At 39.5% G+C, this 72,089-nt stretch overlaps 1 protein-coding gene across 1 annotated transcript; it reads right to left on the bottom strand.

Moving 5' to 3' along the window:
- Positions 1 to 49,418: 49,418 nt before the first annotated feature.
- On the bottom strand, positions 49,419 to 59,395 carry LOC138887719 (uncharacterized). Its single transcript, XM_070169497.1, has 2 exons — positions 58,966 to 59,395; positions 49,419 to 49,531 (listed from the first exon to the last, which is right to left on the bottom strand). Exons 1-2 carry the CDS (start codon positions 59,393 to 59,395, stop codon positions 49,419 to 49,421), a joined length of 543 nt encoding a protein of 180 aa, XP_070025598.1.
- Between the last annotated feature and the right edge of the window lie 12,694 nt (positions 59,396 to 72,089).

Here is a 72,089-nt window from a genome sequence, read left to right as displayed (position 1 = left end):
GGTGTACGGAACAATGTGGTTCTCGAGGTGGATAGAAATTTTGTGGTGGGTTGTATGGGTAGTTTGACCTGTGAGGCCTGGGTTGGTTGTAGTGCGGCCTGCCAGCCCTGGACCAACTGCCTGCCTCGATCGTGGCAACCTCTTCTTTCTTTCTTCTTAGCGCACCTCCCGTGCCGCTTTGAATAGCCTGGGTTGTGGCCTTAAGTGCCGAATAGTTTAAGATCTTGTCCGACCTCAAACCTTCTTCTATCATGACCCCTATTTTGACCACCTCGTTGAAAGATTTTCCAACCGTTGTCACCAAGTGACCAAAGTAGGTTGGATCCAATGTCTGCAAAAAATAGTCTACCATCTCTCCCTCTCTCATGGGAGGATCGACCCTAGCTGCTTGTTCTCTCCAGCGGAACCCGAACTCGCGAAAACTTTCCCCGGGTTTCTTCCCAGTTCTCAATAACGTGAGACGGTCAGGGACTATCTCCAGATTGTATTGGAAATGACCTGCAAAAGCCTGCGCCAGGTCATCCCACGTGTACCACCTGCTGAAATCCTGCCTGGTATACCATTCCAGTGCAGATCCGCTCAGACTTTGGCCGAAATAAGCTATCAAAAGCTCATCCTTGCCTCCTGCCCCTCTCATTTTGCTACAGAATCCCCGCAAATGTGCCATGGGATCACCGTGTCCTTCATATAAATCAAACTTGGGCATCTTGAACCCAGCCGGGAGTTGGACATCTGGGAAAGGGCACAGATCTTTGTATGCCACGCTGACTTGATTGCCCAGCCCGTGCAAGTTCCTGAAGGATTGCTCCAGGCTTTTGAACTTTCTCAACACTTCATCCTGTTCAGGGGCCTTAACCGGCTTCTCAACCTCTGCCGGTACTTCCAAATGGGGATTGTAAGCCTGTGGTTCGGGTGCATGGAATGTAGGCTCAGGGGGATAGTATTGGGTATCGTGAGCCTGAAACAATGGCTCACTAGTCGTTCGCTGTAAAGGGGATGATGTAGGTCCCACAAAAATGGGAATATTAGGTGTTGGGAGAGGTTGATGGGGTGGTGGAGCTTGGGAATCATGAGGGCTTCTTTCCTGATGATAGAGGGGATTTGGGCGGCTTGTGGAAGGGCCAGAGTGAGGGTACTCCGGCATGTGTCCCAGTGTCTCAGGGCTCTTTTGTGTTTTGGCCAAGGCTAGCTGCATTGCATGCATCTCTAGTCCCATCCTTTCAATCTTTTCCATTGCCTCTTTTAGCAACTGGCTCATCGGCCTTTCTTCCTCATTACTATTCTCTGAAGTAGTCATGCTTGTTGCTACCGGTCCTTTGGATCTGGTTTGGTATGAATGTGTTGCCAGAATTCTTTAACAACTAACTGTCTGGTATCAGACAACAACAAACTTTGTTAGTGTTAGAGCTTAACAGATTTGATCATAACACATAGAGGATGCAATGCACCTAGGCAGTTAACCGTTTCTACATGCTTTGCTTCAAACCACATGCGTCATCCCGGTTTGTTCATTCGTCTCTTTTTAAAGTATTTTGCGAAACCCCGCGTTTTATTTTATTTACATTTTTCTTTTCTTTATTTATTAAAAGCGGTCGAATCTTATGGGGATTGCCTACGTATCACGTCCCCGCGTGAATCAGACCAGGCGTAGTTCTGCCTCAAAGCAAAGACACACAGTAATTCTTCTGGAGTCACTTAATTTCATTATCAAAATTTGCTATTACACAGTACTTAAAATAAAAATAGCAGAAGTACAGACTCCACGGTTTTAAACTTGGTTTAATGAAAAGAAAACAACATATGGAAAAACAACCAAAGCCAAATAAACAGGACTTGACCAAAACTAATTCTCCAATTTAAGGGCCCGCGAGGCATCATTCGGCCTTTTCGCGGCTCTAGGTGTAAGGTCTCTTTGCAGGCTCTTCAACTCGTTCATAATCCGGCGGACGCAGCCCATGATGGAAACAAGGAGGGTCTTCCGAGGTGTTCGCTCACATGCCAAGCATTTCATGTAGATGTAATGCCCTATTTCATCAATCCTTGCTCGAATGTTATCTCTTTCACTGAGCAACTGCCTGATTTGTTGGTTCTTTAACCCCAGTGCCTGAGTATCGTCGGCAAGTCGATCCTGAAACAACCCCATTTGTCTTTCCATGCAGGACATTGCATCGTAGCACTGTCTTCTGTCGGCCTGGGCGTCTCGTGCTTGTTTGACGATCCGGTCATGTAGAGTGGAGCTCGTCTCTCTTAATATTCTGACGCTCATTTCATAATCCCTTATGACCTGTTGCAAACGCTGCTTCCGGGCCATTGCGTACTTTGCCCATCTGACCTTCATCCTTGTTATGCAAGCTTTTGATTGTTCTAATTCTTCTTGGCTTTGGATGACCTGATTTCTCAAACTTGCTATCAATCTTTCATCAGAGCGACGCTTCTGTCGGTCAACGTTACTCTTACTGGCTTGGCGAAGGCGGGCCTTCAAGGTTTGGTTTTCTTGGGCTAACTTGTTTCTTTCAGCCTGCTCCGAGGCGACTTGCACATTGTTCTCAAATACAAGCCTTTCAACTTGTTGCTTTAGCTTCCCGATTTCGACCCGGTAACCTTTCTCCCTTTTCAACCATCCCCATTGCTCTTGTGAATCATTGGTAAAGTGTTGGACGTGGGCCCTTTTAGCAGGTCTTTGCCGAGTCTGAAACCTTCTTTCGAACCAAGCATCGTACTTTGGGTCTACCTCACCTTTAGCTAACTCTCGTACCATGGTTTTGGGCTCCAAGAATCTACATTCATGCCACAGTTTTCTAATCTTCCCCTCGGGGAATATGACCCCCGGGCTTAATTCCAGGGCATGCTTGCTCAGGTTTTCATCATTAGGGACTACTTGAAACCTGCCCAGTTGTCGTAATACCCGATGAGGGGCATATGGCTGGATGCTGCGAAGCCCCATTAAGAGAACATGACATTCTTCAGCCGACATGTAGATAACCTCAGTATCAGTCAACCAACTAAATGCCCATTCAATTTGGTCAGCTGTTGTTGACCTTAACCGTGTAAACCATTCCTCGACACCTTCAGGAAATCTGGCGCCTGTCATGCGCTTCTTGAATCCACTGATACAATTCCTCTCGGTTAACCCGTGGTTCATGTATCCTACTCGGTGATGGAGGTTTTCCTGTATCCATAGCTGAAGTAATAGGTTGCAACCTTGGAAGAACTTGCCTCCTTCTTGGCATATAGTCAGAGCCCGGTAGATTTCGGACAAAATCAAAGGAACCACAGTACTATTGGTTCTTTTGATTGCCACGTCGGCCATCCCTACCAGACCTATCTCTATCTTTTGTCCTTCCTTGGGCAGACCATGACTCCCAAGAATGCTGTGATAAAAGCCAAAGTACGTCTTGCTTCCCATTTGTTTCTGTTCCCGACGTGAGTTAGCCCAAGGTTTGGTTCCTCGAAACCCTGCGGGGTTCCGTACCGCTGATACAAGAAATGGAGATCACAACACCCTCTCGATAAATCGTCATGTTGTACCTTCCGACTAATGCTTAGTAGATCCAGAAACGCATGCGGGGACACTGGCCTTGGCGAAAGCAAATATTGCCCTCTTAACTTCTCATTCAGTCCCGCATATCCGGCAACTTCCTCAAGTGTCGGTGAAAGTTCAAAGTCAACAAAACGGAATACATTGCAGGTGGGGTCCCAAAATGGTATTAGAGCTTCAAGAATATCTGTCCTCGGCTCAACACCCAACAAATTTACAAAACCTCCCAATATTCTTCCTATTACCCCTTTGCTATCGGCTTCCAAGTCATTCCACCACATGTGGAGTTGTAGAGGGACCTCGCTGAGGGCTGAGAATGGTTCATTTTGCTCTGTGTTCATCCTGCACATTTATTAGGGTGACCTTTTCGGTGAAAACAAAAACCTTTATTTTGACTCTAACCAAAAAATCTTTGGACAAAAACAAAAAATTCATATACATGTGTATACATATATACATATATGCTTTATGGTATATCATTTTGGTAAAATGGAAAAAGAGTTGGACCCGATGAGGGTTGCCTACGTATCTCACATCCGGTGAGAATCAAACCGACGTAGTTCGGGTGATAAACTAACTGGTTTATTTATTTCTATATATATATATATATATATATATATATATATATATATATATATTTTTTTTTTTATGTAAAAATTTCTCAACATTCAAAACCGGTCATCATGCATGTTTGAAGCAAATAAATGCACAAGCAGTGAGTAGGATGCATCAGGATGGCCTTTTCTATTTCAGGTTGCTATTCCTAGACGGACCCAACCCCTGTGTTGAGTCCCCTAAGTCAAATGCACATGATGCAAATAAACGTTCCTACTAGGGATCCGGCATGTGGCTTTGTTATACTAGGTTCAGAACCTGGGTGTTTGTTCTAGACCTGGCTTACCCGAGCGGACAGCTCGAGCCGAGGGGGGCAGCGTACCGGGAATACAGAAGCTTCACCGGCTTAGCAACTTGTCCGAACCTCGTTCTAAATTGGGATTTGACACTATACAGAAAAGAAGTCGTACGAAGTACACCCTTCTTCATGATTCAGAAGACTCAGAAAGGATATGGGTTTCGGCACAGTTTATATACAGTCCAAATAATATCAAAGCGGTAAAAGCAGCATTTAACACATTAGGCTCAAACATGTAAAAATCAGATAAAACCAAATATAACAATTTATCTAAGCTCGAATTTCTAACCCTGAACCAGTGGTTCTGGGTCAAAAGAATCCCCAGCAGAGTCGCCAGAGCTGTCACACCTCCTTTTTCCGCGCCCGCGGGGCGCAGGGGAGTTTTTCCAATTAAAGGACAATCGAAATGGGATTGGTTTATTAATTTCAGAGTCGCCACTTGGGAGATTTAGGGTGTCCCAAGTCACCAATTTTAATCCCGAATCGAGGAAAAGAATGACTCCATATTACAGTCTGCGCACCAGAAATCCGGATAAGGAATTCTGTTAACCCGGGAGAAGGTGTTAGGCATTCCCGAGTTCCGTGGTTCTAGCACGGTCGCTCAACTGTCATATTCGGCTTATTTATCTGATTTTAAATACCATTATGAACCAATGTGCCAATTTTAACTTTTTACCGCTTTATTGTTATTATTTCAAAAGGATGTGAACATCGCTTAAAACATGTCCTTGGACTGCGTCACATGAAATGCACCCACAATCTGGAACATATTTTATTTGATGTTTTGGGATTTGGATCTGGGTCGCATGAAATGCACACCCCAAGTTTTAAGAAAGTAGATTATTAAACACGCACCTAAAGAGACTATCGTGTTATTATTTTGGGAAGGGCCGTGAAATTTGCTAAACGGCCCGTCCCGGAATCTAAGTATTTAATATATACATTTAGAGGGCCCCGCAGCTTCTACATTTTTGTTTGTCGAGGCTCGTCTCATTTTTATTTTAAAGGATAAACCTATAATGACTATATTTCCTATTAAGTTCGTCTCTAAAATAAAAGAAAATCTCTTAATTATTTACATGCTTGCAGATTATTTACAGCAGGATCCGAAATGCTTTTACAGAATAAGGAAACATGACCATGCATACGGACAGCTGATCGAACATTATGGGCCCAAATCCAGCTCATGCGGGATGGGCCAGACCTGGGCCACTGTTTATCCGAGGCGGGTCTGTTTGGTCTGTTTTGACCTGGGCTCGACCTTCATAAGGTTGAGGGGCGCGGACTTGTGCTAATTGTTATAAGGGTGTGGCTTGATAATTATAACGAGGCAGTTTATCAAAAGAGAATGAAAATTAACTAAGGCGGATAGTTTTATTCTTTGACATGCATTAAAAGAGAATGCTAATTACAAAACACAACTAATTTTCAAGACATAGCCTAGTATACTGCCAATCCCTTTGTCTGTTAACCTAACCAACATATGATATCAAACCATACTACATTTTTTTTGTATTCACTATATGAAAGGACCAACTCCAATACCCAAACAAGATTGTAAACCATTACACACTACATAATCATCTATATAGCAACTACATGTGGACATAGATGTCTTCAAATCTTCCCTTTTGTATTCATGCTCGACTTTCAAATTACATGGACAGTATTAGTTGTGTACCTGGTATAGAGGAACAAAAGAAGAAGGAAAAGGATCAGCTGAATAGTACACAGCAAACAACAGCACAGCAGATTCACAGCAACAACACAGCAACAACACAGCAACAACGACCAGCCAACAATGATGAAGCTCAGCAAGGAGTCGAGCAACAAATAAACAATCCCAGAAAAACAGAGTAGGAAATAACAGCCCAGAATGTTGAATGTAACAGCAACAGAAATCCAATGACCACAAGAAAGCTTGGCAAACGACAGAAAAAGCAAAGCCACAAAGACAACCTGATCAAACTGGACTCTTACACAGTTTCTTCTAGACAATACTCATTCACAATGTTCTGAAATTTATTCCTGTTTTTTCCTTTTTCAGTTTTCTTACTCACAGAATCTCTCAAGACTCAAAAATGAACTCTCTTCTAATGGAAGGTCTGCCTCTTTTTATATCCTAACCTTAACACTTTACCGTCTTTTTGACAACTCAAAATTCCCCTCCCTGTTGTTTTTCCACTCACCTCTTTTAAATAAACAAAACTCCCATGAAATCCCTGACAGCCCCTCTCTCTTTTTGGTTGTTAAAGTGTACTGATCACTTGTTTGTTTAAACAAAGTATGGGCAGTAGGAATATAATCTGACAGCACATGCTGTCCGATTATTTTAATTCCTTAAAGCAAACCATACACATGCTGCCCACAGTCCAAACCAAATGGCATTGTGTTTAAAAACCAAAATCTGAATCTGCCATTATAACCTTTCCCCTAGATGTTCTTTTAATTTAATTTGAACAAAATCAACAGGCAATACAATTCAGTTCCTAATGAGACTCAAATACGATCACAGCAGAAATAAGCAATACGAATCAAGTTGTTACCATTAACGATTGAAACTAATTGACGACATATATCGACTCGACTATATTAATCGTAACACATAACAATCAATCGTTCATATAAACAACACGTATAGAGTCCCGAATGACTTCAGACAAATTTGTTCAAACACTGGGAACTTATATGAATTAAACTCGCTTGACGATTAATCTAATTGATGAGCACGTATATCACAGGGTATATTCAGAACACAAACAGAAGACAATTGACCAAATAAAAGGCCTTTAACATAGATGGAAGAAATCCGAATGGAAAATAACAAAAGAAAATAACCAATCATACACAACGAAACATGCTGACAACTTAACTAGCAGTTGAATAAAACAAAAAGGAAAAGAAAACTTACCAAAAATTGTCCAAACAAAACTGAACCAAATCTGACTCAACATTGAACTTTTGAGGCCGAACAAACTTTAATCAGGGTGTTCTCACATGAGAACACCTTGATTAAGGTCTATTAGACCTCAAACCCATGTCCAAACCGGCCGGGTTCCCCAGGTGCATGTGTTCTAAAGTCTGGATTTCCAGATCTGATTTTTAGGGAGTTGTGGGTAGATTCGGACCAAACCAAGTTTGGTTTGGTCACGAGGAAGGTCAGGGGAGTGTCTGGTATGAAGATGGGGTGGTTTGGCATAGATCCGGGTTCGACTCAAATCTTCAAATGAAGATTCGAGACGAACGAAAGTGATTCGAGGCTCGTGGTTAGTGGATTCGTGTTCAGGACAGTGAGGTGGTCCTAGGGTGTTCAGGAGGCGGTCATCGGCGTTCATGCCGCCGACTTTAATGGCGAGGGATACTGGGGCGGCTGCTAGGGTTCGAGGATGAGAAGTGGTTGTGTTTGGGACGAGGGTGTACAGTGGGGAAGGTGGGGTTTGGATAGGGGGCGTGGGGTGAAGGGTTGAGTTTATATATGGGGAGTCTGATTGGTTCTGAGCCGTTAGATCAGATGATCTCAACGGCTTGGATCTGAGGATGAGACATGAGACGGGGTCGTTTGGTAGTGAAACGGGGTCGTTTGGTTTAAGTGAGGGGTTGGGTCAGGCTGGTTATTTGGGTCGGGTTTGAACATGGGTCGCTGAAGGAGGTCCTGAACCGTTAGATCGGCTGGGACGGACGGCTCAGATTGATTTGCCTGAAACGACGTCGTTTCAGGAGGTGCCTGGGCAGGCCTGGTCTGGACTGGGTTTGAGTGCTGGTTTGGGCCTGTTTTTGTTCCATTTATTTTGGGCCCAACCGATTTTCTTCCTTTTTTTATTTTTCTAGTTTCATTTTTCTTTTAAAACAAACAAAATAAAATAAAATAATAGACAATAAAATAATGAAATTAAAACTAAACAACAATGGAAGATTTTAACACAATTATCACCAAATATTCAAGTAAGTTAACTAAAAGCCTAGAACGAACGATGCACACATATGTATATATATATTTTTTTTGAATTTTCTTTTACTGACACATATTTTTGTATTTTTGTTTGGTAATGACTAGATGTAAAATGGACAGACCCATAAATGACTAACAACACATGTCACGGAAAACTCGAAAAATTGTACAGCGAAATCATTTGTCACTATTTTTATTTTCTTTTGGAGCGATTGCTCGTAAAGCAAAAATCACGTGCTTACAGCTATAGGTATTTTTACTTAAATTTGTGTATAATTCAGTTATGGTATGTATCCTTTTTTGAGAAAGAATCAACTAAAATTTTGTTTTGTATCTTACACATTAATTTTAAGTTGAAATAATAATTCTATATTTAGTACAAACTTTGTATCTGACCTTATTTGCAAACAATATACATTAATATAGCTATTATATATATTACTATAAGTATTTATAATTAAATTTTGTGTATAATTTATTATTTTTTAAACTAAAAATATTCTCTTTTTGAGAATATGTTGGACGTGCACAAAGAGGGATGCAATTTTCATTAAGCAAGCAAATATATTATAGCTATAGGTATCTTTACTTAAATTTGTGTATAATTCAGTTATAGTAGGTATCCTTTTTTGAGAAAGAATCAATTAAAATTTTGTTTTGTATCTTACACATTGATTTTAATCTATATTATATTAAAAGAAGAGTAGTTTGCAATGTGGTTAAGCCAAGTGACAAGCTAAAATGAAGCCACTTGGCAATTTTAAGACAAAAAAAAATTGGATTATAACTGGAAAATATTTAATGAAAGTAGTAGTCCAAGATTTTCTGTAAAATGAATTTCATTCTTTAATAAATCAAAGCCAATTATTTGAATATCTATATTATATTAAAAGGAGAGTAGTTTGCATCTATATTATATTAAAAGGAGAGTAGTTTGCAATGTGGTTAAGCTTAGTGGCAAGCTAAAATAAAGTCACTTGGCAATTTTAAGACAACAAAAACAATTTGGATTATAAATGAAAAAATATTTAATGAAAGTAGTAGTCCAAGATTTTCTGTAAAATGAATTTCATTCTTTAATAAATCAAAGCCAATTATTTGAATATTTAAACTAAAAATGTTCTATTTTTGAGAATCTGTTGGACGTACACAAAGAGGGATGCAATTTTCATTAAGCAAACAAATATATTATAGCTATAGGTATCTTTACTTAAATTTGTGTATAATTTAGTTATGGTAGGTATCCTTTTTTGAGAAAGAATCAACTAAAATTTCGTTTTATATCTTACACATTAATTTTAAGTTGAAATAATAATTCTATATTTAGTACAAACTTTGTATCTGACCTTATTTGCAAACAATATACATTAATATAGCTATTATATATATTACTATAAGTATTTATAATTAAATTTTGTGTATAATTTATTATTTTTTAAACTAAAAATGTTCTCTTTTTGAGAATATGTTGGACGTGCACAAAGAGGGATGCAATTTTCATTAAGCAAGCAAATATATTATAGCTATAGGTATCTTTACTTAAATTTGTGTATAATTCAGTTATAGTAGGTATCCTTTTTTGAGAAAGAATCAATTAAAATTTTGTTTTGTATCTTACACATTGATTTTAATCTATATTATATTAAAAGAAGAGTAGTTTGCAATGTGGTTAAGTCAAGTGACAAGCTAAAATGAAGCCACTTGGCAATTTTAAGACAAAAAAAAAATTGGATTATAACTGGAAAAATATTTAATGAAAGTAGTAGTCCAAGATTTTCTGTAAAATGAATTTCATTCTTTAATAAATCAAAGCCAATTATTTGAATATTTATATTATATTAAAAGGAGAGTAGTTTGCAATGTGGTTAAGCCAAGTGGCAAGCTAAAATGAAGTCACTTGGCAATTTTAAGACAAAAAAAAAAATTGGATTATAAATGAAAAAATATTTAATGAAAGTAGTAGTCCAAGATTTTTTGTAAAATGAATTTCATTCTTTAATAAATCAAAGTCAATTATTTGAATATTTAAACTAAAAATATTCTCTTTTTGAGAATCTCTTGGACGTACACAAAGAGGGATGCAACTTTCATTAAGCGAACAAATATATTATAGCTATAGGTATCTTTACTTAAATTTGTGTATACTTCAGTTATGGTATGTATCATTTTTTGAGAAAGAATCAACTAAAATTTCGTTTTGTATCTTACACATTAATTTTAAGTTGAAATAATAATTCTATATTTAGTACAAGCTTTGTATGTGACCTTATTTGCGAACAATATACATTAATATAGATATCATAAACATTACTATAAGTAATATTTTAATTAAATTTTGTGTATAATTTATTATTTTTTAAACTAAAAATGTTCTCTTTTTGAGAATATGTTGGACGTATACAAAGAGGGATGCAATTTTCATTAAGCAAGCAAATACATTATAGCTATAGGTGTAGACATATAAATTTCGACCCGCACAGTTTTTAAAGTTAGTTTTAGTATTTTTTATGTTTTAAAATATCTACTTGAGTTATTATATAATTTTAGCCTATTTTATTTTAATTTCAAATCATAAAAAAAAAAGTTTCAATTTATCTTATTAGATATGCTTGTTTTTTTGTTTTTATTTATTTAAGTTCATTAGTATTTTTATTGTAGTGTTATGCTAAGTTTTCCATGGTTTTTTATATTTTTATTTTTAATATAATCCTTGAAAAAAAAAATACATATATATAGTTTCATGTTTTACCTTATTTCTATTTAGTTTAGGCTATTAAGATTTTTATAGCCATATATTTTGTTTTTACTATGATTTTCACTCTTACTTTTAATTTATATAAAATATGATACATTAAAAAAAATATAGTTTCATATTATTACATAGTTTATTTAATTAATTGAAATTAGTTTAGTTTTAATTTAAAAAAGATTGGGTTGGTTATTTAATGGATTTTTAAAAATTGAAGAAGTACAAAATTTTGGCCCAATTTTACATAAGAAAGAATCAGCTCTTGATGCAATAGAATAGGATTTCTTGGTGTAAGCGTAACTGGACTAAATATCCGTCGTGGTTGAATCACAAGGAAGAAAGATGGTAGCGTAGGGTAGAGTAGATTCGACGCAGGCCCAAATCGGCAGCTCATCTCCCTAACCCAACTGACCCGCCAACCCATCTACCCGCCCCATTTTCCCAACTAAATCCTAGCCATTCATCCCTTTTAATCCAACAGCCCATATTCTTTCTCTATCCCATATAAAAACCAAATATTAACCAAACCCTAAACCTAAAATACACAACACCAAGCGGCGCCTCATCTCGCCGGAAAACTCAAAAAAAAAACAGAGAGTTCACTCAGCCGAGTGTCATGGTCCCCCCTCTCGTCTTCTCCTTCTTCCACGTCATCCCTTCCGTACCAAATCTCATCATTTTAATCTGATTCACGCGGATTTCTTCTTTTATTTCTTTTGTTTAAACAAAAAATCTGAATCCTTGAGATAAATGTCGGAAAATGGGAGCCGTTGGATTAAATTTTGATCCAAGACTTCCATTTTCTGATTTTTGTTAGAAAAAGGGATTTTCGGATCTGGTTGGGGGCCACACGCGTTTCTCGGAGAAGAAGGAGGAGGAAGCTTCTAGGGTGCCTATATATTCGGGGGTTCTTTTTTTGGAGAGAGAGGAGAGGGGGAAGAAAATCGGAAAAGAAAAGGTTTTAGGGTTCTTTGAGTTTTCAGACCTTTCCGTGTTTGGTTTTGCATTCCAGAAAAACGAAAAATACAAAAATAGTTTGAGTTTGATTTTTGTTCGAGTTTTGTTCCATTTCGAAAAATTAGAAAATACCCAAAAATATTTTAGTTTCCTCTTTTGATCATGGTGTTCAACAATGGACTTCGATTGAAGTTTGGTTCTGCGTTCATCGCCAATTTGAGCCGAGGTGCCGATTTGAAGCTGGTTCGGGTTCCTACTTATTTGCTGTTGTTTGTTTCAAATATTTGTTGCTGGAATTCACTTGATTGCAATCAAACGAAGTTAATCAAGAGTTTCTTTGCTCACTTCAGGTTCATTTTCTAATTCTTTCTCTTGTTTTATTCTGTTGTTAATTGAAGTATGGTAAGAGCCATGGGGAAATTTACCGAGATTGATAATTCTGTTCTTATCATTTGATAATTTGCTTGATATTTGAAATGTTTGAGCATGAGTAGTTGTAAAACTGAAGCGTTCGGATTGCAGTTTAGTTTCTGGGCTAAATCGATTCATCTCCGGCTTATTAAATGCCTTGATCTGTTTGTCTTTTCTAGTTTCTGTTTGACTCTTGCACCAATTTCTATCCTCTTGCACCCGTTCCTAATTTCCAAAGACATGGATTTGCTTGTTAATCATTCAGGAGAAACTAGCAGTGATGAGTTTAATTTTTGAAATGTGATAGGTTCGTTGTTAAGTGGAATAGAACACTGAATTGTTTTAAACAAAATTAAAGAATTGAAGTTCTACAGTGTGTCATTTTGGTAATCTTAATGGTTTTATGGGCATCTCGTATGGGCTAAGGAGTGTTCAAGAGTGTCAGTTCCCATGCTAAGTCTAAGTTATGTGCAGTAAACTTCAAAAATTGTGATTGAACGACATTTCTATTCTTGGTTAAGTGTGCGCAATTAGCCCTAACTCTATGTGTTAATTTAGTGACGTGCTTTAAGTTTGAAGCAGCATGAATCAGGTCCTTTAAGCCTATTCCATGTCTGATAATTCACTATAAACCACCTATTTCTCTTCTCCTTTAAGAGTTAATGGCTTCAAACTTTGTTCACATGCCAATTAAGCCACCATTGTCATTATATTATTTTGATGGACTATGCACTGTGGAGTTACAATATATGAGTAATTTGGGTAGAGTATGATCCAGGCTTGAGAAGTGCGTTTAAAGAATGCGAGATTATAAAATTGTGCCGATAGAAAATCTGCCAATGTTGTTTCCCAATAGCTTGATTCACATCCTTGCTCCTATGTATTCTAGTCCATTATTCTACAGTTAGTTAATTGCTCACCCATATCCTCTGAATGCTTTAAATGCTCGTCGGTGGAATGTCTATCTTTGGTTTTTCATTTGTGTACCTTGTTTGTGTGATTCTTTATGTTACTGTTTTAAGTGAATTATTGAGAACGACTTTGGGCCGCGTGGGTTGGTAAAGGCTTGGCCTATTAGTGATTTAAAGTTGCTCGCATGCTTTTGGAATTGGGTTTGGCCGAATACATGAAAATTGTTGAGAAGAAATGAGTATGAATTGAATTCTCTGTTATTTAGTTTTCTTTTATTTAGTTTTTCTTTATTACATTATTTGATAGGAGCACGTCTCGGCCGACCACATTTAGGTAGGCAAGCCCTAAGATTTTTGTTAATTTTGAGGTGAGAGGTCGTTCCCGTAGTTAAATTTATCCGGGGAATGCCCCGTGAATTTTATATATATTATTATCCAGGGTATGCCCCGAAGAATAATGTAAATATTTTGGAGGCCTTGGCGAACATGGTGGAAAAGTCGTAGTATAGGTTAGCTTAGGTTTTTTCTTTTCTCTTCCTTTAAATTTTTCTTTCATTTAGGTAGGGACGACCTCGAGCCTCTTGTGTGTTTATTTTATTTCTGTGTGCTTTACCTCAATTTGAATATTTTGAAAACCAACTAGATCGAGTACGCAACCGCGACTTTCACGGGACTCGGGGAATGCCTAACACCTTCTCCCCGAGTCAAACGAACCCCTTACCCAAATCTCTGGTGCAGACTTCGTTTGGAGTCTCAAGTGTTTTGAAAGGAAGAAATTATTTTTAGAAAAAATGATGACCTGGCACACCGAAATCAAGGTCAGGTCACGTTCTAATTGGAAACCCTTTTCAAGCTTTACAAATCCTTTTATTTATTTTAAGAGGGTAAGTGAGGTTTTTTAAAAAAAGGGTGTGACATCTGTGGCGACTCTGCCGAAGAATTGCAGGTTCGAGCTAGTACTTGATCTTGTTGGCTTTTTGGGATATTCGGTTGAGGTTTTTTTATGTGTTTTGTTTACTTTATTTGATTTTTATTTTGTCTATGTCGTTTTATTATTTGCTAGTTACTTATTTGTTTACAGTTTTTTTTATGTGTTACTGCTTTATAAATTGTCATCATTTCCATAACCCCAGGTCTTCTTTCTGCAACAAGTCTTTCGGAGTACGTTTGAGCGTACACGACCTTTTTGTGAGTCACCCGTGTCTTTAGAGGGGCGGCGTGGGAGCGCGGAGTGAGCGGACAGCTAAAGCAGCCGCCATCGACCACGTGACGCCCGAATTGCCTTGTTTAGTGAACCCTCAAACTTAGGTAAGCCTTTAGGTCATGCTTATTTGCATCATGTCATTTACACTTAGCAGGGCTCGGTCCCAAGCACCGTATCCCTTTATAGGAGGCCTATCCAAATTATGTCAAAACGGGCCCATGGCCCAAAAAGGACATTCAATCATCCCTATGTGATACATGTTGCATCTTTGAGGGTAAAAAGGTCATTTGGTGTATCGATGTTTGGGAAAAAAGGGTGAAAATGAAGCAAGTAGGGCCTAGTTATATTTTTCTTTCACAAATTTTTGAAAATGAAAATTCTAAAAAAAAAAAGATTTTACACTTCCCATCATTTTCCAAAATTCAAAAAAAAAATAGAAAAAGAAAATCCAAAAAGATTTTACATTTTTCATCATTTTTTCAAAAAGACAAAAAAATGTGTAGTTTTTTTTTCAAATTAGATGCATTTTTTAAAATTCTATCCTATATATAATCTTCCCGAACTACGCACACCTGATTCTCGTCTTTCGGGGCGGGATACGTAGGCAACACACATAGGGTCCGGTCTTCCTAGTAAGTCTTAGGTTCTTGGCTTGGCGGGGTCTTAGCCAAATCTTGCATGTCTAGCCACTTTTGGCCACATCGGCTATTTTTGCAAAATAGATTTATTTTCTCAAAGTAGTTTGTTATCTCATGTCTTAGAGCCCTGAGTCTACAACAAAGTGTCCTCTCAGTTTTAAGGTTCATTCCTGTTGAATTTGCATGTCTAGCCACTTTAGGCCACATCGGTTGTTCTTGCAAAATGGGGCCGTTTTCGCAAAAGTGGTCCAACGACCCATGTCTCGGAATCCTGATTCCACAATTAGGTGTAATATTAAGTTAAGTCACGTCCTCATTGAGTTTGCATCTTTAGCCACTTCGGTCCATATCGGTCGTTTTTGCAAAATGGGTCATTTCTGTAAATTAATTTTGGGTCATGATTATTGGGAGTTCGAAACCATATAAGCCTTAGTGAGGTATGTCCATGTCTTTGAGGTCATCTTTGTTGAGTTTGCGCTAATAGCCACATGTTGGCTACGTAGGTTATTTTGCAAAAATAGCCTTAATCATGCCTTGCATGTGTCCAATTGTGACGACCCAGCCAGTCGTCTCATGAGTTACCGCTCCATTTCCCCCATTTTAGCTTCTTTACGCTTCGTTATCCGTGTTTTATGTGATCAAGATGATAAGTTCGAGTTCGGAGAGGATTTGGTAAGAAATGAGACACTTAGTCTCTTTTAAGAAGGCTTAAGTTGGAAAAGTCAACCGGATGTTGACTTATGTGTTAGAAGGCTCGGAAGTGAGTTCCGATGGTTCGGTTAGCTTCGGGAGGTGAATTGTGACTTAGGAGCGTGATCGGAATGGGTTTTGGAGTTGTAGAGAAGATTTAGGCTTGAATTGGCGAAATTGATATTTTGGCAAATTCCGGTTGATAGGTGAGATTTTGATCCGAGGGTCGGAATGAAATTCCGAGAGTTTCTGTAGCTTCATTATGTCATTTTGGAATTGTCTGCAAAATTTAAGTTCATTCGGACGTGGTTTGGTTGGATTTTTGATAAAAAATGGAATTTGGAAGTTCTTGAGATTCATAGGCTTGAATTCGATGTGATTTGATGATTTTGGTGTTAGTCGAGGTGTTTTGATGAATGGAACGAGGTTGAATAGTGTTTAGGATGCGTTGGTGCTTTTGGTTGAGGTCCCGGGGGCCTCGGGTGAGTTTTGAGCGAGTACGGACACCCCGGAACTTAGAAAAATGGAGGGAGCAACAGTGTTGGCGCGGACCGCGCTCCTTTTGGCGCTGGGCGCACTGGCCTAGTGCTGGCCGCGTCAAAGTGGCCGCGGCCGCGGTTGTGAAGACTGTAGGTTGCTGGTCCTTCTTCGGAAGCTCATATCCTTTGATCCATAAGGAATTTTGAGGTGATTCAAAAACGAGAGTTGTAGCCATTCGTGTCTAGTTTCCAGAAAGGTAAAGATATCGCAATTTGGACATCTGTAGCGAAAGTTATGGCCAAAATACTAAATCCTGTCCCTGCAGAGCAAGACCTGCGCGGCCGCGGTCATTTTTGCGTGGACCCCGCTGGTTTTGTGCAGACCGCAGTCATTTTTGTGCGGTCTGCGGTGTCGAAATCCGAGGGGTGCTCTATAAATACGAGGTTTTGGGTTTTATTTGATATTTTGACCTAGAGAGCTCGGATTTTGGCGATTTTTCGAAGGTTTTTCAAGAAATTGGTTGGGGTAAATGATTCTAACTCAGATTTGGTTAGAGTACATGAATCTATCACTGAATTCATCATTTAATTCGTGATTTGAGATGGAATTTGGGAAGAAAATTGTGGAACCTTTCAAAAATGTAAAATGATGATTTGAAGGACCAAATGGTATCGGAATTGGATAATTTTGGTATGGTTAGACTCGTGAGGGTATGAGGATTCTGAAAATGTAAATTTTACCCAATTCCAAGATGTGGGCCCGGGGCTCGGGTTTTGCTAATTTCGAGATTTTTGATATTTTTTGAATGTTTTCACTTGGGCTTTGTTCCCTTAGTATATTGTGACGTATTCGTTCTGATTTTGGATAGATTCGACGCGCGTGGAGGCCAATTCAAGGGGCAAAGGCGTCGTGAGCTAGAGAATTAACCAGTTCGAGGTGAGTAATGATTTTAAATGATGTCCTGGGGGTTTGAAACCCCGGATTTGCACAACGTAGTGCTATTCTAAGTTGAGATACACGTTATGTGACGAGTGTGAGGTTCAATGCTATGGGGATTGGGACTTGGTCCATCTCGAATGATAGTTTACTACATTTTTTTATTGAGACATACACTTTATTGTTGTGAATTGGGCCTGTTGCCATGCTTGGGGCCTTGTGCCGACTTGTAGAACCCTTAGGGGATTTTTGACTGGTTTTCCTCACTTACTTTGTTAAAGAATTTATATCCTCAGTCATGTTTCCAATTGTTTAAGAATGATATGAACCAAATTTTTGAAATGTTAATCATAAATAGGAAGAGATGTGAGGGCCGAGATCCCCACCGTACATTATGCCCGAGAGGCTGTGATTTTTAAATGACTGAGAGGGGTCGAGGACCCAATAGTGAGGATATTTTATATGATATGGATCGGGTTGCGCGTCGCAGCAGATATATATTATATACATTATGGATCGGGCTTCACGCCGCAACAACTACTTATATGGATCGGGCTGCACGCCGCAGCAATTATATAGCGCTTGGGTTGAAGGAGCCCCTCCGGAGTCTGCACACCCCCAGTGAGCGCAGTCGACTATTATTATTATGGATCGGGCTGTACGCCACAGTGATATGTGGATCGGGCTGCACGCCGCAGCGGTATATATATTTATTGACTCGGTTATCGTGAGAAGTATATGAATTGAGAACTGAGGGTAAGAACGAATAAATGAACTAAAATGCTTGAGGAGCTGAATTATACTGATTATATCTATTTTACTTGGTTAAAAGAATTTCACATGATTTCCTTATTCACTGATGTTTAAATGATTTTACTGTTTTGATATAGAACTGCTTAGTGCCTTTACGTGTTTTCATACTTTCAGCCATTATTTGTAATTATTACTCACTGAGTCGGAGTACTCACATTATTCCCTGCACCATGTGTGCAGATTCAGGCATAGCAGAGTCCGCACCTGAGCACTGATTCCTTCCAGGCTAGGCAGTGATTTGGAGATACGAGGTAGTTGTTGACGTCCGCAACCCCTTGTCTCTCTTATTCTCTATCATTTATGTTTTCTTCAGACTGTTATATCGGATTCCGTACTTTGTAGACCTATAAAAGATTCTGTAGTAGCTCATGACTTGTGACACCCTGGTTTGGGCTGTGTCGGGATGATTCCGCTGTTATTATCGTTAAATTCCGCAATTTATGAGCATTATATTATATGTTATTATTGTTTGTGATGATTAACTATTTAAAAGAGGTGTTCTGTTTTGGTCTGGCTGGCATTGTCTTCACGAGAGGCGCCATCACGACCGGGTTTGGGGATTGGGTCGTGACAAGTTGGTATTAGAGCCTAGGTTACTTAGGTCTTATGAGCCATGAGCAGGTTTAGTGGAGTCTCACGGATCAGTATGGAGACATCTGTATTTATCCTCGAGAGGCTGCAGAACCTTTAGGAAAAATTGCATATTCTTGAAACTCTTGTCGTGCGAACTTGTTGGTCCAAGTACTAAACTTCTGATATTCTATTCTCTCACAGATGGTGAGTACGCGAGCTACCGGACGAGGTGGACGACCACCAGTGCCACCCACTGAGGCCACCAAAGGCCGTAGACGCGGTCGTGGATGTGGCAGAGGCAGAGCAGCGAGGGCAACACCTATTGATACATCGACTACCCCGGCTCCGGATCAAGCTCCCACTATGGATGCTCCAGCAGCACCAGTTCAGGCACCAGTTGTGCCTATCGTGGTTCCGGGTCTTCAGGAGGCCTTGGCACAGATCTTATCAGTTTGCACTGGCCTGGCTCAGGTAGTTTTAGCCACTACAGCAGCATCTACTTCACATGCCAGGGGAGGCAATCAGACCCCCGCTTCTCGCACCCCTGAGCAAGTAGTGCAGGGACTACAGACACCGGGGGCACCCCCAACTCAGCTGGTTGCACCAGCTCAGGAGTTTATTGTGCCAGTTATGCCTAACGATGAGCAGCGTCGTCTTGAGAGGTTTGGTAGACTCCAGCCTCCGTCATTCAGTGGTGCTGAGGGCGAGGATGCCCAGGGTTTTCTTGATAAGTGTCAGCGGATACTCCGTACAGCAGGGATTCTTGAGACTAGTGGTGTGGCATTTACCACCTTTCAGTTTACTGGGGCTGCCTTCACTTGGTGGGAGGCGTTTGAGAGGCGTAGGCCGGTTAGTGCAGCGCCCCTGACTTGGCAGGAGTTCTCCACTCTCTTCTTGGAGAAGTATGTACCGCAATCTCGCAGGGAGGAGCTGCGCAGGCAGTTTTAGTGGCTAAAGCAGGGAGATATGACTGTGTCACAGTATGGGCGAGGTATTCTGAGTTGGCTCGTCATGCCGTTTGGATGGTTCCAACCGATCGGGAGAGGATCAGGAGATTTGTGGATGGCCTTAACTACCATCTCCGTATCTTGATGACTAGAGAGAGGGTATTGGGTGCTACATTCGAGGAGGTGGTTGATATCTCTCGAGAGATTGAGATGGTTCGTCGTCAGGATAGAGAGGAGAGGGAGGCTAAGAGGCCTCGGGGCTCTGGCAGTTTCAGTGGTGCTCCTTTGAGGGGCCAGTTCCAGCAGGGTAGAGGTCGTTCTTTTAGGCCTGCTCAGTTGGCCCATCCAGAGTATCGTGGGGCATCCTCAGGTCGTGGTTATCATGGGTCACAGCAGGGCCAGTCATCACTCAGCGCCCTTCCATCTCAGAGTTCATCTCGTTCCCCATCAGTCCAGGGTTCTTCCGTGGTAGGTCCTTCTTCTGGCCATTTTGGTGCCAGGGGTTCCCTTCAGTCCCCATCTCCAGCATCGGGTAGTTGTTATGAGTGCGGAGAGTTTGGGCATATGAGGAGGAAGTGTCCTCGACTTCGCGATGATCAGTATCAGTAAAGGGGTCAGCCCTAGACTTCTGCTCCAGTTACTTCACCACCCGCCCAGCCAGCTAGGGGTGGAGCTCATGCAGCCAGGGGTTGCCCTAGAGAGGGAGGTCGATCAGGGGGCGGTCATGCCCGTTTCTATGCACTTCTTGGCAGGGCAAATGCTATTGCTTCAGATGCTGTCATTACAGGTATTGTTTCAGTCTGCTATAGAGATGCCTCTGTATTATTTGATCTCGGTTCCACCTTTTCTTATGTGTCATCAAACTTTGCTCGTTATTTGGGTACACCCCGTGAGTTTCTTGCTTTACCTGTTCATGTATCTACCCCAGTGGGCGATACTGTTATTGTAGACCGTGTGTATCGGTTATGTGTGGTGACTATTGGGGGTCTGGAGACCCGAGTGGATCTATTGCTATTGAGCATGGTGGATTTTGATGTCATCTTGGGCATGGATTGGCTATCTCCGTGTCATGCTATTCTAGACTGTCATGCTAAGACAGTCACTTTGGCTATGCCGGGTGTACCGCAGATCGAGTGGCGTGGTGTGACTGATTATGTTCCTAGTAGAGTGATATCCTTCTTGAAGGCCCAGCGTATGGTTGGGAAGGGTTGCCTTTCATATCTAGCATTTGTGAGGGATGTTGGAGCTGAGACTCCTAGTATTGATTCTGTCCCAGTTGTGAGGGATTTTCTCGATGTTTTTCCTGCAGACCTGCCGGGCATGCCACCGGACAGGGATATCAATTTTGGTATTGACCTGGTGCCGGGCACTCAGCCCATTTCTATTCCGCCATATCGTATGGCACCAACAGAGTTGAAGGAATTGAAAGACCAGCTTCATGAACTCCTAGATAAGGGGTTCATTCGGCCTAGTATGTCCCCTTGGGGTGCACCCGTTTTGTTTGTGAAGAAGAAGGATGTCACGATGAGAATGTGCAATGATTATAGGCAATTGAACAAAGTAACAATTAAGAACAAGTATCCTTTACCTCGCATTGATGATTTATTTGATCAACTTCAGGGAGCGAGGTGTTCTCCAAGATTGATCTCCGTTCGGGTTATCACCAGTTGAAGATCAGGGATTCAGATATTCTTAAGACTGCTTTCAGGACCAGATATGGTCATTATGAGTTTCTTTTTATGTCTTTCGGGCTAACCAATGCCCCAGCAGCATTTATGCATCTGATGAACAATGTATTTCGGCCTTATCTGGATTTGTTCGTTATTGTATTCATTGATGATATTCTGGTGTACTCGCGTAGTCAGGAGGAGCACGCAGAGCATTTGAGCGTTGTGTTGCAGAGACTGAGGGAGGAGAAGCTTTATGCAAAATTCTCCAAGTGTGAGTTTTGGCTCAGTTCAGTGGCTTTCTTGGGGCACGTGGTGTCCAGCGAGGGTATACAGGTTGATCCGAAAAATATAGAGGCGGTTCAGAGTTGGCCCAGACCGTCCTCAGCCACAGAGATTCGTAGCTTTCTTGGGGTAGCATGCTATTATCGCCGTTTTGTTCAGGGATTTTCCTCCATTGCATCGCCCTTGACCAAGTTGACTCAGAAGGGTGCTCCATTCGTATGGTCGGACGAGTGTGAGGAGAGCTTTCAGAAGCTCAAGACAGCCTTGACCACAACTCCAGTGTTGGTTTTGCCATCAGCTTCAGGTTCATACACTGTGTATTGTGATGCTTCAAGAGTTGGGATTGGATGTGTGTTGATGCAGGAGGGTAGAGTTATTGCTTATGCTTCTCGGCAGTTGAATCCCCATGAGAAGAACTACCCCGTTCATGTTTTAGAGTTGGCTGCCATAGTTCACGCATTGAAGATTTGGAGGCATTACTTGTATGGCGTATCTTGTGAGGTGTTCACTGATCATCGCAGTCTTCAGCACTTGTTCAAGCAAAAAGATCTTAATTTGAGGCAGCGAAGATGGTTGGAGTTGCTTAAGGATTATGATATCACTATTCTGTACCATCCGGGAAAGGCCAATGTGGTGGCCGATGCTTTGAGCCGAAAGGCAATGAGTATGGGGAGTTTGGCATATATTCCAGTTGGGGAGATACCTCTTGCGGTTGATGTTCAGGCCTTGGGCAATCGGTTCGTGAGGTTGGATATTTCGGAGCCCAGTCGGGTAATGGCTTGTGTGGTTTCTCAGTCTTCTTTATATGATCGCATCAGAGAGCGCCAGTATGATGATCCGCATTTGCTTGTCCTTAGGGACAGAGTCCAGCATGATTATGCCAGAGATGTGACCGTCGGTGATGATGGTGTGTTGAGGATGCAGGGCCAGATTTGTGTGCCCAATGTGGATGGGCTTAGAGAGCTGATTCTGGAGGAGGCCCATAGCTCACGATATTCTATTCATCCGGGTTCCGCGAAGATGTATCGGGATTTGAGGCAGCACTATTGGTGGAGAAGAATGAAGAGAGATATTGTGGGATTTGTAGCTCGGTGTCTCAACTGTCAGCAGGTGAAGTATGAGCATCAGAGACCGGGTGGCTTATTTCAGCAGATGGTTATTCCCGAGTGGAAGTGGGAGAGAATCACTATGGACTTTGTGGTTGGACTTGCTCGGACTTTGAAGAAGTTCGATGCTATTTGGGTGATTGTGGATCGGCTGACCAAGTCTGCGCACTTCATTCCTGTGTGTACTACCTATTCTTCAGAGCGGTTGGCAGGGATTTATATCCGGGAGATTGTTCGGTTGCATGGTGTTCCTGTTTCCATCATCTCAGATAGAGGTACTCAGTTTACTTCACAATTTTGGAGAGCCGTGCAGAGAGAGTTGGGTACTCAGGTAGAGTTGAGCACAACATTTCATCCTCAGCCGGACGGATAGTCCGAGCGTACTATTCAAATATTGGAGAACATGTTGCGTGCGTGTGTTATTGACTTTGGAGGTTCATGGGATAAGTTTCTACCACTTGCAGAGTTTGCTTACAACAATAGCTACCAGTCGAGTATTCAGATGGCTCCATATGAGGCTTTGTACGGGAGGCGGTGTAGATCTCCGGTTGGTTGGTTCGAGCCCGGCGAGGCTAGACTATTGGGGACAGATTTGGTTCAGGATGCCTTAGAGAAGGTGAAGGTGATTCGGGAGAGGCTTCGTACAGCGCAGTCACGTCAGAAGAGTTATACGGACCGGAAGGTTCGAGATGTGTCCTGCATGGTCGGTGAGAAGGTCTTGCTGAAGGTTTCGCCCATGAAGGGTGTTATGAGATTTGGGAAGAAAGGCAAGTTGAGTCCTCGGTCCATTGGGTCTTTTAAGGTGCTTCGGAGGATTGGGGAGGTGGCTTATGAGCTTGCTTTGCCACCCAGCCTATCGAGTGTGCATCCGGTATTTCATGTTTCTATGCTCCGAAAGTATATTGGGGATCCGTCTCATGTTTTGGACTTCAGCACGGTTCAGTTGGATGACGATTTGACCTTTGATGTGGAGCCAGTAGCTATTTTGGGTCGCCAGGTCCGGAAGTTGAGGTCAAAGGATATAGCTTCAGTGAAGGTGCAATGGAGAGGTCGGCCCGTGGAGGAGGCTACCTGGGAGATCGAGCGGGAGATACGGAACAGATATCCTCATCTGTTTGAGGCTTCAGGTATGTTTTTTGACTCGTTTGAGGACGAACGTTTGTTTAAGTTGGGGAGAATGTGACGACCCGACTAGTCGTCTCATGAGTTACCGCTCCATTTCCCCCATTTCAGCTTCTTTACGCTTCGTTATCCGTGTTTTATGTGATCAAGATGATAAGTTCGAGTTCGGAGAGGATTTGGTAAGAAATGAGACACTTAGTCTCTTTTAAGAAGGCTTAAGTTGGAAAAGTCAACCGGATGTTGACTTATATGTTAGAAGGCTCGGAAGTGAGTTCCAATGGTTCGGTTAGCTTCGGGAGGTGAATTTGACTTAGGAACGTGATCGGAATGAGTTTTGGAGTTGTAGAGAAGATTTAGGCTTGAATTGGCGAAATTGATATTTTGGCAAATTCCAGTTGATAGGTGAGATTTTGATCCGAGGGCCGGAATGGAATTCCGAGAGTTTCTGTAGCTTTGTTATGTCATTTTGGACTTGTCTGCAAAATTTGAGGTCATTCGGACGTGGTTTGGTTGGATTTTTGATCAAAAATGGAATTTGAAAGTTCTTGAGATTCATAGGCTTGAATTCGATGTGATTTGATGATTTTGGTGTTAGTCGAGGTGTTTTGATGAATAGAACGAGGTTGAATAGTGTTTAGGATGCGTTGGTGCTTTTGGTTGAGGTCCCGGGGGCCTCGGGTGTGTTTCGGGTGAGTTTTGAGCGAGTACGGACACCCTGAAACTTAGAAAAATGGAGGGAGCAGCAGTGTTGGCGCGGATCGCGCTCCTTTTCGCGCTGGGCGCGCTGACCTAGTGCTGGCCGCGTCAAAGTGGCCGCGGTCGCGGTCGTGAAGACTGCAGGTTGCTGGTCCTACTTCAGAAGCTCATACCTTTTTATACACAAGGAATTTTGAGGTTATTCAAAAACGAAAGTTGTAGCCCTTCGTGTCTAGTTTTCAGAAAGGTAAAGATATCGCCATTTGGACATCTGTAGCGAAAGTTATGGCCAAAATACTAAAGCCTGTCCCTGCAGAGCAAGACCTGCGCGGCCGCAGTCGTTTTTGCGCGGACCTCGCTGGTTTTGCGTGGACCGCAGTCATTTTTGTGCGGTCAGTGGTGTTGGAATTCGAGGGGTTCTCTATAAATATGAGTTTTTGGGTTTTATTTGATATTTTGACCTAGAGAGCTCGGATTTTGGCAATTTTTCGAAGGTTTTTTAAGAAATTGGTCGGGGTAAGTGATTCTAACTCAGATTTGGTTAGAGTACATGAATCTATCACTGAATTCATTATTTAATTCGTGATTTGAGATGGAATTTGGGAAGATAATTGTGGAACCTTTCAAAAATGTAAAATGATAATTTGAAGGATCAAATGGTATCAGAATTGGATAATTTTGGTATGGTTAGACTCGTGAGGGTATGAGGATTCTGAAAATGTAAATTTTACCCGATTCCGAGATGTAAGCCCGGGGCTCAGGTTTTGCTAATTTCGAGATTTTTGATATTTTTCGAATGTTTTCGCTTGGGCTTTGTTCCCTTAGCATATTGTGACGTATTCGTTCTGATTTTGGATAGATTCGACGCGCGTGGAGGCCAATTCAAGGGGCAAAGGCATCGTGAGTTAGAGAATTAACCACTTCGAGGTGAGTAATGATTTTAAATGATGTACTGAGGGTTTGAAACCCCGGATTTGCACAACGTAGTGCTATACTAAGTTGAGATACACGCTGTGTGACGAGCGTGAGGTTCAATGCTATGGGGATTGGGACTTGGTCCATTCCGAATGATATTTTACTACATTTTTGATTGAGACATACACTTTATTGTTGTGAATTGGGTTTGTTGCCATGCTTGGGGCCTTGTGCCGACCTGTAGAACCCTTAGGGGATTTTTGACTGGTTTTCCTCACTTACTTTGTTAAAGAATTTATATCCTCAGTCATGTTTCCAATTGCTTAAGAATGATATGAACCAAATTTTTGAAATGTTAATCATAAATAGGAAGAGATGTGAGGTCCGAGATCCCGACCGTACATTATGCCCGAGAGGCTTTGATTTTTAAATGACTGAGAGGGGTTGAGGATTCAATAGTGAGGATATTTTATATGATATGGATCGGGCTGCGCGCCGTAGTAGATATATATTATATACATTATGGATCGGGCTGCACGCCGCAACAACTGCTTATATGGATCGGGCTGCACGCCGCAACAATTATATAGCGCTTGGGCTGAAGGAGCCCCTCCGGAGTCTGCACACCCCCACTGAGCGCAGTCGACTATTATTATTATGGATCGGGCTGTACGCCACAACGATATGTGGATCGGGCTGCATGCCGCAGCGGTATGTATATTTATTGACTCGGTTATCGTGAGAAGTATATGAATTGAGAACTGAGGATAAGAACGAATAAATGAACTAAAATGCTTGAGGAGCTGAATTATACTGATTATATCTATTTTACTTGGTTAAAAGAATTTCACATGATTTCCTTATTCACTGATGTTTAAATGATTTTATTGTTTTGATATAGAACTTCTTAGTGCCTTTACGTGTTTTCATACTTTCAGCCATTATTTGTAATTATTACTCACTGAGTCGGAGTACTCACATTACTCCCTGCACCATGTGTGCAGATTTAGGCATAGCAGAGTCTGCACCTGAGCGCTAATTCCTTTTAGGCTAGGCAGTGATTTGGAGATACAAGGTAGCTGTTGACGTCCGCAGCCCCTTGTCTCTCTTATTCTCTATCATTTATGTTTTCTTCAGACTGTTGTATCGGATTCCGTACTTTGTAGACCTATAGCAGATTCTGTAGTAGTTCATGACTTGTGACACCCTGGTTTGGGCTGTGTCGGGATGGTTCCGCTGTTATTATCGTTAATTTCCGCAATTTATGAGCATTATATTATATGATATTACTGTTTATGATGATTAACTGTTTAAAAGAGGTGTTCCGTTTTGGTCTGGCTGGCCTTGTCTTCACGAGAGGCGCCATCACGACCGGGTTCGGGGATTGGGTCGTGACACCAATAGAAGGTGTCGTGGCGTCACATGTGTCTTGAGTCATTAACTCTATCTGATCTTATTTTTTCCATTCAGGTATGGAGCAATTTGCTAGAGTTTGAGCATGACAAATACCCCAGGACCATTCTAGTCAAGACCATTGCATGCACGAGTTGCTTGAGGAAACTTTTATTTTTTTAGTCTATCTTATGTTGTCTTTTAATTTTTAGTCTTGTACAGTAGTATCGAGTCTGTCAGTCTAGTTAAGATTGTCGAGTCTTTTGTTATAGTACTTCCTATTTTGTATTTGAAAATCCAAAAAAAAAGTTGTAGATGAAAAATCTAAAAAGATTTTTATTTTTTTTATTTGTCCATTACTTTTTCCAGAACTACACTTGATCTGATTCATGAGGGACATGATATGTAGGCAACCTATATAGGGTTCGATCGAGGCATCTTTTAACAAAAAAACAAAAAAACAAAAAAAAACAAAAAAAAAAGAGAAAAAGAGAATGAAGATGTGGGACGTGAGAAATGAGAGGAAAGAAAAGAGGGGGAAAGAAATGAGAAACCAAGTGGTATTAGAAAGGAAAATGAAGAGGGAAATGGGGCAAGAAGAGTGAAATTGGGATAATGTCAGATGACCTTTGTACTCTCGAAGCCATTCTAGAATCGTTAATTGTGACTAGGGGCATTGCACGCAGTGTGATATTTATATCTGATAAATGCCCTAACGCTAACATGTTGGCTTTATTTTGCTCCCCTTTGTTACTTTCATTGTTATCATAACAGAGAGTGGTTAGTTTGTGGCACTTTGGCGATTCGTCCATACAACACAAGGTCAAAGAGCAAGGTACCCATGGCTAGCAAAGACTTGGACACAAGAATTATTGACCCATCGAGGGAGATTGAGAAGTCGGAATCTGAATTGAAAGAGGAGGTCCAAAGGTTGAAACAGCAGATGGTAGAAATGTATCAGTCTTGGATCAGGGGGCATCCTCCACCTTCATTCCCCACTAACTACACTGAAAACCCTGCAACTATCCCACCACTATCACAAGCCCAGATTCCTACTACTGTTGATCTTACCCTCAACACGCCCCGGGCTTTACCCCTTACCAGAATTACCCTGGCACTTCCTCCCAAATTTTCCATGCTCCACCAGCCAAAACAACCTCATACCCTGCTCCGTCATCTGCTCCTATTTTTGTAGCTCCTCCACCAGCTACTCTTCCTCGATCCTCTAGCGAGACTGTGTTCAAAGTCCCCGATGCCCAAGGAAAGAGACCCAAGGAAAGTTTTAGGGAGTTTTGGTTCAGATGGAACAAACAAGTTGCTCGGGTTAGTTCTCCGATTGATAGAAAAGATGTTGCTGAGCCCCGCCAACGACATGATCCAGTAGGCATTCCTGCTAAACGCTTTCAGCCTCAATACCGACCCCATGAATATCCTCGTACTCCAAATAATCCTTACCAATGCTACTTTCCTCCACAAAATCCTCAAAGTCATACCTCACCTCCCTAGTACTCTATCCACAATGCACTGCCATATGCTCCATACTCACAAAACTCGCAACGGCTTGTACCGCCTCCACAAATATCTTACCCACCTCAACGAGCATATCAACCCCCTACCTGAAAGAGGTTCCAACCAAGGCCGGAGTATAAAATGAGAAGGCAGCAACAAAGAGAAAAGTCTTTCATTCCAATCGGAGAATCCTACACAAGCTTGTTTGAAAAGTTAAAATAGTCTGGCCTGATTGAGCCGCTCATCGGCTATACTCTAGACCCAAATGCAAAAGGTTTTGACCCTACTGTACGGTACATGTACCACTCTAATGTCCAAGGGAATAACATTGAAGATTGTCGTGCTTTGAAAAAGGAGATAGAAAGAATGATTCAAGAAGGGATAATTGTGGTCCAGGATAGTGACACCCAGAACATTGCACAGAATCTTTTACCTGCACATGATGATGCACACTTTTTGAGGAAGATGCGTGGTGACAGGGAGTATGAGCATCCTTTTAGAAACTTGCTGACTGAGGTTAATGATATTGAAATTGGTGAAGGTCCCAGTAATTTTGATGTGCAACCCAATGGCTAAGATGTCGAGCTCGGTAATTGGAAAAACACTCCTTTCTTGGCTAGCCAGGGAGGAGTATTGGTGGTTTATTTTGTTGTCATTTCTATTGTCCAGGTTATTTCGGCGTTGTACTCCGGACATTATTTTGTGGCTCAAACTGTTCTTATTCTTATTTTGCCTAGTTCGTTTAGTTGTAGTAACTCGTCTAGTGTTATTTAGGATTGTTCCAGGGTTGTAACCCATGTCTATTTTGCTTGTCTTATTGAAACCCTTTTCATCATCTGTCTAATGCAATCTTCTATTTTCTATTAGTTCTAGTCAGTTTTTGTTTAGGTTATTTTTTTCCTTTTATAGTTCTTTTCATGCCGACTCTAGTGACATGACATGCATGCATAATTCTCAGCCTGATCTTGAAAGTTAGTCTAATCATGAAGCAATGTCACCGTTTTGAATATGATAAAATGATGCATTTGAGGAAACAATTAAAGATTCACGCATTTTGAGATGACCTAAATTTTGAATTGAGTGAAACTGAGGCAGTAAGTCTGGGAAATCAAGAGGTTGATAAGAGCATACAACAAGGAAATATCTCTCAAGCAGTTTGAGGTAAATCAGTCAGTGCTGAAATGCATTATTCCACATCAAGATAAGGTCGAGTCAAGTCTGCTTCGAACTGGCAGGGTCATTCATTGAGACAAAGGTATTACCCATTGACACTCTTTGTATGTATTGATGCCATCAATAGTTAATATATGTGATTTGTTTGCTTATCTTCAATTGCATGTTTGTACTTGGCATTCTTGAGTTTGGTATAACGAAGGCATTTTATTCTGCTACCCAAACACTTTTATCCTTTGCTACCCATTTTGAGCCCTAATTTTTTGTTTCATACCCCTCTTTTGGAATCAGAAATAGAGTAGGAACTAGAAAAGGAAAAGAAAAGAAAAAAAGGAAAATAGAAAAAGAAAAAAGGAATAAAGGACAGGAAAAAAAGGGAAAAGAGAAAAAGAAAAAAAAAGAAAAGAAGGAAAAAGAAAACAAACAACTTTATTTTGAACTACGTTCGACCTAATTACTTTTAAGGATACGTAGCAGCCTTACGGTTCGGTCCCATCAAAATAAAAACAAAAATTCCCCAGACCCAAAGAAACTGGGGCAGAAGTTTTGGTTTTGAAAAGATCTGATTCCAAAAGTTGTAATTTTGACCCATTTTCATCTTAAGTTAGTTTGAGCCTTCATGCCACCCTTTCTTTCTAACCCCGTCCAAAAGCCTACATTACGGTCCAAAGAAAGACCTTCCGATCAATCTTTGTGGATGCCAGATCAAGTGAGATAGAGGTATGATTTACATCATGGGTAACACTTTATTCATGGGTGCAAGAGAGAAAATTTAAAATGAGAGAGTCTTATTGGTGAAAACCCTCACGGGCACCGTAAGGCGATGGTGAGATGAGAGAAAATTTAAAATGAGAGAATCTTATTGGTGAAAACCCTCACGGGCACCGTAAGGCGATGGTGAGTAGAGAGATGAACAAATGAGAGAGGCTTATTGGTGAAAACCCTTCAGGGCACTACAAGTCGAATGAGGCTCATGACTTTACAGAGGAATTGGATTAGTAAAAGCTCGGTTTTTAAAGTATGAAGACATGACATGAACAGAAAATATGATTGGTTGGACATAGTAGGTTGATCAGTCCGAAATGCATGTCATAATCATTGGAGTTGGCTGCTTCCCTCAGATAAGTCTTTTTTTTCTCATTCTTCTTCATATAGTCATCTGTATTCAAAATTTTCCTTTGTTCCTTTTGTCAAAAATCATTTCACTTTGCTCTTTGAGTCTATCTTTATGAGTTTCTTTCGAGTTAGCCCTTGTTGAACAAGCAGGAAAGGATTTTAAAGCCTACTACCAGCTTCTAAATTGCACAAAACGGATTCCGGTCAAACACATCACAGTTGACTTGATTTAGAATAAGCAGTATGGTGATAACTAAGATTCAAGCAATCAAGTGAATCTTGAATTTTGAGAAAATACAAGGATTCAACAATTTTTAAAATGAAAATGCAATGCAAGAAGTGAGTGTGAGAGATTCAGGTCATGCAGAGGTTTTGTGGTCCAGTTCCAATCAAAAAGTCAAACAACTCCTTGCTAGCCCGAAGCAGCTAATCGGAATGAAGCATGGTAGTGGCGGAAGCAGACACTCAGCAATGATGCCACAAACTAACCACCACGTTTTCAAGCTAACAAGATTTTATTTGTCTGAAACGGGGGCAAGAAAATTTTTTAATCCACAGGGACCTCCCAGGGAAAAGCATGGTTCAGGGAGCAAGAAATTCTGTTCAGGACCCTCCTGGATAATGAGATTTAATTTTTGAGTTTGCAGGACCCTCCTGGATAATGAAATTTAATTTTCAAGTTTGCAGGACCCTCCTAGATAATGAGATTTAATTTTAAGTTTTCAGGACCCTCCTGGATAATGGGATTTAATTTTCGAGTTTGCAGGACCCTCCTGGATAATGGAATTTAATTTTCAAGTTTGCAGGACCCTCCTGGATAGTGAGATTTAATTTTAAGTTTTCAGGACCCTCCTAGATAATGGGATTTAATTTTCAAGTTTGCAGGACCCTCCTGGATAATGGGATTTAATTTTAAAAGTTTTCAGGACCCTCCTGGATAATGAGATTTAATTTTAAGTTTTCAGGACCCTCCTGGATAATGGGATTTAATTTAAATTTTTTTTCAAGACCCTCCTGGATAATGGGATTTAATTTTAAAAGTTCTCAGGACCTTCCTGGATAACGAGATTTAAATTTAAAAGTTTTCAGGACCCTCCTGGATAATGAGATTTAATTTTAAGTTTTCAGGACCCTCCTGGATAATGGGATTTAATTTTCGAGTTTGCAGGACCCTCCTGGATAATGGGATTTAATTTTCAAGTTTGCAGGACTCTCCTGGATAATGAGATTTAATTTTAAGTTTTCAGGACCCTCCTAGATAATGAGATTTAATTTTCAAGTTTGCAGGACCCTCCTGGATAATGAGATTTAATTTTAAAAGTTCTCAGGACCTTCCTGGATAATAAGATTTAATTTAATATTTTCAGGACCCTCCTGAATAATGGAATTTAGTTTTAAAGCTTTCAGGACCTTCCTGGATAATGGGATTTAATTTAAAGTTTTCAGGACCCTCCTGGATAATGGGATTTAGTTTTAAGTTTTAATATAAGTTCTCCCTTTAGAAAATATAATTTAGCTTTAAAGTTATCACTCTTAAGATGAGATTTAACTTTAAGTTTTTAGGGCCCTCCTGGATAATGGGATTTAGCTTTTAAATTCTTAGAGCTCTGTAGGTAACATGATCCGATTAATACTCACAAACATGCCTACATCCCAAACTGGGGCAGAAAAATTTCTTTTGTTTTGTCTGTTTTGTTGCAATATCAGGTGCCCACCTAGATAACGAGGGAATACAGTTTCAAGTTTTAGCAATCAGGCGCCCACCTGGATAACGAGGGAATACAGTTTTAAGTTTTGGCAATCAAGCGCCCACCTGGATAACGAGGGAATACATTCAAGTTTTTGGTAATCAGGCGCCCACCTGGATAACGAGGGAATACAGTTCAAGTTTTGGTAATCAGGCACCCACCTGGATAACGAGGGAATACAATTCAATTGTTGGTAATCAGCCGCCCACCTAGATAACGAGGGAATACAATTCAGGTTTTGGAAATCAGGCACCCACCTGGAGAACAAGAGAACTCATTTTATACCAAAGTCAAGCTATTGGCAAGTGCCCACCTGGAGAACGAGGGAATTCATTTCAGAATTACTTCAATTCGCAAATTTAAGAAGCATCAGGAGCCACGCCTGAAGAACAGGGTCCATTTTTTTGTTTCGTATTGAAGATCAAGTGGAGATTCAAGGAAGATTCAAGACAAGAAGTAGATAGGATATTGTATTTTTCTTTTACTTCTGTTGTAATTTTTCCTTTTATTTTAATGTAATGGAAGGAACTGCGAACCGGAACCTCGACGGTACTTCACTCGGCTCTCCACCTCGGTATTCCATCGCTCTTCCCACTATGAACTACACGTGGCCTGATTCCTTATAGCCAAGGATATGTAGGCAGCTCAGATACCAAAGCTCGTCACATCCTCTTTTCTTTAGTTTTTGTTTCTCTAAATAAGGGTCGGCTCAAAAAAACATGTCTTGTTGTTCTTTGCCTGAAAACACTTCGTGTTTTCCGTCAAAGAGGGGCAGCTGTAGACATGTAATTTTTGACCCGCACAGTTTTTAAAGTTAGTTTTAGTATTTTTTATGTTTTAAAATATCTACTTGAGTTATTATGTTATTTTAGCCTATTTTATTTTAATTTCAAATCATAAAAAAAAAGAAGAAAAAAATAGAAAAATAAAGAGGAAAGTTTCAATTTATCTTATTAGATATGCTTGTTTTTTGTTTTTATTTATTTAAGTTCATTAGTATTTTTATAGTAGTACTATGCTAAGTTTGCCACAGTTTTTTATATTTTTATTTTTAGTATAATCCTTGAAAAAAAAAATACATATATATAGTTTCATATTTTACCTTATTTCTATTTAGTTTAGGCTATTAAGATTTTTATAGCCATATATTTTGTTTTTACTATGATTTTCACTCTTACTTTTAATTTATATAAAATATGATACATTAAAAAAATATATAGTTTCATATTATTGCATAGTTTATTTAATTAATTGAAATTAGTTTAGTTTTAATTCAAAAAAGATTGGGTTGGTTATTTAATGGATTTTTAAAAACTGAAGAAGTACAAAATTTTGGCCCAATTTTACACAAGAAAAGGCCCAAATTGGAAGCCCATCTCCCTAACCCAACTGACCCGTCAACCCATCTACCCGCCCCATTTTCCCAACTAAATCCTAGTCATTCATCCCTTTTAATCCAACAACCCATATTCTTTCCCTACCCCATATAAAAACCAAATATTAACCAAATTCTAAACCTAAAATATACAACACCAAACGGCGCCCCATCTCGCCGGAAAACTCAAAAAATACCGGCGAGTTCACTCAGTCGAGTGCCATGGTCCCCCCTCTCGTCTTCTCCTTCTTCCACGTCATCCCTTCCGTAGCAAATCTCATCATTTTAATCTGATTCACGCGGATTTCTTCTTTTATATCTTTTGTTTAAACAAAAAATCCGAATCCTTGAGATAAATGTAGGAAAATGGGAGCCGTTGGATTAAATTTTGATCCAAGACTTCCATTTTCTGATTTTTGTTAGAAAATGGGATTTTTGGATCTGGTTGGGGGCCACACGCGTTTCTCAGAGAAGAAGGAGGAGGAAGCTTCTAGGGTGCCTATATATTAGGGGGTTCTTTTTTTGGAGAGAGAGGAGAGGGGGAAGAAAATTGGAAAAGAAAAGGTTCTAGGGTTCTTTGAGTTTTCAGACCTTTCCGTGTTTGGTTTTACATTCCAGAAAAATGAAAAATACAAAAATAGTTTGAGTTTGATTTTTGTTCCATTTCGAAAAATTAGAAAATATCCAAAAATATTTTAGTTTCCTCTTTTGATCGTGGTGTTCAACAATGGACTTCGATTGAAGTTTGGTTCTGCGTTCGTCGCCAATTTGAGCCGAGGTGCCTATTTGAAGCTGGTTCGAGTTCCTACTTATTTGCTGTTGTTTGTTTCAAATATTTGTTGCTGGAATTTACTTGATTGCAATCAAACGAAGTTAATCAAGAGTTTCTTTGCTCACTTCAGGTTCATTTTCTAATTCTTTCTCTTGTTTTATTCTGGTGTTAATTGAAGTATGGTAAGAGCCATGGGGGAATTTACCGAGATTGATAATTATGTTCTTATTATCTGATAATTTGCTTGATGTTTGAAATGTTTGAGCATGAGTAGTTGTAAAACTGAAGCGTTCAGATTGCAGTTTAGTTTCTGGGCTAAATCGATTCATCTCCGGCTTATTAAATGCCTTGATCTGTTTGTCTTTACTAGTTTCTGTTTGACTCTTGCACCAATTTCCATCCTCTTGCACCCATTCCTAATTTCCAAAGACATGGATTTGCTTGTTAATCATTCAGGAGAAACTAGCAGTGATGAGTTTAATTTTTGAAATGTGATAGGTTCGTTGTTAAGTGGAATAGAACACTGAATTGTTTTAAACAAAATTAAAGAATTGAAGTTCTACAGTGTGTCATTTTGGTAATCTTAATGGTTTTATGGGCATCTCGTTTGGGCTAAGGAGTGTTCAAGAGTGTTAGTTCCCATGCTAAGTCTAAGTTATGTGCAGTAAACTTCAAAAATTGTGATTGAACGACATTTCTATTCTTGGTTAAGTGTGCGCAATTAGCCCTAGCTCTATGTGTTAATTTAGTGACGTGCTTTAAGTTTGAAGCAGCATGAATCAGGTCCTTTAAGCCTATTCCATGTCTGATAATTCACTATAAACCACCTGCTTCTCTTCTCCTTTAAGAGTTAATGGCTTCAAACTTTGTTCACATGCCAATTAAGCCACCATTGTCATTATATTATTTTGATGGACTATGCACTGTGGAGTTAGAACATGTGAGTAATTTGGGTAGAGTATGATCCAGGCTTGAGAAGTGCGTTTAAAGAATGCGAGATTATAAAATTGTGCCGATAGGAAATCTGCCAATGTTGTTTCCCAATAGCTTGATTCACATCCTTGCTCCTATGTATTCTAGTCCATTATTCTACAGTTAGTTAATTGCTCACTCATATCCTCTGAATGCTTTAAATGCTCGTCGGTGGAATGTCTATCTTTGGTTTTTCATCTGTGTACCTTGTTTGTGTGATTCTTTATGTTAATGTTTTAAGTGAATTATTGAGAACGACTTTGGGCCGCGTGGGTTGGTAAAGGCTTGGCCTATTAGTGATTTAAAGTTGCTCGCATGCTTTAGGAATTGGGTTTGGCCGAATACATGAAAATTGTTGAGAAGAAATGAGTATGAATTGAATTCTCTATTATTTAGTTTTCTTTTATTTAGTTTTTCTTTATTACATTATTTGATAGGAGCACGTCTCGGCCGACCACATTTAGGTAGGCAAGCCCTAAGATTTTTGTTAATTTTGAGGCGAGAGGTCGTTCCCGTAGTTAAATTTATCCGGGGAATGTCCCGTAAATTTTTTATATATTATTATCCGGGGTATGCCCCGAAGAACAATGTAAATATTTTGGAGGCCTTGGCGAACATGGTGGAAAAGTCGTAGTATAGGTTAGCTTAGGATTTTTCTTTTCTCTTCCTTTAAATTTTTCTTTCATTTAGGTAGGGACGACCTCGATCCTCTTGTGTGTTTATTTTATTTCTGTGTGCTTTACTTCAACTTGAATATTTTGAAAGCCAACTAGATCGAGTACGCAACCGTGACTTTCACGGGACTCGGGGAATGCCTAACACATTCTCCCCGAGTCAAATGAACCCCTTACCCAAATCTCTGGTGCAGACTTCGTTTGGAGTCTCAAGCGTTTTGAAAGGAAGAAATTATGTTTAGAAAAAATGGTGACCTGGCACACCGAAATCAATGTCAGGTGGCGACTCTGAGTTATTTCCTTTTGAACACAATTTTTGTCACGTTCTAATTGGAAACCCTTTCAAGCTTTACAAATCCTTTTTATTTATTTTAAGAGGGTAAGTGAGGTTTGTTAAAAAAAGGGTGTGACATCTCTGGAGACTCTGCCGGGGAATTGCAGGTTCGAGCTAGTACTTGATCTTGTTGACTTTTTACGATATTCGGTTGAAGGTTTTTTATGTGTTTTGTTTGCTTTATTTGATTTTTATTTTGTTTATGTCGTTTTATTATTTGCTAGTTGCTTATTTGTTTACAGTTTTTTTATGTGTTACTGCTTTATAAATTGTCATCATTTTCATAACCCCAGGTCTTCTTCTGCAACAAGTCTTCCGGAGTACGTTTGAGCGTACATGGGCTTTTTGTGAGTCACCCGTATCTTTAGAGGGGTGGCGTGGGAGCGTGGAGTGGGCGAACAGCTAAAGCAGCCTCCATCAACCACGTGCCGCCCCGAATTGCCTTGTTTAGTGAACCCTCAAACTTAGGTAAGCCTTTAGGTCATGTTTATTTGCATCATGTCATTTACACTTAGCAGGGCTCGGTCCCAAACACCGTGTCCCTTTATAGGAGGCATATCCAAATTATGTCAAAATGGGCCCATGGCCCAAAAAGGACATTCAATCATCTCTATATGATACATGTTGCATCTTTGAGGGTAAAAAGGTCATTTGGTGGACCGATATTTGGGAAAGAAGGGTGAAAATGAAGCAAGTATGGCCTAGTTATATTTTTCTTTCACAAATTTTTGAAAATGAAAAATCCAAAAAAAAAAAGATTTTACACTTTCCCATCATTTTTCAAAATTCAAAAAAAAAAAGAAAAAGAAAATCTAAAAAGATTTTACATTTTTCATCATTTTTTCAAAAAAGACAAAAAAAATATGTAGTTTTTTTTCAAATTAGATGCATTTTTTAAAATTCTATCCTATATCTAATCTTCCCGAACTACGCACACCTGATTCTCGTCTTTCCGGGCGGGATACGTAGGCAACCCACATAGAGTCCGGTCTTCCTCGTAAGTCTTAGGTTCTTGGCTTGGCGGGGTCTTAGCCAAATCTTGCATGTCTAGTCACTTTTGGCCACATCGGCCGTTTTTTGCAAAATAGAGTTATTTTCTCAAAGTAGTTTGTTATCTCATGTCTTAGAGCCCTGAGTCTACAACAAGGTGTCCTCTCAGTTTTAAGGTCCATTCCTGTTGAATTTGCATGTAAAGGAAATAGTTTTGAAAAACGAACAAGAGGACAAAGGAAAAAGACAAGAAAATTAAGGTTTGGTGGTTAACAAATTTTAATTAACCACAAAAAGGTTGAAAATTAAAAAAATGCCAAAAGCTAAAAAATAAAAGATTCGTATCATTTCTTCAGAACTCACACATACAAATTGATTTGCACATGCCTTTTTTAAATATTAGGATTTCATATACATAAAAATTGGTTTACTATGATCAACATTTTTTAGGGTTGGCTTCTCTACATTGCTTAAGGTTTAGCTTCCACACAAATTTTTGCAAAGTTTGGCTCCAAACTATAACTATATCAGCGAAATATCAATGTCCAAAATGAGTTGGAATTTGAAGGTTCGTGTTGTTAGATTATGGCGCATTCCAGACCGCGAGAAACCAGAAAATTCTAATTCAATTGAATTAATTATTCAAGATGAAAAGGTGCATACTCTTTTACATGTTATTATTTTTTTCGAGTTGTGATGTATTTTCTTCAACTTATGCGCCTTACTAACTTAAATTTCTTTTCACATTTTTTATTTTTGGGAGATCGAATTCATGCAACTATTGGAAGAGCTGTTATGCGTATTTTCAAAACAAAAATACATGAAATGGGATTATACGTGATGAAAAACTTTGTGGTTGGACCAAACAATATGAAATTAACACCATCAAGCATATATTGAAACTAAAAATTACAGGGGTTCCATCAATTTTTGATATTGGGAACATATTAAGTTCCCAGTTGGTATTCTATTATTTATATCCGTATAAAATATATTATTATTGTTTAAGTTCTCACCTCAGCATAATCAACCCTTCCACCGGCTTCATCTATGGTTTGAATAACTAAATTTATCAGCTCTCCGCAGTTGACCTGTCCCTTTTCTGCCTCAACTTTGGCTTTAGACAGTGTTAGGCTAATAGACAAAGCCTGTAGAATGGTAGAAAGAGTAAAAAGTTTCAATTACCACAAATGCCAGATAGTAATAAAGAGAGAGCCTTAGCAGGAAATCAGTTTTTGCATATGCATTGCCGCATACATTTTGATTCTGAATAAGCTAATATTTGACATAATTCATGTTCCTTCATCATTGACTCAATACAGAGGATAACTTTTGAAAAATGCACTGCAATATATCATGGGCAGTTGCTACAAAAATATTCCCTTAAGCACATGTTTCATATCAAGCAAATTGTATAGAATCATTATTTTTCATGGAACATTCATATCAAACAAATTGTATAGCATCATTATTTTGTATAGAACATTTACTAGGAGATGAAATGAAAGTTTTACTGTAGTCTTAAAATATTTTTAATCTTTGGTTGTAAAGATCGTATTAACACTAACATGTTAAATTTTACAGTGTAGATCATTCTTTTTGATTATCCGCGCATCGCGCGGGTACTAATACTAGTTAATTTAGTAAGGATTACTTATAAGAATTTCAATAATTACTGTGAAATTACTCCTAAAAAATATTCAAAATAATTTTTTTATTATTTTGTAGAATTTTAAGAATTTTATTTGTGTGCTTGATTGCATTTTATTTTTATTAATAGATCATTTGCCTCATTAGGAATATTTTAAAACCATTAAAAATACTTTATTATTTATCTTTGCATTTTAGATTTTTATTCATAGTTTTAAGGGCATAATTACATAAATACATGATTAAAATACAAAAATACTTTAGTTTGTTTTGCATTTTAAGTTCAAATTAATTAATTGAGTTGGTTAATCCACAAATTAATTAGTTTAATTGTTAGATAATTCATGTGATAGGTTAATTGTGCAATTCAACTTCTCAATATTGTATTAGTTAATTAGTGGCTAAAATAGAAAGGAGAAGGTTTGTTTGAGCTTAAAATCGGAACTAGGCCAACACTTAGGCACACCCTTCGCCAAATCCGCCCCAATCCATTGCCATATCTACCCGACACACCTAGCTCAGCTCGCAAACGACGTCGTTCATCTCAGGAACGACATCGTTGCCCTTTCCCTACCAACTAAAACAACCCCAATACCCTCCAATCCGGAAACGGACCCCTCTCTAAAAACACACCAAACCCTAGCCGTTCCCTCTCTCCTTCTTCACTCTCTCATTTGCACCCACCCGGATACACACAATTCTCATTCTATCATATGATCCTTCACACACAATAGATACCCCTCATCACTCACAGAATAGATTCATCTTGCCACTCTCATCTACACTTTTCAGTTGTTCACAAAGCTGAATACACACTCAATCACATACGTCGGAAACGGCGAAGAGAAAGAGTTTGAAATTCAAAAATCTAGAAAACAAACAAAAAAAAAAGAATTAAATTTTAAAAAAATAAAACAAAGGAAGAACATTAGAGTTTTGGTAGATTGCTTCAGATTCAAACAATTTAAAATCGAAGTTGTAGTTGTTTGCTGCTGATTTCAAAGTGACTCGTCTGGGTCTCGAACTTTCCTTCCTCTGGTTTGGGACTGTTTCTGCTATTCATCATTGTTGAACTTCACCAACTAGGAGTTCTAGGCTTTTATTTGGTTTTTGTGCTGTTGTTTCCCTGCTTTAGGTATGTAAATCCTCACTTGTCCTTTTATTTCGAATTTATGGATAAAATTTTATTGTATTCTTGCTGAGTTCACGCTTATTTAGATCTGGTTTGCTTAAGCCCCAAATTCTGTTTGTTTCTCTTTTTTCTGATCGATACCTAATGCTGAATGTGCTTACATTACAGGTTCAAGTTGTTAGTGAGCTATCGATTAGAATTGAGTAATTTGAAAGTTTGTTTGGTGCTTTTGTGAATCTATGAAGGCTGGTTGAAATTCATTTAAATTTATGTGGATATTTGTGTTGGAGGTCATGTATGGCAGATTTAAAGATCATTCAAGTCGTTTGAATCATTCAGCTATTCCTTGTGGTTATTGTAGAAGCTGCTGGATTTTGGAATTCATCTTATAATGACATGAGGGTTCATAATTAGTTATTTGCAATGTTACAGCTTGTATTTCTAAAATCAGTAGCTATTGATCTCAAATTTGCAATTAATTAAAACTTCCTCCCTACGAGTAGTATATCGTGATTCATGAATGCATTGTTCAATTAATTTAGTTCAAGCTAATACCACTGCTTCAGATGGAGTGTTAATGCAACGAATTAGTCCTATAATATGGTTATTCATATCTTGATATTTAGAACCTTGTATAATTGTTGCTACTTAATTACTAGTTTTCAAACTCACTCTTGGTATGTCCATGGTAAGAATTTGGTAAATACCTATCATGTTCCGTCAATTGGCCGTAAACGACGTGCTAAATATATCTATCTGTTGCGCCTAATTTTATATGGATTATAGAAAGCTTAGAATTATCCGGACCACGAAAGATGAGTGTAATGACCCGATCGGTCGTTTTGAGCTTTTCCACTTCGCTCGCCAGTTCTCAGGTATGACTTTCCCCATGTGGTGTATTATGACTTATGTAAATCGTTGGTATTGGATTTCAGGTTAATCAAAATGAATTTGGAAGAACAGTCTCAATTGAAAGCTTAAAATTTGAAAGGTTGACCAAGATTTGACTTGTTTATATTTGATCTCGGATTGAAATTTTTGTGGTTTGGTTAGCTCCGTTAGGTGATTTGTGACTTAGGGGCGTGATCGGAATGCATTTTGGAAGTCTGTGGAAGGTTTAGGCTTGAATTGGCGAAATTGAGATTTTGGCGTTTCCCGGTTGACAGGCGAGATTTTGGTATAGGGGTCGGAATGAAATTCCGAGAGTGACAGTAGCTTCGTTGTGTCATTTGAGATGTGTAAGCAAAATTTCAGGTCATTCGGACGAGATTTGATAGACCTTTTGATCGAAAACATAATTTAAGAGTTCTTGGAGTTCTTAGGCTTGAATCCTATGTTAAATTGGTGATTTGATGTTGTTGTGAGCGTTCCGAATTTTTGAACAAGTTTGAACAATGTCATGGGATGTGTTGGTACAATTGGTTTGAAGTTCCGGGGGGTTCCGGGTAGGTTTCAGGATGTTTTAAGCCAAAAATCATAGCTGTAGCAGGTCCAGAAGGGTTGCAGGCCTCGGAACCCACCAGCGCGGTCCGCACAAAATGAAGTGCGGTCGCAGTAGGTGCTGTGCAGACTGCACAAAATGCAGTGCGGTTGCGGTGAGGGATATTTCACTGGTCCTACTTCGGAAGCTCATATCTTTTGATCTACAAGGAATTTTGAGATGATTCAAAAACAAACGTTGTAGCCCTTCGTGTCTAGTCCAGAAAGGTAAAGATATCGCAATTTGGACATCTGTAGAGAAAGTTATGGCCAAAATACTAAAGCCTGTCACTGCAGATGAAAACCTGTGCGGCCGCTGCCATTTTTGTGCGAACCGCACTGGTTTTGTGCGGACCGCGATAGTTTTTATGCGGTCCGCAGAGGTGGAAATCTGTGGGGTACTCTATAAATACGAGGTTTTGGGTTTTGTTTAATATTTTGACCTAGATAGCTCGGATTTTGGCTATTTTTCGAAGGTTTTTCAAGAAATTCATCGGGGTAAGTGATTCTAACTCAGATTTGGCTAGAGTACATGAATCTATCATTCATCATTTAATTAGTGATTTTGGGGATGGAATTTGGGAAGAAAAGTTGTGGAATCTTCCAAAAATATAAAATGATGATTTGAAGGACCAAATGGTACCAGAATTGGATAATTTTGGTATGGTTAGACTCGTGAGGGTATGAGGATTCTAAAAATGTAAATTTTACCTGATTCTGAGATGTGGGCCCGGGGCTCGGGTTTTGGTAATTTCGGGAATTGTGTCATATTTTGATTGTTTTCGCTTGGGCTTTGTTCCCTTAGCATATTTTGACGTCCACGTTCTGATTTTGGATAGATTCGACGTGCGTGGAGGCCGATTTGAGGGGCGAAGGCGTCGCGAGCTAGAGATTTAGCAGGTTCGAGTTGAGTAATGATTGTAAATGATGCTCTGAGGGTTTGAAACCCCGGATTTGCACATCGTAGTGCTATATTGAGGTGAGACACACGCTCGATGACGAGCGTGGGGTCGTGCACTATTGGGGATTGTGACTTGATCCGTCTCGATTGATGATTTTACCACGTATTTGACTGAAACTTATTTGTTATCATCATGATTTGGACTGATTGCTATATTTGGGCTTTGTGCCAACTATTTGAACCCTTCGGGGATTTTTATCACTATTTCCTCACTGTTTTGGTTTGCTACTTGAACTCAGTCATGTTAATTTTCACTGTTTTACTACTCAGTCATTTTTACCCATATTTGAGACTTAAATGATATTTTAAATGATGTTTTGGGCTGAGAAATACTATTTTACTAATGCCCGAGGGGATTGTGATGATTTTTGGACTGAGTTAGGCCGAGAGCCTAGTTGTGAGGATACATTAATACTGATATGATGCCGAGGGCCTGAGATACATTAATATGCCACGAGGTGGCTTGATTGATATGAGGCCGAGGGCCTAGATTTGATGCCACGAGATGGCTTAATATTGCGCTTGGGCCGTAAGGGGCCCCTCCCGGAGTCTGTACACCCCCAATGAGCGCGAGTACCCATTGTGATGTGAGATTGAGCTCGAGGGGCTGGTATTGTTCTGATATTTAAGCCCGAGGGGCTGGTACTGTTCTGAGATGTTGCCCGAGGGGTGAATTTGTTGATACTGTGCCCGAGGGGAAAATTTCTATTTGTTTACTTACCTGTCAATTACTTGTTTTACTTGTTGAGAAAGGGATTTTCACTGTTTTACTGTTTTAAGTGATTTTACTGCTTCAGTATGAAATGCCTTGTGTTTTACGTGATTTCTTACTTTCAGTCATTATTTATATTTGTTACTCATTGAGTTGGAGTACTCACTTTACTCCCTGCACCCTGTGTGCAGATTCAGGCATAGCTGATATCGCTCTTGAGTGCTGATTCCTCCAGTTCCAGGGGTTTTTTCGTAGACTACGAGGTAGTTGTTGACTTCCGCAGCCCCGTGTCTCTACTTCTCTATCATTTCTGTTTCCTTTCAAACACTTGTAGTAGTTTATGACTTTAGCATACTATTATTATGGTTTAGAGATGCTCGTGACTTGTGACACCCTGGTTAGGGCTGTGTCGGGTTGGACTTTCCGCATTGTTATCGATATTTCCGCTATTTAGTATTGTTTAAATCATGTTTAGACTATTTTTATATTGATTAATTGCTTTAAAAGTTGAGTTGGGTTGAACTGGTTGGCCTTATCTTCACGAGAGGCGCCATCACGACCGAGTTCGGGGTTAGGGTCGTGACAATGAGCCTTGGCTTAATCTCCTGAAATAATATGGCTGCTATGTCCTCTTTTATTAATGAAACTTCTTAAAATGCTAGCTTTCATTTAGGGTCAAGTAATGGAGTCCGCTGAAATTTCAAACACCTTACTAAGCCTTGAACATTTCTGGTAATTTGGTCATCATATTTAGTCCATAATCTTTACTTTCACACGCGATCCCAATTTAGGAATGAATAAACAACTTATGAACATTGTAGAATGCTTTAGGCGTGATCTTAATTAATCAAATCATTGTGATTATATATATGTTCGCGTGACGTGATTACGATTTTCAAAATAAAGCTAAGGTACGTGTTCATGCGAGTTTGGCCAAACAATCTTAATGAATAATTAAGTGTTATTAATCATGTACACGTAAGCATGACATGATTTTAGCACAATACACAAAACGGATTCACACACACGTGATTCGTTTAAAAGATAATTCCATAACACCATAATTAAAAGCGGTAAAAGGTAAAACGTACATAGGTCCTAAAAAATATGTAATTAAATAATTAAGTAAGTCAAGTATTATTAAGAGCGATCGTGCTAAAAATACGGAATCCGAGAGTGCCTCACACCTTCTCCCGGATTAACAGAATTTCTTAATCCGGGAGCACCTCACACCTTCTCCCGGATTAACAGATTTCCTTACCCGGTCTTCTGTGCTTTGCGGACCTTAAACATAGTCGGTTTCCTCAATTTATAATTTTAAAACAAACCGGTGGCTTGGGATACCATAATAATTATTCCAAGTGGAAACTCTAATTAAATAAATAATCTCATTTTAAATAATGTCACTTTAATTGAAAACCCCCTTATCTTCAAAAAAAGGAGGTGTGATAGTTCTGGTGACTCTGCTGGGGAACGAACCCAAAATCTCTGGTTCAGGGTTCAAACTTCGAGCTTGTAATGTGATCTATACTTGGCTTTTTTATGGTTGATATTACTGTGTTTGTGAGCCTAATGTGCTAATTTCCACTAATTTACCGCTTTGATATTATTTGAACTGTATAAATTGCCTTCTTACGCCTCCCTTCTGATTCTTGTAAACTATTGGTGCACACGTGCACGTGGCCCACTTTTCTGTTAGAGGTCATACCAAATAGAACAAGGTTGGATCAGTAGCTATGCTAGGTAGACTTTCGTGCTCCCAGTACGTTGCCTCCACCTCGGCTCGACCTGTCCGCTTGAGTAAGCAGGTCTAAAACATTCCCCCAGGATTTTAAACCTAGAATAGCATAGCATCATGCCGGATCCCTAGTAGGAACATTTGTTTGCATAACGTGCATTCCTTTGGGGACTCAACATAGGGGTTGGTTCCGTCTAGGACAGGTGTATCCAAAAATAAAAAACCATCCTGATGCATCCTACATATTACTTGTGCATTTTGTTTGATCTGGTTTGCATGTTGACTAACTTCTAGAATAAGTATAGAAAGTTCAGAAAGCAGAAGTAAGAGGCAGGAGAGAGAAAATTCATTCGGTTTCCAAAAATCTCGGTATTTGAAAAATCCCAAAACTCTGCTGAAAAAAAAGAAAAAAAGAAAAGTCATTTCAAAATGAGCTAAAATTTGCAAGTGTCAGGTTTCCTCCGTTTTGTCAAAACTGGCCGCACTACCCAGGTCTGGTTCGCGCCGGATAAGAGATACATAGGAAAACCTCATCGGTTCCGGCCCCCAATTTTCAAGAAAATCAAAAATATTTGCCTTTACTTCTTTCTTTAGAAAAGTCTTTCTTTGAGACCCTAATTTTTAAAAATCTAAAAATATTTTCCTTTAATTCGTTCTTTAGAAGTTTTTCTTTAGAAAATCCCAAATAAAAACACAAAAGAATATTTTTCTTTCTTTTTTAAAGTCTTTAATTCGAAAAAAATAAATCAAAATCCAAAAATATGTGTTTTCCTTCTTTGGATGTTTTTCTACCAAGAATTCAATTTTTTTTTTATTAAAACCAAAAATTCAAAAATATTTTCTTTATTCTTTAGAAGTCTTTCTGTCGAAAATTCCCAAAAAAAAAGACAGATAAAAACAAATCAAAATCCAAAAAAATATTTTCTTTCTTATTTAGAAGACTTTCTTCCGTAAATTCCAAAAAATAAAAAAAATTCAAAATCCAAAATATTTTTCTTGTTAGGATATTTTGTGGTATGATTTCCTATACAAAAAAAGAAAAAAATGATGATGAATAAATTAGAAAAAGAGTTAGTTGATTTACTTTGTTCCTGGTATCCCTGAGAGCTATGTAATGATCTGATTCATGCGGTGTCATGATACGTGAGCAATCCCCATTGGATTCGATCATATCCATTAAATAAACTGAGTGAAAAAAAGAGTAGCAAAAATAACAGAGAAAAACCAGGAGCGACAAAACACAAAAAGAGAAAATAAATGGGTAGCCAAAGCAAAAAGAAAAGAAAAGAGAGCGTGAATGAAAAGAAAAGAGTCATAGAGTGGAAATGGGGCAACAAAGTCGGGATGAAACACGCAACCGTTGCAAACACATGGTAGAACTTTTAACTGTTTAGGTGCATTGCATCCCAACATACGATTTCCTATCTGTTAAATGTCTCAAAACTAACAAGGTTGTTGTGCGTGCAATTTAGCCAGGTTCTATTCAGGTGTTTTTTTTTTGGTAATCTGGCTTCCCTGTCATACTTCACAAGATCTAAAGGAAAGGTTCCTATGGCCTCCGAAAGCAATCTACCAATTATCAACTCTGAGGATAGCCCGACACCGGCTATTCCACAACCAGAATCAGTAACTACTAAAGAGAATAGGATGTTACATCTCCGCATGTTAGAAATTTGGGGCGCCTGGTCTAATAGTAAGGAACCGCTGAGTGCAATCCTCCCTGGGTTCCCTGAGTTGATCCCAATGTCAGGTGGGGCTACCAATGTCCCCGTGTCCAACTTGTTCATCCCATGTGGGTACCCTCCAATGCCGTTTAACGGTCCTGGCATGCCTTTTGTGGTTCGCCCCCAGCTGCCGGTTTCAAAGGCACCGCCAACAATATTCTCTATAGCACCAGTCTGTACTATATCACAACCAACTATACCATGTCCGTATGTTGAGCCTCCAACGTTAACCTTTCAGGGTCCATAGTTTTAACCAGAAATAGCATATGTGACCCCATACTCATTTACTCAACCTCGCAATGTGACTTCTCGGTTGACCAAGAAAAGGTTATCAAGAATTCTGAGCAAGAGGAAATGTCTCGGAAGATGAAAAGCTTGGAGTAGAGCTTAAAGAGTATGCAGGGCCTGAACGGCCAAAAGAGTATCTCTTACGCCGACTTGTGCATGTTTCCCCATGTCCACTTGCCAACTAGCTTTAAGATGCCAAAATTTGAAAAATATGACGGGCACGGAGACCCTATCACTCATTTGAAACGATATTGTAATCACCGGAGTTGCTTCCGAATGGTACATGGATCATGAAATCGCCCTTTGGCATGTGTGGGATGATCTGGACCAAGATTTTGTCCGCCAGTTCCAGTATAATGTGGAGATCGCTCCCGATAGAAACTCTTTGTCGAATTTGAAAAAGAAAACCACAGAAAGCTTCCGTGATTATGCTGTCAAATGGCGTGATCAAGCCGCCATGGTAAAGCCTTCAATGGACGAAGCAGAAATGGTTATGGTCTTCCTACACCTAAGAGGCAGACTACTTTCAGAACATGATGTCCGCTATGGGTAATCCATTTGCTGAGGCTATCAAAATTGGGGAGATGGTCGAAAATGGTTTAAAAATGGGCCGAATATTGAGTTATTCTGCCTTTAGGGCCATATCACAGGCCGTTCAGAATGGTTCGGGGAGGGGGGGGGAGGGGGGTTGATGAACAGAAACAGGAGAGAAGAGGGATCCATGATGGCTTTGAGCTCAAGGGGGCTTGCAGGTCATTCAACCAATCATATATGCTTCCTAAGATCCCACAACACTATTATCCCCATCAAGATGCTGCTTATACCGTGGCACCACCTCCCTATGCAATGATGAATGCGCAATCTTACACGCGGCCACGACATTATACACAAAAACGAGCTCCACCTCCCAAGAATTCCTGTCCCTACCAAGCTCCATATAATCCCCAACCAAATATTTCCCAATATAATCCTCACCGAAGAGAGCCCCTCAGAAGGAATCCGTTCACCCCTATTAGTGAATCATATTCAAGTTTGTTTCAAAAGCTAATCAGTCTAGGTCTGTTGCAGCTAGTGGCCCCGAATCGGCCGAACCTGAGTCCCCCTCACACCAAGCTGATGCTAGATGTGAATACCACTTCGGAGCAATGGGACATGATACTGAAGATTGTTGGACTCTCAAAAGAGCAGTGAAAGACCTCATTGAGTTCAAGTCAATAGTTCTCAGGGAAGAAGATGCCCCTAATGTGATGAACAATCCATTGCATGCTCACAACACTGTGACAGTTGTTGGAATGATCTGTGATGATGGGGAATTTGATCCAGCACTGAAAGCCATAGTAGCCATTGTCGCATAGAAGAGAAACCTAAAACGGTCGCCAAACCATGAAGAGTTCCCTGTCATATGGGAGTCTCGGTAGCTGGCCTTCCTATCCTTTCTACGTCCGGATTATTTCAGGGTGTAATCCAGATGTTTTACTTTTATTATCTTACTTTTCAATTAAACCTGTCTATCTTTTAAAATTCAAATAAATAAAATCAATATTTCATCGTCCAAGTCTTTTTTCTTAATCTTGTCACTGCTCTTATTCTTTTTTCAGTTATGTTAAATGCAAATTTTAATAATATGACATGCTTGTGGACTTCATGCCCAGATCCTAAAACACTGTCGAACTTCAAAATAATGAATTAGGAAGCAGAATCAATGAAGATTCAATTAAGGAAATAAAACAGAGAATCAGAATAGTATAAGAATGAACCTAATCCAAGTTTGAACGAAACCTGCAGAAGTTGAATTCCCTCGCTTCGGATCATTATCGAAGCTGAGATTGAGGATGAAGAATGGGTCAAGAACCGGTTGGAACAATTAACTGTGATTGATGAAAAGTGATTGGCCGCGGATTATCATAGGTAGTTGTACCAATAAGGAATGGCACGTGCCTACAACAAGAAAGTGCGGACCAGGAAATTTAAAGTAGGCCAACTCGTTCTGAGACGTATCCTCCCACATCATGAAGAAGCTAAAGAAAAATTGACTCCAAATTGGAAAGGTCCATACATGGTAACAAGAGTGTTTGCCAAAGGGAGTATTGTATTTAGGAGATATCGAAAGAAATGTCTTCGAGACAACTGTCAATGTAGATACAGTCAAAAGGTACTATATTTGACCCTTTATGCAGCTTTAATGCTCTCTAATTAGGATGACAAAGGATTTCATTCTCGCTACCCAAACACTATCAACCCTTTGCAAACCCTTTAAGCCGGCTACCTTTATTTGATTACCTTCTTTGGAACCTAGAAAAAAAGAGAAAAAAGTGAATGAATGAATGATAAAGAAAAAGAAAAAGACAAAAAAAAAGGAAAAAGAAAAAGAAAAAAGAAAACAAAACAAGACAAAAACGAAAAGAAAATCAAAAACAAAGTTACGTAATTGAACTTCGTTCGACTTGTTTCTGAAAAGATACGTAAGCAGCCTCTCTCTGAAGTTTAGTCACACTAAAACAAAAATCCACATTCCCCCAAAAGTGTAAACTAGGACAAATGTTACAATGGTTCGATGATGGTTTCGCCTGAAAGGTTTCAAAGTTGTAATTCAATCCAAATTCTTTTTACCCAAATCCTTTTCAATCCTTCTGATCAATCGGCAAGAATGTTCAAAATTGAAGGATACAGTTACTTGGATCTAATGCAATCAAAATGAAAGAAATTAAAATGAGAGAGTCTTGTTAGTGAGAACTCTCAAAGAGCACTATAAGGATATGGTGAGAAGAGAAATGATAGAGGTCAGTTGGTGAAAACCCGTAAAGGGCGCCACTGATCGAAAAGAGGGTCCTCACAGCCTTGGCATCGACACAGCCCTGGACAAGGTTTCTTGCTTTCGAGGCAAAGTTATGATGAGTTTCTGAGAGTCGTACGGTTTACACGGATCAGGCATCCAGTCCAAAAGGCATGTCATGTTCATTGAAGTCCGCATGTACTCCCAAATAAGTTATTCTTTCCGTTCCCCGAAAGGGACACCTCTTGTTTAAATTCATTCTCCATTTCATTGTTTGTCTTTCTTTGAATCCTTTTCAGTCTAACTTCGTTCCAAAATCTAAGGCAAAAAAGAGATGGCAAGACTGATTTACATGGCTCTCGTTTGACACAAGCTGATATTCAAAAGGCAACCAGCCTCAGCAAGGGCATCAAGTTGACTCCGACTAGCCAAGGTGACTGATGCTTCAAAATCGAAAACTCTTAGAAGGAAGAAATCAAATAGAAGTGACTACAAGGGAAAAATGAAGTGGAAAAGGTTAAGTACCACGTGACTATCAGTTTCGCAAAGTTTGAAAAGCCAAAGGTTCCTCAATGATCTGAAATTGGAACTTTGAAGAAAGAAGCCAAAATTTAAATGCCCACAAAGGCAAAATTAAAGTTGGAAAGGTTAAGTCTCGTTACATGACTAGCCGTCATGGCAAATGTTTGAAAAGCCAAAGGTTCTCCGGGGCGAGAAATGCGATCGGTATCAAGGAAACATCCAGTTGCAGTTGAAATCATCATCAAATAAGATGGGCCGAGATCAAGTGACTGAAACACTTAAGGCCACAAAACCAACCACCGTTTCAAACTAGCAATTGTTCTTTGTGTGAGAAAACAGGAAATAGGTGCAACCCAAAAGAAACCTTGCAAGAAGCAGGTGCAACCAAAAAGAAACTGCGTGGGGGCTAAAGGAGGGGGGGTTAGAAACAGCTCTGCAACAGCAACAACTCCAAAAAAGGAAGTCTTGTCGCGCCCCCCTTTTCCTCGCGGAGTCCGGGTTTTGACATTTCTTTGGGACAACTCATTTCCTTTTGGGAATTGGGTATGGAATTTGAAGAGTCGCCACCTAACGGAGTTAAGGTGTGTTAGATAACCTAAAGCAAATAACTCATAAACCGGTTTGCATTACCAGAGATTGGGTAAGAGCTCGAAATAACTTTGAGGGGATGGTGTTAGACACCCCTCAAGGTCCACAACGGTGGGTCCCGCTCAAATTCGAATTAGGTAAATTAGTCTTATAAGTGAACAAAGCAATTTAGAAAAATAGATTTTATGTTTAAAACAAGGGGTAAAAGGGGTCCTAGGTTTTTTAGCCTATAGGATCACTTTTGTGCAATACTTGGTAATTGTCCCCAAGTTGTGGTGCTACACATAGCATTAGTGCACATGTCATCATATCCTTTACTACCCGATTACCCTCACCTTAATTATTGTTACCTAAGCGCTCTAATAGTATCCAATACGTGCCTTATACGTGCATTACCCGTCTCTTGCCTGTGGCTCTGGAGGTGTTTAGGACCTCCATTTAAGGAAGTTCTAGACTCGCCTATGTTGTTTAAAAAGAAGAAAACTAAGTGACAAACAAAAGTCAAATATGACTATCAAATAAAGATGTAATTAAAGGCTCATATTTACCTCCACAAATAGATAAACAATTGCACGCCTCAAACAAACAGTTTTAAACAATTTAAAAGTCCTATAACATGATATCTAGATGAGAACAACATATGCAACAGTTTTATTAAAGCGGGGTAGCAAATACCTAATCAATTTGCCTACTGATTTTATTACTTCTTGAACCTGGACAGTTTCAAGCAACAGGAAAATGACAGTTTTAAACCTAGAACTCAAACAACCTACAAGATTGCCTAAATGATAAACGGACAAGATTTTTATAAACCAGGTGTCTAAGCTGTAAACTAGTTACTGATTTTAGCGGCTGATTTTAACTTAAACCCTGTAGGCATGATTTCTAAGTGCTGAAACATGTTGAAATCCTATAGGCATGAGCTCTAAGTGCAGAAAATGATTTTAAAACTTATAGACATGGTATCTAAATGCAGGAACTGATTTAAACCTTATAGACATGGTATCTAAATGCAGAACAGATTTAAACCTTATAAACATGGTATCTAAATGCAGAAACTGATTTTAAACCTTATAGGCCTGGTATCTAAATGCAAGAACTAATTTAAACCTTATAGGAATGATATCTAAATTCAGGAACTAATTTAAAACCTTATAGACATGGTATCTAAATACAGGAACTGATTTAAACATTATAGACATGATATCTAAATGTAGGAATTGATTTAAAACCTTATAGACATAGTATCTAAATGCAAAAACTGATTTAAACCTTATTGACATGGTATCTAAATGCAGAAACTGATTTAAACCTTATTGACATGGTATCTAAATGCAGGAATTGGTTTTAAACCTCGTAAGTATGTTATCTAAATGCATGAATTGGTTTTAAACCTTGTAGGCATGGTTTTTAGGCGAGTAAAGCATCAATCAATTGCCAAGTGGACATCAACAAGGAAATTCCTAGAAACATGATTGCTAATGCACACATGAAGGTTTGAAGACATTATTATTGATGCAAAATTGAGTAACGACTTAGAAGCAGGTTTTTTGATAATGAAAATTCAGGATTCAAGGAATTAGATGAGTCCTATAGGCATGGTTTCTAATGCACATAAGTAAACAAACATTGCAGCAACCTATAGACATGATTTATACCCGTTTCCAACAAAATATATATATATATATATATATATATATATATATATATATATATATATATACATATTTAAGAATCCCTCTCATTTTTACTAATAACCCTAATATATGTTTTACAAGGAATTAAACCAAATGTAAATGAATTACAGAATGGAACTGCTATACTATAGGGAGCCTGGATAGGCCCAAAAGTAATCCTGGAAGCCAGGCCTTCAACCAAGTCTGAAATATACCACTATTCTCATAGTACACCCAATGGTTTATGGTGTGTCAAAGTTCCCAAGGGCCTTAGGGACCCCGAGCAATGATCACACCAGAAAAATTTTAAAGAAACATTTTTGTGAGCAAGTTTTGGAGAGTCAGCCCCAGTGCGTCAAAGTTCAGAGAAGTCTCATGGACTCCTAGACAGTGCTCACACTGGAGGGGCAGGACCCTAGATGTTCTAAGAGTAGGAGTTGAAAAAATTGGATTTTCTGGGGTAAATAGGAACAAACCGAGTCATTTCTACAGTTGGGATTCAAATAGAGATTCCAGCAATCAAACAGTAGAGAACAACATGATCACAATCACTTCAAACAAAGTTTCACATTTCCTAAATTCAACTTAGTTTACTAGTTGTTACTAGGTAGGTATATGGACACATATTAAACAAAGAAATGGCATGCCGGGATCAGATTACCAATTAGACAGTCATATCTGAAGGGCAATAGGGGTTGGGAGCATGAAAATCATTAATCAGAAGTCTGTTAGGGGTGAATACTTAAAACAAGACAGAAAGAACATGCTAGTTGAGAAACAAGTAGACATAGGTCTAATTTACATATAAGCAAACATGTAGACATGCTGAAAGCAGGAAGCACATAGGTATAGTTAAAACAGAAGTAAACATGCTGAAAGCAGGAAACCCATAGGTTTATTTAAGTAGAAGTACACATGCTGATTACAGAAAACACATAGGTTTAATTAAATAGGAAAAGACATGCTGATTACAGGAAACACATAGGTTTAATTAAACCGAAAAGGACATGCTAATTACAAGGAGCACACAAATTTGATCACTGAGAAGTTTGAATTGATAGCAAAAGTGGAGGAATACCAGTTAAGAGATAGACATAGAAGAGTGAAGAAAACAGAGCCCAAAGGCCTAGCCTTGGCTTCCAGCCGGCTAGACAGTGCAACAAACAAAGAGTAGGAAGAATGTGATGGGGGATAAGATCAAGAACTTTTGTGTGTCTTTCTATGTATGTGTGCATGTGTTTTAGAAAAAAAAGTGAGGCTTATATAACATTGAGTAGAGTAAAGTAAATAAGGTAAAGTAGTTTAAAGGTTTACCAATAAGGAAAAGAAAACACTCAGTCAATCCATTAGACATGACAGGGCCAATCAATAGGCAAAAATTATGGGATTATATCCAAAAATAACTCGAAATTGAGGTCTAAATAAGGTAAGTGGTAAGTCTAATAGCCAATTAGAGTTAGAACACCAAAAATCCGGTAAGTAACAGGGCAATTAGTCACACAAATAAGGTAACACAAGTAAATAGAGACCAATTTGGGGTTGGTAAGGCAGTCAACCCATAAATTAAGCTTAATAGGAATAACTAAGGTAAGTAGTACCAATTAGGAGTCCCAAAATAAGGAAAGTAGACAAAAATCACAGAAAGTAATCACCTCAGTAAAACAAAGCAATTTCAAACCCTAGACAGTTTAGATAATCAATCAATTACTCAAGAATAACGGGCAAATATTGAAACGAACAATAAAGTAATAAAACAAGTTAAAGACTAGAATGTAGTCATGGAAGAATGAGTAAAAAGGATAATCAAACACATAGGAATCTTTTAGAAAAGTCTTGCAGAAACAGAACGATGTGAAACCCAAGTTCTTAGAGACATTAGTATCGATTAACAGTAAGGAAAACAAAAGATATTTAAAGAAAAATGCTATAGAAATAGAAATCTTTTCAAATCTAAAGAGCTCTAAACAACAAACATTAAGGAAGCGAAACCCTAATTTGGAGGAACATCAAAATCAGTTAACGATAAAGAGAACAAGAGATTTTGTTTTTTAAAGAAAACTACTAGATAAACTCAAAATCGCTCTAGATCTACAAGGATCTAAACAGATTCAAGTTGAAAAGATGAGGGTTTTGAAAAAAAGGGACGGGCTGAGGGAAAAATCTAAGCATAGCCACAGAGACAACAATACTCACAAACATTGATGAACACAAGGCGGGCTCATAAGAAAGCGAAGAGCCTAGGTCGACTCTGAGTTGAATCTCTTCGAGATTCCCTCAGAAAACGACAAGAACCGAACAACCAAAAGAGGTAAGAGGCCGATAGGGGCTGAAATCACAGAGGAGTCCCATAGAACGAGCAAGAATCGAAGGGATTTGGGGAAATTTTGGGGTGACGACGCTAGGGTTAGGGATAGTTTCAGAGAGAACGAAGAAGAAGAGGGATTCAAGGGCGGCGGTCTTTAGAGAATGGGTAGGGTTTGGGGGATCGTTTGGGTTAAAAAAGAAAAGGGGAAATGTGGACCGTTGATCTTAGAGATCAACGACCACGATTAGAGAAGGTTTGGGTCGGGTAGGGTTATTTAATTTGGGCTGGGGCGGATTGGGCTAAGGTTAATTTGAATTGGGCTGGGGGGTCCGAATTTAGATATAATTAAAGGGGCTATTTGTTAAATACCTAATTTATTAATAAAATAATTTGTAAAAATAGTTAATTAAGTGATAAAAATGATTTTTATGCATAAAGATGATTTAAAATAATTACTTAACATTATAAAATATAAAAAGTTATTTTTGTATAGATAATGTAGTTATGCATATGTATGGGCTATTTTTGCAAAATATGCAATTATAGTCTTAAAAATGCAAATGTAATTGTAAAAATACAAATAAGATATTTGAACACTTATATGAGAATAAATAATGAATTTAGATAATTAAATTATCGTAAAGTAATATGAGGGATTATTATTGAATATTTATATAATTAAAAAATGCTGAAATAAATTGATTTAAGGCCTTTAAAAATTATAGAAAAATTGTAAAAATACTTGTGCATGTTTGTAAATGCATGTAAAATATTATGAAAGTATTTATGCATATTTAAAATATATGAGGGAAAAATTGGGTATCAACAGCTGCCCCTCTTTACCCGGGAAGGATAAAAGAGTTTTCGGGTAAAGAAATAATGACCGATTTTGACCGAATGGGTGTTTTGAAAAATAGAGGCCGAACTCTGGTATCTGAGTTGCCTACATATTCCCGGTTGTACAGGAATTAGGCCATGTGTAGTTCTGGACCCAACGGTGAATGAAGCCGATGGAGTTGCTATAGGAATGGTAGCCAGTTTCAGCAAAAGTTCTTTTGTGAATGGTAATGTCAGATGGAGTTATGATTATGAGTCTGGAGTGCAACGAATATATTATAGGGCAGATATTTGAATGGTCATAGAGTAAGGTGGGTAATTGATGGGAATCAGTTATAATGGCAAAGTGAAAATGGTATGAGCGTAAACCGGAGCGAAGGTTGCTCCTGTTTGAAGAATGGTTACCTCCTGGATTACCTGCAAAACTCAAAATACGATTCATGTAAGTATATAGATTACTACGAGAATTTAAATGTGATGCAAATTCCCTTTGGATCATGAAAGATTGTCTTTGGACAGTGCATATGACGTCCTTAGACTATGATGTCCTGGGCCATGAAAATGATACCTCTAAACCATGACGCCTTTGAATAATGATATGCAAGTTTGAGGGATCCTCAGGCCATGGCATGGTGTCTTCAGGCTCTGAGGATGATGCCTTCGGACTATGATACCTTTGGACAAGTTGGCTATATGTCAACCCATGAAGTGCAGAGATATGATACCAAAAGTGATAGCAAGACAAAGCTTAGTCTTGTGCGGAGTTTAGGAGCAAAGCTTGGCCCGAGGGAAGAAGATAGTGCCAAGTTTAAAATAGAGCAACATTTATGCAGGGAGGGATATTGCTTAGTCCCATGAGAAGGCAGTGCTTAGCCTTATGCAAATATGGAGGAATGGCTTAGCCTCATGAAAGACTTGAGACAGGGCTTAGTCTCATGTAGATAGGGAGGCAGGGCTTAGCCTCATGCAAGATTGGAGAGAGGGCTTAGTCTTATGCAAGGGGAAGACAACGCTTAGCCTTATGCAAATATGGAGGCAGGGCTTAGCTTCATGCAAGATTGGAGACAAGGCTTAGTCTCATGCAAGGGGAAGGCAACTCTTAGCCTTATGCAAATATGGAGACAGGGCTTAGCCTCATGCATGATTGGAGACAGGGCTTAGTCTCATGCAAGGGGAAGTCAACGCTTAGCCTTATGCAAATATTGAGGTAGGGCTTAGCCTCATGCAAGATTTGAGACAAGGCTTAGTCTCATGCAAAGAGAAGGCAGTGCTTAGCCTTATGCAGATGTGGAGGTAGGGCTTAGCCTCATGCAAGATTTGAGACAAGGCTTAGTCTCATACAAAGAGAAGGCAGTGCTTAACCTTATGCAAATGTTGAGGCAAGGCTTAGCCTCATACAAGATTTGAGACAAGGCTTAGTCTCATGCAAGGAGAAGGCAATGCATAACCTTATATAGTGAACAAGTAGCAAATAAGAGTAGAATGTGTCTTATTTGGAGATATATTTATGTCTGGTGGCCCGATTGATAGTGATTTTGCTGCGTGTATATTTGCGAATGCTCCTGTTATGTCCACTGTGCCTGCACCCAAAGAAAAGTCGTGAGTTTTGTAAGGGGAGGTTAGTTCGTGCCTTTATCTGCTGGCTGTGCTTTGCTCCGTTCTGGAGGCCCTGTTTGAGTTGCCCTAGGTAACACCTGGTTGTCACGGAAATAGAGTTTTTGAAAATATGCACTTATTGATGAAAATAGAGTTATTTTAAAAAAGATAGTGAAATATCAAGTAATTTTAGATGAACTAATGACTGTAACACATTTCAGAGACATTGCAGCTTTCTTGTATTACAATTTTGCGGGTCCTCCTCAAAATTCTTCCCTAGTTTGGTAAATGATCCTTCGACCATTTTGCGTGCGATGAAACTTGCTGAACCTTCTCTGAAATTTTAAGAATCCTTCTCAAAATTCTGCCCCATTTTTTTAACCAATTTCTGACTGTTTGGCATATGATGGCATTGGCTGGACTTGCTCCGGAATTTTGAGGGTCCTCACTAAAATTCTGCCCCAGTTTTTGGTGCTGGGGGACACAAAGATTTCATTAAGATATGACCTCACCCACAGGGCTGCCTACGTATCCCTTCTTAAACGGGAATCAGGTCAAGCATAGTTCAGTTACATCATATGAAGGAATGTAAACAATCTAAACATAGTATCTCTTGACTGCATCTGAATTGATTGGTTTTGGCCAGACTTCTCCATCCATTTCTGCAAGTATGAGTGCTCCTCTTGTTAGCACCCGATGAACCATGTAAGAACCTTGCCGGTTGGAAGAGAATTTCCCTTTGGCTTCATCTTGATTCGGGAAGATCTTCTTCAGCACCAACTGTCCCGTGAAAATTGTCTTGGTTTGACCCTTTTGTTGAAAGCTCTGGACATTCTATTCTAATAAAGCTGACCGTGACATACTGCGTTCATTTTTTTTCCATCTATAAGGGTCAGTTTCTCATAGCGTCTCCTTATCCATTCTGCATCATTGAGTTTGGCTTCCTATATGATCCTTAAAGAGGGAATTTCTACCTCAGCTAGAATGACAGCTTCGGTACCATAAACTAGTAAATAGGGGGTTGCCCCGGTTAATGTGCGAACCATAGTGCGGTACCCCAATATGGCAAAGGGTATCTTCTTGTGCCATTGTTTGTGATTTTCTACCATCTTCCTTAGTATCTTCTTGATGTTTTTATTGGCAGCTTCCACAACTCCATTCATTTGAGGCATGTATGCTATAAAGTTTTTGTGCTTGATTTTGAAGGTTTCACACATGACTTTCATCAGGTCACTGTTGAGATTGGCGACATTATTAATGATAATGGACTCGAGAACTTCGAATCGGCAAACAATACGATCCTTAACAAAGTCCGAGACAACTTTCTTGGTTACAACTTTGTAAAATGCAATCTCTACCCATTTTGTGAAATAGTCGATGGCCACTAAAATGAACCGGTGCCCGTTTGAAGCAGTGGGCTTAATCGGACCGATGACATCCATTCCCCAGGCAGCAAAAGGCCAAGGTGCACTTGTTGCATTGAGCTCTTTTGGTGGTCCCTTTATCATGTCTGCATGTACCTTGCACTGGTGGCATTGCTGTACGTACCGAATGCAATCTGTTTCCATGATCATCCAAAAATATTTAGCTTTGAGTATCTTCTTGGCTAGAACAAAATCATTCATATGTGGTCCACAAGTTCCGGCATGTATCTCCTCGAGCAATCTGAAAGCTTCCTTTGCATCAACATACCTTAACAGCCCCAGATCAAGAGTTCTTCTATACAGGGTCCCTCCGCGTTGGAAGAAGTGATTGGACAGCCTCCGCAACATGCGTTTCTGAGTATGGTTTGCCTGCTCTGGATATTCTCCTCTCGCCAAATATTCTTTGATGTCATGGAACCAAGGTTTTCCATCCATTTCTTCTTCAACATGAGCACAATAAACCGGTTGGTTATGGATTTTCGCCGTGATGGGATCGATGAAATCTTGTCTAGATGTTGTATCATTGATGATAAGGTGGCCAGTGCGTGTGTGAACTCATTTTGAATCCTGGGCACATGTTTGAATTCTATCTTTGTGAATCTCTTCATTAACTCCTATACATGATACAAGTATGGCAGTATCTTGGTGTTCTTTGTAGCCCATTCTCCTTGAACATGATGTACCAGAAGATCTGAATCACCAATTACCAGCAACTCTTGTATATTTATATCGATGGCCAGATTGAGCCCCATGATGCAAGCCTCATATTCTGCCATATTGTTGGTCCACGAGAACCTAAGCTTTGCGGATACCGGGTAATGTTGACCTGTTTCTGATACCAAAATTGCTCCAATGCCCACTCCTTTGAAGTTTGTAGCCCCATCGAAGAATATTCTCTAACCATCATAGGCTTCAGCAATGTCCTTTCCTACTAATGATACTTCTTCATCAGGAAAATACGTTTTTAATGATTCATATTCTCCTCCCATAGTATTTTCAGCAAGATGGTCTGCCAATGCTTGTCCTTTGACCACCTTCTAAGTTACACAGACGATATCGAACTCGCGTAACAGTATCTGCCACTTGGCTAACTTTCCGGTTGGCATGGGCTTCTAAAAGATATACTTCAGAGGGTCCATCCTGGATATGAGGTCTGTGGTGTAGGCACATAAGTAATGCCTCAATTTCTGGGCTATCCAGGTCAAAGCACATCAAGTGCATTCCAACAGAGAATATCATGCTTCATAAGGTGTGAACTTCTTACTCAAGTAGTATATGGCTTGCTCCTTTCTCCCTGTCTCGCCATGTTGTCCCAAAACATATCCGAAAGCTCCATCTAATATGGACAGATAGAGTAGAAAAGGTCTCCCCGATTCTGGCAGGACTAGGACTGGTGGTGTGGACATGTATTCCTTGATTTTGTCAAAAGCCTTCTAACAATCTTTGGTCCAACTCATTTTGGCACCTTCCCTCAACATTTTAAAGATGGGCTCACATATAACTGTGGATTGTGCTATGAAGCGACTGATGTAGTTAAGGCATCCTAGGAATCTTATCACGTCCTTTTTGCTCTTTGGTGGTAGTAACTCTTGGATAGCCTTAACTTTGGATGGGTCCAACTCAATTCCTCAGCGGCTGACAATGAATCCCAGCAGCTTTCCTGCAGGAACTACGAATGCACATTTTGCGGGGTTCAATTTTAGATTGTACCTCCTTACCCTGTCAAAGAACCTTCTCAAATCCACTATGTGATCTGCGACCCTCTTGGACTTGATAATGACGTCGTCAACATATACCTCTATTTCCTTGTGTATCATATCATGGAAGATGGTTTTCATGGCTCTCATGTAAGTAGCCCCAGCATTTTTAGACTGAATGACATCATATTTTATCAGTATACTCCCCACGGTATGATAAAAGCTATTTTCTCTACGTCTTCTTCGTCCATCCAGATCTGGTGATAACCCGTGAAGCAATCTATAAAGGATTGGAGTTCATGCTTGGTGCCATTGTCGATCAGGATGTGTATATTTGGTAGTGAAAAATTGTTCTTGGGAATTGCTCTGTTAAATCTCGATAGTCAACACACACCATGACTTTTCCATCTTTCTTCAAAACTGGTACAATGTTGGCTAGCTAGGTTGGGTACTCAATTACCCTAAGGACCTTAGCTTTGATTTGCTTAGTGACTTCCTCCTTGATTTTCAGGCTCATTTCTGGTTTGAACTTTCTGAGTTTTTGCTTTATTGGCGGACATATTGGATTGGTAGGCAACTTGTGAGACATTATGGATGTGCTCAGACCGATCATGTCATCATATGACCATGCAAAGATATCCTCATATTCCTTCAAGAAACGAATGTACTCTTCCTTCTCTGAGGTGATAAGTGAATGCTTACGTAAGTTTCCTTGACGGTTTCAGCATCTCCCAAATTTATTGTTTCGGTCTCGTCCAGGTTGGAGTTAGGTTTATTCTCAAAGTTCTCAACCTCCCTGACAATTTCCTCAGGTATTTCATCCTCTTCTTCTGAGTCACTATCCTTATGTTGCGTTGTCTCATTACATATCACAGTCATCGGTTCATCAGGAAAAGTAATAATAATGTTGTAGAAAGAAAATGTGAAAGATAATAATAAATAATAAATAGCAATGCGTTGATTAAATTTTAAAAATAACCAAAACAAGTACGACTCTCTGAATCGAGCAATTATTTTGAAACAAAATGTGTCTTAAAACAAAATTACTGAAAACATTTAAAATGCCTAGCATGACTATAGAAATAAATTAGGCTAAATGCCAAGCTACCCAGGGACTCGGCGGGCCCGGGATGGTGTGGCAGTCCAATTCTTAAGAATAGCTCCCTTCTTCACAGTCTGAATGGTGAGGCCTTCTTCCTCCCCCTCCTCAATTATCTCATTGCAATCCATATTCTCGTTGTCCAGAAACAAATTCCTCAGCCCAACTAAAACTTCTTCCTCTGTAGTTCCCATATTGTATCGGCCTGATGAAAAGTCTGACCCAAATGTGGCATTGGTTGCCCGAGAGGGTAATAAGGACCATGCCATGGTGGAGACCAGTCATTATACTCCTGCCAGATATATGGGTATCCCAGCCCGAAAGTTGTGCCATGATGTTTCAATTGTACCGGCTTGGTAATGCCCTGGATATTCTTCCCAAGCCCTTTGCCGGGTTCATACCCGGACCATGCTAGTATGATTTCTATTTTGTTACTCCATAATTTGTCTTTCTCAACTGTATTGAAATGTTCATTGTGGTGATAAGTTTCCCCTCCTAGCCTTCTTCTATTCTCGATAACTGGGATAGTTTGGCTGGTGTAAATGGGGTTACTTCCATCTTCATGAATGATCATCTCCTGATGGCTCCATTCAAACTCCACGGCCTGGTGTAGCGTGGAAGCCACAGCCCCAGCGGTATGTATCCAAGGTTGACTCAACAGAAGATTGTATGTAGCTGATATGTCAAGCACTTAGAATTCAACATCGAACCAAGTTGGCCCCATCTCCAGGCAAAGGTTAATCTCCCCAATCATGTCCCTTTGAGACCCATAAAAGGCTTTTATGTTCATACTTCCTGCCCGTATCTCGTGGAAATCTTTGCCCAATCTTTTCAGAGTAGTCAACTGACAAATATTGAGGTTTGAACCCCCATCTATTAAGACCCTGGCAATGAATTTGTCTTCAAACTGTACCGTGATATGCAGTGCCCGGTTGTGACTTAACCTTTCAGGTGGTAATTCATCTTCGTGGAAGGTGATCTTATGACTCTCCAACACTTGCCCTGCCATGTTGGCCATTTCTCCACAGGTGATATTGTTGGGAACATAAGCTTCATTTAACACCTTCATCAAAGCATTTTTATGCGCCTCTGAATTTTGCAATAGTGACAAGATGGATATCTGGGCGGGGGTCTTGTTTAAATGATCGACGACAGAGTATTCCCTCGCTTGTACTTTCCTCCAAAGATCATCCAGTCCCGTTTCAATGATAGGTTGTTTAGTAGCAGCCTCCTTGCTCGATCCTCCCAAATGTTCGGGTGTATAGATCTTTCCCATTCTGGTCATTCCTTGTGCGGCATCAGATTCTTCCATATTTGATTTTCCCTTTTGCCTAGCTTTGGAAACTTAATCCCAAGGTATGGCATTGGAGTTGAAAGGAGGTGTGATTACTACTGTCACTGTGAAAGTTGTGGCCACTTCTACCTTAAATGGAATAGGTGTGGCTGCAGGTGGAGCTATCTCTACCTCAAATGGAACCGATGCGGTTACTTCAAGTTTGACTGACGACTGTATCTGTACCATAATAGAAGTGAGTGTGACTGTGGGTTTAAAGTCATCGCCTTCCTGAATAAGCTCGATTGACCCCTCAAGATCCCATTCTTCATCTGTCTCTATCATATGTACCCCATCACCCCGATGATCCAGGAGAGGATTGTTGCGGACGTTGGGCGCATCTTCCTTTGCCTGTATGACCTTGTTATCAATCAATGTCTGAATTTTATCTTTCAATGTTCGGCACTCGTCAATGGTGTGCCCCTTCATACCGAAATGATATGCACAGGTTTTGTTTGGGTTGACCCATTGAGATGAATTCTCTATTGACACAACATGAATATGGGTGACATAACCAGCAACTTTCAATCTTTTGTACAGCTGGTCGATGGGTTCAGCAATAGTGGTGTATTGTCTGGGTGGTTTGCGATCAAAGTTAGGTCGGGGTTTCTGGTAATTTGGATGAGTTGGAGGTGAATGATAATAGGCTGGGTGGGTGTTATACGTGTGATAAGCGGTGGCGGGTTGGAAATATCTAGGAGGTGATGGTTGGTATGTAGGTGGAGGTGTTTGGTAATGGGTGGAAGTGTTTGGTATGTGAACGGAAATTTTGGGCCTTGGGCCACCATTATTGCCCACTTCTTTCTTCTTTGATATGCCACCTGATTGCAACGCTTTGTTCGTGGCCTGCAATGCCTCGAAATTTTTCACCATCCCGCTTTTGATACCCTCTTCAATCCTTTCTCCGAGTTTGATAATGTCGGAGAACTTGTGATTCTCAATGACCATTAGTCTTTCATAATACTGTGGGTCCTGTGCCTGACAAAGAACTTGTTCATCTGTTCCTCGTCTAATGCTAGTCTGACCTTGGCCGCTTCCGACCTTCACCGAGTAGCATACTCGTGGATAGTCTTAGTTGGCTTCTTCTTTACGTTCTAGATATAGAAGACATCTGGTGAGTTTTTTGTATTGAACCTGAACCGGTCCATAAATTTTGATGCCATGCTTACCCAATTAGCCCACTTCTTAGGGTTCTGGCTTATGTACCAAGACAAGGCATCTCTGGTAAGACTTCTCATGAAGAGCTTTATTTGGATCCTTTCATCTTTTCTGACCCCCACGAGCTTGTCACAGTAAGTTCTCAAATGAACCTTGGGATCACCTGTTCTGTCAAACATTTCAAACTTGGGAGGTTTGTAACCCTCCGGCAATTCCACATCTGGTTGTATGCACAAATCCTCATAACTCAGACATTCTATCCCTTTACTCTTCAACACCCTGAACTCGACTTGTCAATTTCTTGAGTTCCTCGGCCATGTTCTTGATGAGCAGGTCCTTCTCAGTGGATTCTGGTGTATAGGATATTGGTTGAGTGGAGTGAGGTACAATTTCCACGTATATGGGGTTGTTTTGGTGAGTGCTAGGGATTTGGGTGTAGTGGTGGTTGTTGGTTGAGTTTTGAGGATTGGGAATGAGTTGTGGTATGTTCTGAGGAGTGTGATAGGTAGTGGTTTGTGGGTACTGGGTTGGTTGATGATGGTGTTGTGGAGGCGTTAGTATTGGTAAAGGATAGGGTTTTGAGGTAGAGCTGCATATTGATGGGGTGGGGGAGGATTTTGTGGACGTTGGCTTCGCGTATTTTGAGGAGTTGCTGGGTTTTGAGAATTTTGTTGGTTAATATGTGGGACGTTTAGAGTGAGGGAGAGGTTTGCTAAGTTGTAGACTTGCTCAAGTTCTCCTTGTAACTCCAGTATCTTTTGTTCAAATCGCAAAACTAAGTCATTTTGTTTCGGAGTACTCTGACCGTCTAAAATTTTCGCATTTTCAGCGTTTTCTTTTCGAATACCACTCAAGTCATCCATCTTAGCTTTTCCTCTGCTTTTCGTATTACTTGGAGGAGGAGGAGGTGGAGGTCCTCTAGATCTAGTGTGATATGCTGATGATGCCAGTATGTGCGAACCAACCCTAGGGGATGAGAATAATAATAAAAATAAAGAAAAACAAAAGGTAAACAAGTTGGTAAGGATTCTGAAAAGTTTGCAGTATTTAAACACATATTGCAGGAATGTAAATTCACGTCCTAATTTAGGAGCCTTGTTTTGCCCGAGGTAGGCCTAGGGACAAATAGATTTGGAGAAATTTAGTGCGAATAATTGCCTCATTTCATTAATGTAAATATAGACGACCCAAAACGACACTAAATAAGATAAGTCACTAATGGCCCTTGGCCTTATTACATTTAAAAAGCAAGTAAACCCAATCTACTTGGTCCCAGAAGGACCTTCTCCAGGCTGGATGCTCTTGTCGATCAGATCCCCCAGTTTGCGCAGGTTCAGCAGTAAGAATGCCCTTGCCAAATGTCCTCATTCGTTTCCCTCAGCGTTCTGGCAATCAGTGACTCTCTTCCTCATTTTCCCTTCCAATTCCATCAGACTGTACTCTAGATATTCCAGCCTTTCGCTGGATTTAACAGCCCTCTCTTTCCACTCATTGATCATTTCCATATCAGCCTTATGTTGCTCCATATGCTAGGCTTCAGACTCGCGAGCTCTTTTGCCCAATTTGTTATACTTCACCTGTGCTTCGGCAACTTCGTCTATGACCCTGTTTCCTGGACCAACCCTTGGCTCGAATATTCCCCATATGTTATCATCCAACCATGAAGGGTAAAAGTACACGTGACTGGCGTGATACCGATCCAGCTCGATGGTATCCTTTTCCACAATAATCTTCAAGTGCCACATGTGTTGTGCTTCATTTTTGTATGGAATGGCGTCACCTTGCAAATCAGCTATGAAGTGACTCATTTTAGCAACTCGCGCTATGACCTGCTTCCTGCTTGCCTGTCTCATAACCTTGACGGGAACATAAGGGTATATGCCTCTTAACCCGATCAATACCAAGTGGGGAACATCCCTGGATCTGATGATGAACTCATTGGTTAGGAACCACTCGAACATCCATTGAACTTGATCCTCGATCAGATTGCTGAAGAACTATGCCCATTCTACAGCATTTCCCGGTTGAGCAAACCTGTTTGGGATATAGGTCATCATCTTAGGATGGTGGAAAGCTATGTGATCATTCTATGGCCTTCGCGGAAACCCTTGGCGGTATTGACCTCTTTGGAGATGTTTTAACAACCAAACCTGCAACAACAAATTACAACCCTCGAAGTATCTGTACCCCTTCTGACAGCGCTCCAAGGTTCGGTACATATCTACAATGATCATGGGGACAATGGTATATGTCTGCCCCTCGATCCCTTCCATCAAAGTTTTGGCCACCATGGCCAGCTGGTGTGGATTCTGTCCCCTTGGATCGGGAACATTAGCATACCCAGGAAACACACGATAAACACAAAGACCCTGTGGTGATCCAACCCAAGGAGGTGATGGAGAATTCATCATCGAAAATACGGTAAGACCTTCTATGACCGTATCGTTCATAGAGGAAGTCGAAGGGTATGTAGGAGTTTTTCAGACACTCCAAGTCATCATTCTTCTTTAACCCCATCATCTTAAGAAATCCCCTAGTGGTGCGATTTTTAGGTACCAATAAACTAGGGCTATCCTAAGGCAGCCTAGCAAATCCCCCTATTTCTAAGAGAGGGGTCATTTCTATATTTCCAAAGCGGAACACGGCCCTTTCTTTGTCCTAGAACATTGTAGCAGCTTCGATTAACATTTTATTCGGCTGGAGGTCCAACAAAGAAGGCAAGTTTTCTAAGACCCTTTTCACATGATTTTGGTCACTTGATGGAAGATCCCTCCACCAATCTAGCAATAGTGATGGTATGTTACTGACCATGCAGACCCTAGGGACTTCGTGCCTCATTTTCTGCAAAATGAATATGGTTAGGCCCTCTCTCCCTCCAGATTCGACTATTTATATAACAATGATTAGCATAATTGCACTTATTTCTCCAAAATTAATGCACACAATCATGGTTGCATCCATTGGGATTATGGAAAACCCGATGGGCTTTTGGACGAGGCTTGTCTTAAAGGGTTATTATATGGACAACATATTAACCCGACTAAGTTAGACCATGATTCATGTACAATTAATCAGAGTAAGGTTTTTATAGAGGTCTAGATTGGTACCCTCAAGTAGACAACTTGAGGGGGACAGGCACAGAACCATCGATTGCATCGCTGATCGACTAGTTTTACCGCAACTATGCCTTTTTGAATTTAAAGGGTGATATATAGGAAGAGCGCAAACACTCATAGAACGTTGCTATAGGATTGATTATGCATGAGTGGAATATGATGTTGAGCATGATTTATGCAACAATAAATAGCATGTTGTCATGTATTTGCACGTTAAAAATGATAAATGTGGTATTTAAATAATTAAAAAACAATTAAGAAAGAAAACAAGGAGACAAGTCAGTTTCAGGAAATAAAGGAAATCATGAGTGCTTGAGAAATAGGCAATTAAATCCAAATAAGGGAGGAAGGGGAAATGGTGCACATGTATTAACAGAATAAAGCATGCTTAAGACTAATTCACAAAAACAATTTCGTTACGGTAAGAGCCTAAAATATCCCCAGCAGAGTCGCCATGCTGTCACGCCCCCTTTTTCCTTGCGGAGTCCGGGTTTCGACATTTCTTTGGGACAACTCATTTCCTTTTGGGAATTGCATATGGAATTTGAAGAGTCTCCACCTAACGGATTTAAGGTGCGTTAGAGCACCTAAAGCAAATAACTCATAAATCGGTTTGCATTACCAGAGATTGGGTAAGGGCTCGAAATAACCTTGAGGGGAAGGTGTTAGGCACCCCTCGAGGTCCACAACAGTGGGTCCCGGCCAAACTCGAATTAGGTGAATTAATCTTATAAGCAAACAAAGCAATTGAGATAAATAGATATTACGTTTAAAATAATGGGTAAAAGGGGTCCTAGGTTTTTTAGCCTATAGGATCACTTCTGTGCAATACTTGGTAATCGTCCCCAAGTTAGGATGCTACACATAGCATTAGCGCACAGGTGATCATATCCTTTTCTAACCGATTACTCTCCCCTTAATTATTGTTACCTAAGTGCTCTAATAGTATCCAGTACATGCCTTATGCGTGCATTACCCGTCCTTTGCTTGTGGCCTTGGAGGTGTTTAGGACCCCTATTTAATGAAGTTCTAGACTCGCCTATGTTGTTTAAAAAGGAGAAAACTAAGCGACAAACAAAAGTCAGATAGGACTATCAAATAAAGATGCAATTAAAGGCTCATATTTACCTCCACAAATAGACAAACAATTGCACGCCTCAAACAAACAGTTTTAAATAATTTAAAAGTTCTATAGTAGGATATCTAGATGAGCACAACATATGCAACAGTTTTAATAAAGCGGGGTAGCAAATACCTAATCAGTTTGCCTACTGATTTTATTACTTCTTGAATCTGGGCAGTTTCAAGCAGCAGGAAAATGACAGTTTTAAACTCAGAACTCAAACAACCTACAAGATTGCCTAAATGATAAACTGACAGAATTTTTATAAACCAGGTGTCTAAGATGTAAAATGATTACTGATTTTAGCGGCTGATTTTATCTTAAACCCTATAGGCATGATTTCTAAGTGCGGAAACATGTTGAAATCATATAGGCATGAGCTCTAAGTGCAGAAACTGATTTAAAAACTTATAGACATGGTATCTAAATGCAGGAACTTATTTAAACCTTATAGACATGGTATCTAAATGCAGAAACTGATTTAAACCTTATAGACACGGTATCTAAATGTAGAAACTGATTTTAAACCTTATAGGCATGGTATCTAAATGCAGGAACTGATTTAAACCTTATAGACATGGTATCTAAATGTAGGAACTGATTTAATCTTTATAAGCATGATATCTAAATGCGGGAACTCATTTAAAACCTTATAGACATGGTATCTAAATCCAGAAACTGATTTAAACCTTATTGACATGATATCTAAATGCATAAACTGATTTAAACCTTATTGACATGGTATCTAAATGCAGGAATTGGTTTTAAACCTTGTAGGCATGGTATCTAAATGCAGGAATTGGTTTTAAACCTTGTAGGCATGGTTTCTAGGCTAGTAAAGCATCAATCAATTGCCAAGCGGACATCAACAAGGAAATTCCTAGAAACATGATTGCTAATGCACACATGAAGTTTTGAAGACATGATTATCGATGCAAAATTGAGTAACGACTTAGAAGCAGGTTTTGTAATGATGAAAATTCAGGATTCAAGGAATTAGATGAGTCCTATAGGCATGGTTTCTAATGCACATAAGTAAACAAACATTGCAGCAACCTATAGGTATGATTTATACCCGTTTCCAATAAAATATATATAAGAATCCATCTCATTTTTACTAATAACCCCAATATCTGTTTTACAAGGAATTATTATTACAAACCAAATGTAAATGAATTACAAAATGGAACTGCTATACTATGGGGAGCCTGGATAGGGCCAAAAGTAATCTTGGAAGCCAGGCCTTCAACCAAGTCTGAAATATGACACTATTCTCATAGTACACTCAATGGTTTTCTAGTGCATCAAAGTTTCCAAGAGCCTTAGGGACCCCGGTCAATGCTCACACCAGAAAACCTTTAAAGAAACATTTTTGTGAGCAAGTTTTGGAGAGCCAGCCCCAGTGTATCAAAGTTCAGAGGAGTCTCATGGACTCCTAGACAGTGCTCACATTGGAGGGGCAGGACCCTAAATATTCTAAGAGTAAGAGTTGAAAACAGTTTGGATTTTCTGGGGTAAATAGGAGCAAACAGAGTCATTTTAACACATGGGATTCAAACAAAGATTCCAGCAATCAAACAGTAGACAACAACAGGATCATAATCACTTCAAGCAAAGTTTTACATTGCCTAGATTCAACTTAGTTTACTAGTTGTTAGTAGGTGGTTATATGGACAAGTATTAAACAAAGAAATGGTATGCTGGGATCAGATTACCAATCAGACAGTCATATATGAAGGGCAACAGGGGTTGGGAACATGGAAATCATTAATCAGAAGTCTGTTAGGAGTGAATACTTAAAACAGGACAGAAAGAACATGCTAGTTGAGAAACAAATAGACATAGGTCTAATTTACATATAAGCAAACATGTAGACATGCTGAAAGTAGGAAACACATAGGTCTAGTTAAAACAGACATACTGAAAGCAGGAAACCCATAGGTTTAATTAAACAAAAGTAGACATGCCGATTACATGAAACACATAGGTTTAATTAAACAGAAAAAGGCATACTGATTACAGGAAACACATAGGTTTAATTAAACCGAAAAGGACATGCTGATTACAAGGAGAACACAAATTTGATCATAGAGAAGTTTGAATAGATAGCAGATGTGGAGGCATACAAATTAAGAGATAGAAATAAAAGTGTGAAGCAAACAGGGTCCAAAGGCCTAGCCTTGTCTTCCAGCCGGCTAGACGGTGCAACAAACAAAGAGTAAGAAGATTGTGATGGGGGATAATAGCAAGAACTTTTGTGTGTCTTTCTATGTCTGTGTTCGTGTGTGTTAAAAAAAAGAGTGAGGCTTATATAGCATTGAGTAAAGTAAAGTAAATAAGGTAAAGCAGTTTAAAGGTTTGCAAATAAGGTAAAGAAAACAATCTATCAATCAATTAGGCATGATAGAGCCAATCAATAGGCAAAAATCATGGGATTATATCCAAAAATAACTCGGAATTGAGGGCTAAAGGTAAGTGGTAAGTCTGATAGCCAATTAGAGTCAAAACACCAAAACATCCGGCAAGTAACCGGGCAATTAGTCACACAAATAAGGTAACACAAGTAAATAAAGACCAATTTTGGGTTGCTAAGGCAGTCAACCCATAAATTAAGCTTAATAGGAACAATTAAGGCAAGTAGTATAAATTAGGAGTCCCAGAATAAGGAAAGTAGACAAAAATCACAAGAAGTAATCACCTCAGTAAAACGAAGCAATTTCAAACCCTATACAGTTTAGATAATCGATCAATTACTCAAGAATAACGGGTAAATATTGAAGCGAACAATGAAGTAATCAAACAAGTTAAAGACTGGAATGTAGTCATGGAAGAATAAGTAACAATGATAATCAAACACATAGGAATCTTTTAGAAAAGTCTTGCAGAAACGGAACAAAGTGAAACCCTAGTTCTTAGAGACATTAGTGTCGATTAACAGTAAGGAAAACTAAAGATCTTTAAAGAAAAATGCTATAGAAACTCGAAATCTTTTCAGATCTAAAGAGATCTGAACAGAAAATACTAAGGAAGTGAAACCCTAATTTGGAGGAACATCAAAATTAGTTAATGATAAAGAGAACAAGAGATTTTGTTTTCTTAAAGAAAACTACTGGATAAACTCAAAATCGCTCCAGATCTACAAGGATCTGAACAGATTCAAGTTGAAAAGATGAGGGTTTTGAGAAAAGGGGACGGGGTGAGGGAAAAATCTAACCATATCCAGAGAGACAACAATACTCACAAACATTGATAAAGACAAGGCGGGCTTATAAGAAAACGAAGAGCCTAGGTTGACTCTGAGCTGGATCTCTTCGATATTCCCTTAGAAAATGGCGAGAACCGAACAACCAAAAGAGGTAAGAGGCCGGCAGGGGCCTGAAATCACAGAGAAGTCCCATGGAACGGGCAAGAATCGAAGGGATTTGGGGAAATTTTGGGGTGACGGTGCTAAGCTTAGGGTTAGGGATAGTTTCAGAGAGAATAGAGAAGAAGAGGGATTCAAGGGCGGCAATCTTTGGAGAATGGGTAGGATTTGGGGGGTCGTTTGGGTTAAAAAAGGAATGGGGGAATGTGGACCGTTGATCTTAGAGATCAACGACCACG

Source organism: Nicotiana sylvestris, chromosome 3 (assembly GCF_000393655.2).
Source record: "Nicotiana sylvestris chromosome 3, ASM39365v2, whole genome shotgun sequence".
Classification (NCBI taxonomy): domain Eukaryota; kingdom Viridiplantae; phylum Streptophyta; class Magnoliopsida; order Solanales; family Solanaceae; genus Nicotiana; species Nicotiana sylvestris.
Note: the sequence above shows the minus strand (reverse complement) of the source record. Positions and strands in the feature narration are given on the sequence as shown.

Excerpts from the sequence above, each read along its gene's own strand:
- LOC138887719 (XM_070169497.1), bottom strand. The coding sequence starts at position 59,395 with ATGGATGGAAAACCTTGGTTCCATGACATCAAAGAATATTTGGCGAGA. Across the intron at positions 49,532-58,965 it reads CTGGGGAATGGATGTCATCG|GTTCCAAAGAAGGTAATCAA; the intron begins GTCCGATTAAGC and ends CTTTTTTTCTAG.